Source organism: Oncorhynchus gorbuscha, linkage group LG09 (genome assembly GCF_021184085.1).
Source record: "Oncorhynchus gorbuscha isolate QuinsamMale2020 ecotype Even-year linkage group LG09, OgorEven_v1.0, whole genome shotgun sequence".
Taxonomy (NCBI): domain Eukaryota; kingdom Metazoa; phylum Chordata; class Actinopteri; order Salmoniformes; family Salmonidae; genus Oncorhynchus; species Oncorhynchus gorbuscha.
Window position 1 is genome coordinate 43,762,389 of NC_060181.1, and position 72,089 is coordinate 43,834,477.

Genomic DNA, 72,089 nt, shown 5'->3' on the forward strand with positions numbered 1-72,089 from the left:
TTATCTTGTAACTTGTCCTTGTGGTAAAAATGATGTGGGTAAAACAAAGCACGAATTAAAAGTATGTAGCATTGTAACACCATTAGGTGCTAAAAGTCAACTTACCAAGTTGCGGCCCACTTTTTGGAAGCAAACCACTCGATTTCGTCCCTACGTTATATCGGCATCCCTAGGAGAGGAGGGTGACCTCGACGATTTATTGTTAAAAGGAGAGGCTGCCTGGATCTTTAATTTAAAGACCCTTGCTCCCTTCGAAATCAACGTAGACTTTGATCTGAAGCCATTCTTGTGATTATTGTGATTTTGATATTCATTGTAAATGTTTATAGGGCTATGGAGCCAAATTGTACCCATGATCGTATGCTATCCATTCATGTTTTTGGTATATTATTTTTATATCTGAGAATTAACCAATGATACCAGGCCACTCCCGGCCATGATTACAGACATCTGTGTGTGTCCTTTGACACTATATAAAGTAGTCACCCCGTAGTGTTTGTCATTATACCCTGATGAAGACAGCTTGTCTGTTGAAACGTTGGTCATTAGGTTATTCAATTATTGCATCCAAGCTCCTAGAGTGTGCGGCTCTCCTTTAATTTACCAAAAAGCACCTGAACAGCTTCTAACCCCAAAGCCATAAGACTGCTGAACAGTTAATCAAATGGACAATTTACATTGACTTCCTTTATTATTGATTTATGTATCTTAATTGATTTGCACTGGCTCTACGCATACTATCTAGACTCTACCCACACACTCACACATACTACACACACACACACACACACACACACACACACACACACACACACACACACACACACACACACACACACACACACACACACACACACACACACACACACACACACACACACACTACATTCGCTCACATACACACACACTACATTCGCTCACGCTCACGCACACAAAACACACACACACACACATGCAATATGGACGCCACACACACTTACACACAGACACAATTTCACACATCATGTACGCTGCTGCTACTCTGTTAATTATAGATCCTGATTGTCTAGTCACTTTTACCCATACCCACATGTACATACTGTATTACGTCAACTACCTCAACTACCTCGTTCCCCTACACATTGACTCGGTATTGGTACTCCTTGTATATCGCCTCGTTATTGCTTTTATTGTGTTACTATTTCCTGTTTAGCAAATATTTGTCTTATTGTTTGACTCTGCATTGTTGGGAATGGGCTCTTACAGTTTTTTTCCAACTGCTTACACACGCTTTTCAAAACTGTCTCCTTTTTTCAAAACTCTAAACACAATTCCCAAAACTGCACACACAAAATGCAAAATGCCTCACACATTCAAAATGTAACACTGCATTCAAAATGCCATAAACACATGTCAGAATGAAGCATTTGCATCAAATGGCAAACACTGCTTTCATAATAGTACATTTTTGGATATACCATGTAAACACTGTTATTCTAAATCTAAAGCTCTTTGGTCTTTCATAGGCTTATATCTACATTTCAATACAATGTTCTACAGTGACAGTAATCTGCTGAGAGGGGTAACAAGTACACTGTAAACACCAATGCAATGTAGAAACAGAAAATAATTATTAGGCCAAACATTACTGTTGAATACAGTAGCATACAATAAAACCATAAACATACGTAAACCAAAAGTATATTCTTTAGAATACAGTCAAGAACACAATTGTTTGTGTGGGGTCCCGGGGGGGTAGTCCAGGAATTGGTGTGGGGGGGGGGGGGTCACCAGTGCTAAACTACGCTTCATCTCTTCTCCGGCCTGGGTCTGGCCACAATACTTCGTCCACATCAAAATATATGTTTTCTCTTGCCAAACATCGAGGGAAGTATCTCCTAGCATGGCGTATCCAACCTTGGACAGAGGCAACCTCTATGTCCCCACATGCGTCCGCCATTGCCTGGAGAAGCGGCTGTACATTACTGTAATGCTAAAATAGTCATTTGATAGTTGCATACCTGTTCTCATTTCTGAAGGTTCGAATTATGCACGCCACTGTAAATCGACTCAAGTTGGGCTGGACTCTCAGTCCAGCCCCTCTCATGGTCAAACCGTGGTTGATCACATGATCAACAAGTGTTGCCCTAATCTCATCAGAGATGGCTATCCTTCCTTCTCTTCTTTGCCCTTGTCCTCTTCTTCCTCTTCCTCTCGCCCCTACTCCTCTTGCTCTCTGTCCATTGTTGGCATCCATTGTTCAAAACAGGTAATCTGACCTTTGACCTATTTATAGGCCTATACTACAGTAAAGCAGTGATTGGTTAGTGATCAGTTAAGCTATTAGTGTTTGCACATGTGAGGAGTGTGTGTGTGACCTGGTGAATAAGTGTAGCATTTTGATTGGTTCTGTTTGGAAAAGGAAAGCAAGTCACTTCCTGTTAGATTTCTGTGTTTTAGGTTGAGCATTTTGTGTAGTATTTTGAAAAAAGTGTTTTATGCAATTGACAACTGAGTCAAAGGCTGAGAAATAGCTTATGGTTTTGGATATTTGGTGTGTAGTTTTGCACTTTGAGTGAGAGGTTTCAAAAATCGTGTGACATGAAAAGATTTTGTGTGTAAGCAGTTGGAAAAAACTGTAAGTAAGCATTTCACTGCAAAGTCTACACCTGTTGTATTCGGCGCATGTTACCAATCAAATGTAACTTGTCATCGAAAGAGCAGGTGTAGACTGTACACTTCTTGAAGATGACGTGCTAAACAAAAACAGATGTACATTAGAGTCAGTGGGAGTTGAACTATCCGAACTATCTCTCCAACATTAAGCATCAACATGATATTTACAACCCCTGTACATGCTCCAAATTGCTGCATGCTCCTCAGCCATTACACAGTTTCCAGAGCTTTCTGATTTTTAGCGCACACAGCATCTCTCTTCACTGTGAGGTCTCTTGTCCATGGAATATAAAAAGCAGCGCCCTCTAGAGTAGAGATCGCTTCACAACCACTTGAGCAGGAGAGAAGCCCGAGATGCAGCCTGCTGCTGAGAGAAATAAAAGCAAGTGCCGCACATCTAGCAGGTTGTGACAATTATTGTGACAGATGGAGTTCATTTAGACATAAAGTTCAAACTCTAAGTAAAACAATGACCCATGGGGGATGCTTATTTATTGACCCTTATTTTAACAGGAAAGACTACTGAGAACATATTATATTTTACATCAACGACATGGGGAAGAGTTACAGGGGGAAGGAGAGGGGATGAATGAGCCAATTGGAAGCTGGGGATGATTAGGGGGCCATGATGGTATGAGGTCCAGATTGTGAATTGAACACTCCTACTTTTACAATAAGTGCCATGGGATCTTTAGCGATCGCAGAGTGTCAGGACATCCGTTTTAACATCCCATCCGATAGACAGCACCCTATGCAGGGCAATGTTCCATTCACTGCCCTGGGTCAATGGGACGAGTGTCCGCTACTGGACCTCCAACAACAATATTTTTTTATTTAACCTTTATTTAACTTGGCAAGTTAGTTAAGTACATATTCTTATTTACAACAATGGCCAACACCGACCAAACCCCAATCATGGCCGGTTGTGATTTAGCCTGGATCTCACGATCCAGGGACCGAACAGGACCGACCCTGCTTAGCTTCAGAACCAAGCCAGCAGTGGGAGCAGGGCGGTATGGTATTGCCAACAACGTTGCTCATGCTGATGATAAAGATAGTTGTAGTAGTAGTAGTACTAGCAGTAGCAGTAGCAGTAGTAGCAGTAGGGGTAGTAGTAGCAGTAGCAGTAGTACTAGTAGTAGCAGCAGTAGTGGATGAAGCACTATTTAGTTAAATAACTATATTGTAGTAACCATCATAGTTTCCCACAGGCCCAGATTTTTGTCATGGTTAACATGTATACATGCAGCATGTTCTCTTTGTATACTACTAGTACATTATTACATTGTAGTGCATGGTATGTGTAGCTTGCCATTGTCAATGATGCAGGGGTTGCCTCTGTTTGGACACGACGCTGACTCTGCTACCGGGTGGAAGTGTTTCAAGCAGACTCTGAAATAGCGTAGTGAAGGGCTGGCCCGGGCCATGTGGGATGGCTTATGCGGAGGCAGCAGTGGTTGCAGTGGTGGTGATTCCTCACAACTTTCACTCCCACTGTTATGGGCATCTGTGTGCACACCGGTAGCAGTAGGATGATGTTTGGGCATGCAGGATATTGTAAGTTGTTAAAATGCCCAGAAAAATACACAGTTAATTTTGTCTTTTTTTTCACCTTTATTTAACCAGGTAGGCCAGTTGAGAACAAGTTCTCATTTACAACTGCGACCTGGCCAAGATAAAGCAGAGCAGTGCGACAAAAACAACAACACAGAGTTACACATGGGATAACAAACGTACAGTCAATAACACAATAGAAAAATATGTATACTGTGTGTGCAAATGAAGTATGGAGGTAAGGCAATAGTGGAAAAGTAATTACAATTTAGCAATTAACACCAGAGTGATAGATGTGCAGATGAGAATGTGCAAGTAGAAGTACTGGTGTGTAAAAGAACAGAAAAACAAAAACAAATATGGGATAAGGTAGGTAGTTGGTTGGATGGATGGGCTATTTACAGATGGGCTGAGTACAGCTGCAGCGATCGGTAAGCTGCTCTGACAGCTGATGCTTAATGTTAGTGAGGGAGATATGTCTCCAACTTCAGTGATTTTTGCAATTCGTTCTAGTCATTGGCAGCAGAGAACTGGAAGTGTTGGCTTTGGGGATGACCAGTAAAATATACCTGCTGGAGCACGTGCTATGGATGGGTGTTGCTATGATGACCAGTGAGCTGAGATAAGGCGGAGTTAGCAGTTCTATCTTGAGGGAAAATATTGTAATTGAGAATGGAAATTTCATCATTTTTGGTGGCTTTCCTAAGCCAGGATTCCGACATGGCTAGGACATCAGAGTTGGCGGAGTGTGTTAAAGCAGTGAATAAAGCAAACTTAGGAAGGAGGTTTCGGATGTTAACATGCATGAACCCAAGGCTTTTACGGTTGCAGAAGTCAACAAGTTAGAGGGCCTGGGTACACACAGGGCCTGGGTTAACCTCTACATCACCAGAGGAACAGAGGAGGAGTAGGATGAGGATGAGGGTACGGCTAAAGGCTATAAGAACTGGTCGTCTAGTGCATAGGGAAAAGAGAATAAAAGGAGCAGATTTCTGGGCGTGGTAGGATAGATTCAGACAAGGGTATGGTAGGGTGCAATTACAGTGGAGGTAAACCTAGGCATTGAGTAACGAGAGAGATTGCATCTCTGGAGGTGCCTGTTAAGCTAGGTGCGGTCTCCGCATGTGTGGAGGGTGGGACAAAGGAGCTATCTGAGGCATGTTGAGCGGGACTAGGGGCTCCGCAGTAAAATAAAACAACGAGAGCTGCCCTAAACAACAGTATACAAGGCATATTGACATTAGAGAGAGGCATAAAGCAATCACAGGTGTTGATTGGGAGAGCTAAGACGACAACAGCTAAGACAACAACAACGGGTAAATGGCGATGACTGGGCAGAGAGGGTCAGCTAGCTACACACAGGGCCTGAGTTCGAGGCTGGGGCTGACATATAAACAAAATGAAGTACCGTGTTAATGAACAGTCCAGCAGGCATCAGCTGTGTAGCTGAGTGATCACAGGGTCCAAGGAGCAGCCGTAGATGAATTAGGGAGCCGTTCGGTAGCCAATACTACGCTAGGCAAGCGGGAGACACAGAGTTCAGAAAGCTAGCGGGCCAGGGCTAGCAGATGGGTCTTCACCGACATCCACGACGCAGAGGCCGTTTGAGAGCACATCGGACAAATTACGTCAGCAGACCAGTCATGATGGATCGGCGGGGCTCTGTGTCGACAAAGGGTCCAGGCCAATTGGCAAGAGAGGTATTGTAGTTGGTGTTCTCCGTTTGCTAGCTCGTGGGCTTAGCTCGAGGCTAGCTCGAGGATAACTGGTGCTTGCTTCTGGACAAGGGTGTTAGCCACAATAGCCAATCGGTAACCGCTAGCTAGTTGCGATGATCCGGTGTGATGCCCCAGAGCTTGCGGCAGGAATCCGGTAACGTAGTAGAAAAAAGCAGTCCGATATGCTCAGGGCTGATATATCGTGCTGTGCAGACTGGCAGGTATTATCCGGGCTATCTGGGCTAAAGCGGCTGGTGTCTGAGCTAAAGGTAAAGACCGCTAGCAGTGGCTAACAATGACTAAATAGCTAGTAGCTAATTAGCTGGATAGCTTCTGATGGCTAGCTTCTGATGGAGGTTCCAGTTTTAAGGTCTAAAAAAATAGCAGATCCATACCACATTGGGTGAGACAGGAGGCAGGAAGGTATATTTAATCAGAAAATGGAAAAAAGAGATTGAAATATATTGAAATGTATACAAAGAAAACGGGGGGAAAATGAATATTTATACGGGACAAAAACAAACACGTCTTACTGCTACGCCATCTTGGATTGATTGACATGCTAGTGTGTCAGTTGGATGGTTTGCTTTTGTAACTGTATGGTGCCCAGCTGTCATCCCTCAGCAGACATCGCTGCTCAGGGTAGTGGGTTCGATCCCCGGGACCACCCATACGTAGAATGTATGCACACATGACTGTAAGTCGCTTTGGATAAAAGCGTCTGCTAAATGGCATATATTATTATTATATTATTGTGCTCCTCTTGCCTTCTTAGATCCTAATTAACAGTGTTAGAGCTCCCCTCAGTTGTCCTCCGTCTGCCCTGTTGACCTGACATCAGTGGATGTGTTCCAAATGGCACCTTATTCAATACATAGTGCACTCCTTTAGACCAGGGCCCCATGGTCCTGATTTCACCTGCTGTTTTCCTGAACAGCGGGTGAAATCCGCTCTCCACTGCTGAGTGTCTAATGACCGATCTGATTACACAATTAGTGAACTTGACTTGGTATCTACATGAGTTCTGTAAATTAATGTAACTTGAAGGCTGTGTCCCAAATGGCACCCTATTCCCTATGTAGTGCACTACTTTTGATCAGGGCCCACTGGGACAATAAGTCAAGTCTGGGCCCTGGTCAAAAGTAGTGCACGATATAGGGAATAGGGTGCCATTTGGGACGCAAACGTGGTATTTCCACATGTTCTGTAAATGAATGTACCTCATTGTCAGATAAGTCCAACATATTGTTGATGAACAAGATAGCTCCTCCATACTGATTAAACTTTCACACATGTTGTTATTGCATAGTAAAATAGTAATAAATGTGTTATTATACAATTAGCAGAGTTTAATCTAAAGCCAGGCTATATGCATGCACAAGGATTATTCTTTCTGTAACACAGCTTGGTATCATAGACTAGACGTCACATAGTAAATGTAATTCCAGAACACCCAAATTAGTATGATATGTTACGTTTGGTATGGTTACATAAGGCAGAAGGTTACTTAAGGGTGGTTGGTCGGTCAGTTGTGGTGGGTGGGTGTATAACGCGAAAACCCTAGCAACCCAATGATTGCGTGTTCGAATCTCATCACAGACAAACTTTATTATTTTTTCTCATTAGCAACATTTCAACTACTTACTACTTTTTAGCTACTTTGCAACTACTTAGCATGTTAGCTAACCCTTCCTCTAACCCTAACCTTAACCCTTTAACCTAACTCCTAACCTTAACCCTAACCTTAACGCTAACCCCTAACCTCTAGCTGACATTAGCCACAACAAATTGGAATTTGTAACATATCATTTGTTTAGCAAATTTGTAACATATTGTATGTTTTGTAAATTCGCAACACAGGATGATAGGCATCTACAAATGCAACATATCATATTAAATGGAGTGTTGCAGATTTACATCTGAGATTTACGTACAGGATCATTTTGAAATGCCCTGAGACCGGGCTGTGTAAGAGCACACCTCTATGTCATTGCCTGCATGCCCCTCATAAAGGATGTCAGTGCTGCAATGCTCAGATGCCATGACTCATCTCATCCCTCAACTCAAGTGAGTCTTTTGTGGTAATACTTACAGACCATATTGTGTGCTCTAGGGTCGCCACTGCCACTAGTGAGTAGGTCTGCACTCCATTACTGTATTTTTGCCTCTTTCTCCAGGTGATGCCACACATGTCACATACTGTATGACATCATTACTTCCATAGTGCACGTGGGCTTTAAGCCCCCAATCTTCTATGACTTTACTACTCCCCTATGAGCATTCAGCCACGTCTGTCCTTTTGGGGACATCATGATGTTACCATTACAGCATATGCATTAAGAAAAAAGGTAGGATCAGTTAGGAGCTACAACTCGTGTTTCTTGTGGTTTATATAATGTTGAGTCATGTTGTCTGAGTTTTGGGTCTAAATCATGCATAGTCGCCCTCTTAAATAGTTGTAGGTAGGCTTGCCTATAGCGCAGTAGGAGCCAATAAATCCAGCAACCTGACGCCCCCATTGGTGCTCTCCTTCCCAGCAGCTCACATGGAGGGACACTCGCATTACGAAAGCCCATTCAGAGTCATCTACTTCCCAGAAGCGGGGGAGTGTATGAGCTGCTGCAACGTGTTTTCCCTCTTTCCGACATTAATTTCGACCTTGCTTCAGCCTATCCTTACCACAATTTTTGATTGACGTGTTTCAGATTTTGCCGCGCCATATCAGAATCATTGGAAAAGTCATGCAGTCACTATTAGATTACACAGTATATTGAACTGTGTTTTCTTTTCACTGCATCCACAACCTGGTCTCAGAGCATTTCGTACTATTCTGTACGTAAATCCGACATACTCCATTTAGTATGATATGTTACAAATTACAATTGATATTATATGTTATGAATTTGCTAAATGTACAATATGTTATGAATTTCCAAAGAGTACAATATGTTATAAATTTGCTAAACATATGATATGTTATGAATTCTAGCTAGAAGGCTAGGTGCTAACATTAGCTAGCTCAATAACATTAGCTAGGCTAGGGTTTAGGGGTTAGGTTTAGGGTTACGTTTAGGAGTTATGTTAAATGGTTAAGGTTTAAGTTAGGGGAAAGGTTCGCTAAAAGGGTTAGGGTTAGGGGGGAAATGAGCTAACAGGCTAAATAGTCGCAAAGTACAGTAGCTAAAAAGTAGTAAGTAGTTGAAAAGTGACCATGATCAGATTCTAAATCACAACCGTTGGGTTCTTAGGTATTCGCAATATAAGCCCACCCATCCACCCACCATCAATTAGTTTTTGCCATCTGCCTTATGTAACCATACCAAACATGACATATCATAATAAATGGAGAATCCCGGATTTATGTACAGAAGAATACGAAATGCTCTGAGACCAGGTTGGCATCTTTTATCCCCTATTAAAGCTTGTATTAATCTCTGCCCATGAAACTTCAATTGCCAGGTAACAAGCAGCTGCTCTGTCAATAGAAGCTTTATTGCATGCACCTGTAGCCCAAAACCATATAATATCCCCAAATTATGATGATTTGTTTTATTCTTCGCAGATATGGTGTGTGTCATAATATTATGTTAACTTGAGGTGCTTATACCATTATTTCCAATGATAGCCAATGCTTGACTTGGCGCAGGAGCTGTCCAGAGTTGAGTACCGGCACCTCAACTGTTCTACTGCTTGAGCTCTTGTTCCTCTTTCAGAATACAAGCTCAAAAGTATTGTGGAGCTTCTGCACCTAAATATTAACGGTACCGGTACCCAAAATGAGTACTGGGACCTATTTCAATCCAAGTCACCAAGTCAAGCACTGATGATAGCCTGCAGTACAGACATAGGCTATGTAGACGACAGCTCCCCTTTCCGGTGCCCATGCTCCTGCGTCCATCTCTGCGTAGTTTGGTGCTCACATCGTCTTTCTCTCTCCCTCCTTCTCCTGTCTCTCCCGCCCTCCCTTCTACACACTCACACGCACATATACATATCCCCCCCCACCTTTGCGTTGTCTCATTCACTTCAATGTGTTATCCACGCAGAGACTCCGACTCAGAGCAGGGGGGGCGGGGTAGGATAAATACTATTGAGAAGATGCCACAAGGCACACTGAGACTGAAACCCACTTGCAGTTCAAGAACCACAAGCAGGACTCCGAAGCCGGGAGTAAAAGTACCAACGATATATTGGAGCTCATAAAGGAAAGACAAGAACACATCTTCTGCTTTTAGGACTTTTTGGAGCTCCGATATACAACCAATTCGATATTTGGCTATAGTCAGTTTACCTGGATATAGCAACCAAAAAAAGTTGGTAGTACACTCTTTGGAGTTTGGTCAGAGTCGTTTTATTTTACTTTTGCTTGTGGAAGTGGACACTGCTCTAGAACTTGGGGTCGATCCGATACAGTCGTGTCTGGACTTGCCATTTACAGTTTCTGCCGTCGCCCCTTGCTGAACGTTTTGGCCCGAACATTCTGCGATGACAACCAACGTGAAGACTCCGAAAGTTGCTTCCTGAATCCAGCTCGAAGTATTGTGGACTTTTGGATGGAGAGTGTGCACTGAAAGAACATTCTCAAGGTACAGTAGTATCCGATTCTATTGGTTGATTCGTGTTTTACGTGTTTTGTTGCTTTGTCTTTTTGACAATTCAATCGTGTGCTTTGTCAGTAGTGCTTGGTCAAATAGTTGGTATTGCAATGTTTATTTTTATTTTTATGTGTTTACATGGAAGCCTATGTGAGAAAGTTGTCTCTTCATATGTGAAAAACCTGCCAGACTTTTGGAGAGTTTAGGTACTGGAATCTTAGCATGACTTTAGTCAGTGAAACGGAGCACGCATTAAGACTCAGTCGCTGTACATGGTACTGAACAACGACATTCTGACTCGGTCGATGTCGCTGTCCATGGTGCTGAACAATGAGATTCGGGTCCAGTCGCTGTCCAAAACGCTGTCAAATTATTTCCGTTTGTTTGCAATCGTCTTATTGTTGCAATATTGTGACTTCAGAGAACATTATTGCAGCAACCTGCACATGGGATTCATGATTAGCCTGCAACAACACCACACGAAATGACAAGCTTTATTGCATGTGAATCAAGCATGCACATGCAAATCATTTCAACAGGTCTCTCATGTACTGCTCCACTTGTTCCTTCTCTCCCTCCAAATCGCCTTTAAGTTATTTTGTGGGAGCAAAGGAACTATCATTCCACCTTGAGAATAGCCGTTCAGATCCGTTTGGGCTGCACGAATCTGAAGGGTATGTGTTGCATTGTTATGATCGCAAAACATCGTCCACGTATTAATGATATCATGCAATTGCTTTACCCTTGGAGATATCAACTTGGCGAATCCTTTGTAAGTTTGCACTCAGCCGGGCAATATTTCTCAATGTCCCTGTGCGCTATATGACATTTCATATAGACACGGACACAGACAGACATCATAAGAAACCGTGTGCAATGAGCTTGTAAATTGGAAGTGATTCTTGACGACAGCATGCGTTTGATCATGTTTATTATGAATGTTATGAACATTTCCGCCGTGGGAGTGGAGATATATTGTCACATGGACAGCAACAGAAATATACATGCATCGGCATTTATCAACAGGTTGCTCCAGCAAAGATTTCTCAATGATGATTTCTTTTAACTGTCCAGCATTCCCGAGCGTCACAATTATACCCTGCTCAACTCTGACTCATCTCTGAATTTGATTTGATTTAATAACGTCTGTTAAGAACCTATGATTTGATTATGCAACATTTGCTATTCATATTGCTTAAATAGTTTCATGTTTACCATTTCAGTCTTAGTTTATTCTATGACTATGGAACTTGAAAAAAACATGTAATAATCATCGCTGTCTTCCGGCTTTGATGACCTTCCTAATGCATGATATCCGGTGCATGCATGTTGTTTTGTCATTTCTGTGCCTCAGTGTTCATATAATGCTACGGAAGTTAAGACACAGGAGCCCATACAGACGACTTGTTTTCACATCAAGGTTTGAATTTACTAACTTGCTGCCTGCTGCCATTGCACAACATTCACCGAAAGTGCATTTGGGAAAAAACACACACACACAGTTGCCACAGCAACTGAACTGACTCTTACCATAGGTCTCCAAAACAAAGGGAGGCTGTTAGAGGCAGTAGTGCTTTATAATGTGAATAATTAGGACCATTTTGTTCCAGTGCTAACTAACAAGTCAGATCTCATAGAGAGACACAAAGGGTGTGAACTTGGAATGAAGCAAAGCATATTTAAAGGTTGCCAAAAGCTCTCTTGGCTTGCACATGGCACGCAATTGAATAGAAACAGCTGGAGCCATTTATTTGACTAGATGACCCCGAGAACGCGTTTATTTTTTTTCATGTTTTTGCTTTTGTTGTGAAAGTCAGCAGAAAGAGAACAATCTTGCAGAGAAAGGAAAAATGGGGACACAAAAGTAGAAGTGACCTCTCCTCCCTCGTTCACCCCCCCTCCTCCTCCCCCTAGGGCTTCTATCACAGATGGTTCAGTTGCAGCTTGCTTATTCCCATATTTCCCTTCTCCGACCTCTGCACAAAAAGATACAAAGTGATAGAAGATCTGGGGATTTTTTTGGTCACCTGCGACAGCTGTGGACTTAATTGCCTGCATGTTATCTTTTCAGAAGCACCAAGGAGATGTCCCTGTGTTCAAACAGTTCATATACATATTACAGGCAGTGTAGAATAGAGCAAGCTGTGTGGCAATGTACTATGATTTGACTCTGATTAGAGTAGTCAGGACTTGACAGCCACAGGTATATATATCCTGCTGGCAGAATACTTGTCAACTGATCTATGATTGCCTTCAAAACAACCACATATGTACAAGAGGTAATGGTTTCTGTGGCAGCAATAGAACTCCCCCACACACACCCAGTACTTTCTCACAGCTCTCCATTTTCATTAGTCATGCAAACCCATGGCCCTTCTGGCTTAAAGCGATTCTTCTATCTCTGCAGATCTCCTGTGAAGTCTTGAATCATTGTACTTCAACATAGATAGGTTGTACACATTCCTAAGTCCACATCTCCGGAGAGAAACGGGAGTGTTTGTTTACTGGGCTGTTAGTGCTGATGGGTGCATGGTATTATGCAAAGCACAGCATCAGCTCTCTGGTGAAAAATGCCACTTGAAAGCTGTGCATCACAGCACAACAGACAGAGAGCACCTGATGGTAATTTAGCTCTTTCCCCTCTTCTGAATTTTACACTAATCTGCACAAAAAACATTCATAACAGCTGTTTCCATAACTACCACCTGATTACGCGTAGGCTGCCTGCTTTTGTAGAAATGTTGTTGACGACAGCGAGATAGGGAGAGCGGTAGAGATGGAGCGATGAAGACAGAGATAGAGAGAGAGAGAGAGAGGGTGGGAGCAAGGGTGAGAGAGGGGGGCTGTAAATGTGACAGCCATACATGTTTTTCTCTCCTCAGTCCTCGCCCCATTTAAAGCCCATTTATGGAGCTTCCGGCTGGTTACTGGGTGGCGGAGGGAGAAGAGAGAGTGAGACACATACTCCCACACAAGCAGAGGTCTACCTCAGAGGGAGAGTATAGGAAGGAGGCTGGTGCAGAGCATGGGCAAATTAATGATGGTCTAGCTTTGAAGGATGCAGGTGAATCGCTACTGAGAGAAGGAAGGAGGAGGCACTGCTGAAGTTGTATTTCAAGTTTTTTTGTATATCATTCTGCACCTGGTTGTACCTCCTGCTACCCCACCCACCCAATAACTTAGCCAAGGCTTTGAATCCCTTTGCAGACCTACTCATAACGTTTTAATTATGTGTGAATTACTCGGCATCAGTTGGTGGGTTAATAGTGTTTTAGGGCTTCTTCCGACATTAGTCACTAGCTCAAGGCGACTGGGCTGCCATAGAGACATGTAAGCAGGAAGAATAGCCTTGCCCTGCATGCATGAGAAAGTTGTTGCTGAGCAACAGTCTTCTTCTCTCCTTATTCCCCTATAGGCCCAGGGAACGACCCCAAACCTAAGTCACCATAACACCTAGACAATGTGTATGTATAAGGTGCCACATGGAGAGTCCAGTACAGGGATACTGATCTTGTGTGCTCTTTGTTCCAGGGCCAGATAGGGTTATTCCTATATATGACTTGACAGATACAGATGTAGGATCTTAATTTGAACCATTTTGCTACTGCAGGAAAATAATCCTGCAGAAACATGCCATTTTAATTATTATGTGGATGACAATTAATGGAGATTTTTGTCAGAGTTGACACATTTTTTTACAAGAGAAAATAAAGTCTGAAATGATCAAATGGGAATAACAAACCTCAAATACACTACAATTTTTAAATGTGATCAAATTAAGATCTTGCATCTGTACCTCTCTCCACAGGGCATCGTAGTGCAGCAACTACATGCTGTATATGCTGGTTTATGTCTAAACACATTTAGGGTGGGAAAAGCAATGTTGCATGAGTGTCATCCCAATGCACTCCACAGCTGCATATTCTAGTGTGGGAACTGGCAATCGAATAGACCCTCCCTTCAGTCTGCCCTGAATGGGGCTCCTGATAACCAAGGCTTCTTCATTTTTGAGGGAACGCAATAGGCGAAGGGTCAAACAAAGTTCATGCAACTTGTGGAACTGTAAGTGAGATCAATGACTTAACCTTACCATGTTGCTCTTGCTTCTCAGATTCCTGGGCATTGTAGAGTGTAATTGACTTTAAGTGTTGTCTGCGGTTCCCAGTGGCAACGCGCCAGCACCAGACGTCAGCCTGACGCACTTCGGTTAGCATTTAGCGGCACATTCCCTGTGTGTGGGAGGAAAGAGCGAAAGAGAGAGAGAAAGAAAGAAAGAGAGGGAAATTGAGAGAGAGCGGAGGCTAAGACTGCAATTGCAGATCCACACACTGTTATTAAACTCTGGACCCTCAGTGCATTTGTTCACTGGAGAGATCTGCTGCTGCACAGTATTGCTAATCACAGGCTCAACACTCAAGTGGAGATAGATGTAATCAGGAGACTGGGAATTATTTTTCACCTTTATTTATACAGGTATGTCAATTACCTCAATAAAGACCAAATTCTCACTAACAAGGATGAGCTGTGCAGGTTGCAATGAGCATATGTATATTAGAAGTTAGTTCTGAAGAATTCCTTGAATTCACCATAGGGCCAATGTACCTCTTGGTTGGTTCTGATCAGAGAATTGTTACACTTAGTGACCTGTCATGTTTCTTTTTTTTCATCTTCCCTTTGTCCAACAGACACATCTTTGACACATGGCTGTCTTTCTGTCCCACTGAAGCCTTTGAACCCCATCCAATTCCTCGGAGAGTAAGCCAACAAGTTCCAAGCAACTGAAGTCACATCGCAACAAATTGCATAAATAGAGGAGAGAGAAAAGAGTGAAATCGATTTGAGTCCCCTTGAAACGTCCTCTCGAAGCAACCACAGAATGGCGTGGCCACCTCCCCGGTCGGGGCCCTTAGTGGCCCTTGTGGCCCTCCTTTTCCTCGGTTTGACTTCCAGCATCCCGTCTGGCCCGGCCTCTGATACCTGCGCCACCCTGGAGCAGAGCCGCTTCTTCGGGCTGTTCTCTTCGACCGCCAACCTGCCCTCCACGCCGTGCTCCTGGACCCTGCAGAACCCAGACCCTCGCCGCTACACCGTCTACATGAAGATCACCAAGCCCAGCGACTCCTGCCTGCCCCGCCAGGTCAAAACCTTCCAGTTCGACTCCTTCATCGAGACCTCTCGCACCTACCTGGGTATGGAGAGCTTTGATGAAGTCGTCCGATTGTGCGACGCTTCAACATCTGTAACCTACCTGGAGTCTAGCAAGCAGTTCCTGCAGCTCCGCAAGGTGGCGCCAAGACACGGCCTGGAGATTGTGGAGGGAGAGAGCAGCGGTGAGTTCAAGGCCGAGTTCCTGGTGGTGGGCAAGAGGAACCCCAGTATGCCAGCCTGTCAGAAGCTGTGCCAGTGGCTGGAGAATTGTTTGTCCACCAGCACTCATCCCAACCCCTGCGGCATCATGAACACCCCCTGCCAGTGCTGGGAGACCCCCGTCAGGAAGCCCGGTGGCTGCTACCGTGGAGGCGTCTACCTGGAACAGTGCATCCCAACCCCCAGAGACAATGGACGTGACATTGTACGTGACACCGAAATCATAAGTGAGTAGAGTTACCACCACCTAACTGGCTTACTGTGTAATGCTCAATGTCCACGAATCCACTTGTCTGTTTTTGTTTTCCCATCCAATAGAGTCTAGACTAGATCTCTGTCTGGCTGATTGGAATCATGTTCCCTTGGAAGCACAGCCTCCCCATGCTGACTCAAACTAATCAACCCTCCCCCCGTTAATGATCTAAATTCTAGAGGTATAGAGAACGTGAGGTTCTGATGAAGATGTGCCCTTTGCTGCCTCAGTTACATAAGGCATAAATGAAGGGTGTTAGGAAGAGACTGTGCCTCCTTAAGGTCTAAGTGGTCAGATTGCTCCCACTGCACAGTGTTAGCTCGCCATTTTGTTTTCATGGATGGCGGACATGTTTGCTGGCTCTTTGTTGGGGGATTGAGCGATGCAAAAGGCACACACACAGTGTACACAAAGACCTCACAGTTAGCTGGCACAGGAAATCGAAGCCAATCACTTGCAGTAACCATAGCAACACGCCAGCCTTGCACACCGTGCTTTCCAGGGCGCTGGAAAGCAAACAATCATTTCAAATGAAAAACTTTTATCTGGTGTGGTTTCCTCACAAAGAGCTGTCCTTGTGCATTTCTCCTTAGCTCTCTGACAGGCTCAGTAATTTCCCGTTACAGTTTTTACATCGAAATCCTTGAGAACACTACCTGAAAAAAACATTTACAGTCTTACTGAACTGTAGCAATTTCTATATCTACATTTCTGAGCGGTAGGGCTTTTTAAGAAAGAGTTAAGCTCCATCCACATCTATATACCATCTTCAAGAAGGATGTCTCTGGACTTGTGTGTGATGCCATGTGTCTCATGTTTTTCTCTTCTGCAGAGGGCTGGAATGGTTGGGGCCGCTGGTCTGAGTGCAGTATGGAGTGCGGGGGTGGAGTCCAGGTGCGCAGCCGAGCCTGTCATCCAGAGGATAGTGTGTGTGAAGGCGTGGTCGAAGAGGGGCGGGCCTGCAACCCTCAGCCCTGCATTGGTGAGTCTACCTGTCAATCTGTTTTCTTGGAAGTCTGTCATGTCTAACCTACTGTCTGTCTTTGTGTTGATCTGTTTGGAAGCGGCTTGAGTTTCAGCTCACTAATCATCGTTTATCTCCCAAGGTCAAGTGCGTGCCCGTAGCCAAGCCCTAGCTTCCATTGTTGGCCTGAAAAGAGAGAATGCTGATGTTCCTAGCACTGGAGTCGTGGCCCCTCAAACAGGTGAGTCACACATTCTGGTGATAAAGGATACAAAATCGAGTTTTGGAGATAGTTGGAGAGGTGTTTACGATGGTGTAATACATTTAAGAGACCAGTAGATCGTTTGCAGTTATGTCATGTATAACTTAGCTCTACCATATAAGTTGTGTTACGGCCGCCAGACCTTCAGCGCTGACTCTTTGACCCCTGACCTTTTGTAGTGGACGCTGCTGCGGTTGCAGATGAGTGGTCCCCCTGGAGTGTGTGTTCAGTGAGCTGTGGAGAGGGCTGGCAGGCCCGCTCCCGTTTCTGTGTTACGTCCTCCTACAGCACCCAATGCACCGGCCCCCTCCGCGAGAACCGGCCCTGCAACAACACCATGGTCTGCCCCGGTAAGTGGTGGCTCATTTACCGGGGGCCGTGTTTAGGGTGGTGTTTAGAGTGTGTGTGTGTGTCTCTAGACAGGTTGGCAACTCTGGTCAAAATCACAACTCCACCTAGTGGATAGCTCGTGAACTCACAGTCAATAACCCAAAGACCCTACAACTCAGTTACCTATGAATAATTCATGTTCATTTTGAGGGCAAAACCATCACGTAAAAAAAAATGTATGTTTGGTGACATGGTCTGAATTTTTCCTCTTGTTTTCAGTTGATGGAGCTTGGGACGAGTGGTCCCCATGGAGCCTGTGCTCTTCCACCTGCGGACGTGGTTACCGTGACCGCACCCGCACCTGCAAGCAGCCCCAGAACGGAGGAGAACCCTGCAAGGGACCCATCAAACAGACCAAGTTCTGCAACATCGCAGTCTGCCCAGGTTAGCCTTATTACTTACTTAATTATGATATATGCCACTTAGCTGACTCTTTTATCCAAAGCAACTTACAACAGTGAGTGCATGCATTTAAGTATATGTGAACCTAGCGGGAATTGAACTCACTACCCTAACTCTTAATGAGCATATCTTTGTCAATGGGTTGGCTTTCTCACTGACCCCTGTGGGAAGAACTCTGACTGACTAAGAGACATTCACTTTCAAGGCTTCTCGCTTTCCTCCTTCCTGACTTCCTACCCGTTCTAACTCACATCTAAAATCCTTTAGTGATGGTGGTTATCTTGGGGAGTAAAGTGTTGGTTTGGCATCACATCTGACGTACTGTATCTGCAGAACAAATACCTGCAGGGCTTAGTCATGGGCTATACAGGCAGTGAGTCATACACTCCTCATGGTCATCCTCACCACTCTCACTCACTCTCTCACTCTCTCACTCTCTCTCTCTCTCACTCTCTCTCTCACACACACACACACACACACACACACACACACACACACACACACACACACACACACACACACACACACACACACACACACACACACACACACACACACACACACACACACACACACACACACACACACACACGTCGGAGCTTCAGTTCTCTCTCTGGTGATACATACACACCGCCCACTGTGGCAGTGAATGGTTAGTCCTCTTATCTCTCTCACCTGAATGTTTAGTCAGTCTGATACTTAGACGTTTTTCATTAAAATAACAACGGCTTTATATTTTGCAATTCCGTTATTCACTTAGCACATCGCTGATTGTCTGCCGCTCCTCAATACTTCGGACTCATTCAATCTGCTTGGCCATGTAGTTTCATACTGTGGACAGCAGATGGCAATATGCACCACCAAGAGATGACCACTGTAAATGACTGTCCTTACTTTGGGAAAATCCCATTTGTGGACTTGGCAGTGAGAGAAAAAAAAGCTCCTGCTTGATCCATGTAGGCTGATGGGATGACTTAATGAGGTGAAACTCGGGGAGTGATGGAATCCGACGTCCTCCAGAGGCTCCTAATTAGGCCTGCCATCCCGTGTTGGGAGACATTGACTGCATCTTAAATGGCACCCTATTCCCTATATATAGTGCACTACTTTTGACCAGAGCCCATGGGATAGCTATAGGGCTCTGGTCTTCCCATACGACACATAGTTGTAGGCCCATGTTGACCTCCAATGAGCGAGCAGACATTTTTCTCCCTTTAAATGCAGTACACTTGATGATGTTCTCCCAACGACTAGAGGGTTTTGTGTGTCGTTTGAGGAGGGCAATTGGTTGGGGAGGCATTTAGAGTTAGAGACACCTGCAGTGGTGCATGAAGGGCAAACGAGAGCAGAAGTTGAGCTTTCACTGCTGCTCAGTTTCAAAGTAGGACATGTTGAAATGTTAATAGCATCTCTGTGCCATGATGATTACTGGCCCGAGGCTTGACGGTGTCCTAATTCTCCACCTCCCTCTCTGGTTCCCTCTAGTGGACGGTGCCTGGAACGAATGGTCCGGTTGGACCACCTGCTCCGCCTCTTGCTCCAATGGCACCAAGCAGAGGACACGTGAATGCAACGGACCGTCCTACGGAGGCTCGGAGTGCCGTGGTGATTGGCGTGAGACCAACAACTGCTTCCTGAAAGATTGCCCAGGTAGACAGCTAGCACCACCAAGTTTGTAATGGAGACCTCTTTTGTCATAATAACTTGTCAAGCACCCTGTTCCAGACGTAGTCTATGTGTAAAAGGCCAGTATTGGGCCACTATGGCCAGTAAAAGGCCACTATGGCTACTGGTCAGTCTGTCGAAGGTCAGGGAAAAAACATTTGTTTGTCTCTCTCTAGTTGATGGACGCTGGTTATCATGGAGCTCATGGGGAAGCTGCAGCAAGACCTGTGGTGGAGGAAGCCAGCAGAGACAGAGGATGTGCGAAGGACCTTACTTTGGTGGAGAGCCTTGCCCTGGAGAGAGAGGAGAGCTGAGACGCTGCAACGAGAAAAGATGCCCAGGTCAGTGAGTCAAAACAACATGGCTGACATGTGGGGTGAAATCAAATTCAGTGGTTCAACATTAAACAACAGTTTTCTAATACAACTTGACCAAAGACAACCAAGCAACCAAATCTCCTTCTCTTCTCTTCAGAACCCCATGAGATCTGTCAGGAGGAGACCGACGGTGATGTTGTGTGGAAGAGAACCCCAGCAGGAGATATGGCGGCCGTGACCTGCCCTACAGACTCCACAGGTCAGTACATTAACACATGTAGCCCATTATTCTTAAAAGATATACATGTACTTCACATGTTTAAGTAATGTAATCATCCCTGTGTATGATCATGCTGACCTCCGGTACTCTGTTGTACACACAGGCTTGACCTTGCGCCGATGCACCCTTGGCGCTGTAGGCCTTGCTTATTGGGAGAATCCGACCTACGTTAAGTGCATCTCCAAGAACTACCAGGACATTTCCACATTGGTAAGTTGGCTAGACCAGAAAGGAGTGTCTGGAGATGTATCTTCCAACAACCGTGCTAGTTATGATCGTCTATTGTTGTCTCACACGATTAGTAGTCAATCCTTTAAACTCTGAAGATGCTGCCCTTAAAGCCATAGCTACAAACCATTAGAGATGGGGCTCACTACAATGATAGATACCTAATATGAAGATGGTTGAAAACACATCTCCACAACCTATGATTTCCCGGCCGAACTCGAAGCAAGTTCCACTGCGTTTTTTCATTGTTCCCCTCTAATCAGGGACTGAAACAGACCTGGGACACCAGGTGCTTGCAATGAAATATGTAGGGTCGGAGTTGAATGCTCCTGAACTAGAGTGTGACCTCTCTACTTACCCTCCCGTCCTATAGGCCCAGGATGGTGTTGATAAGGCTAAGAAGGGCTTGATGGCTGATGGGATTTCTGAGGTGATCTCCCGACTGAGGGCCACCTCTGATGAGGGGACCAAGTACAGCGGAGACCTACTGTCCATCATGGATGTCCTCAGGAACACCACTGAGATCTACAAAGGAGCTGGATACAGCCTGAGCAATGCCGATGTGGAGGTCAGTCCGAAATACGGTGTTGCTTTTGAATTAAGCATTGCAGATAAAATTGCAATGTGTATTGTCACTCACACATTATAAGCTATTCCTTTATGTTCTGACACTCCTCCGGCAAAGTAGGATTTGGGGCTTGATCAAGTCTTAACACCTATCGCTCATATCCCCTCTTCTACAGAACTATGCCCAGACAATCAGCAACTTACTGAAGGAGGAACATCATGATAAATGGGAGGAGGCACAGCTGGTGAGTGACAAGTTCTGAGAGCAGTGTATTTAGGCAATGCGACATGTGAATAGGTGCGAGTGGGTGACTGTGTCACTGAGGAAAAAGAGTGGTGGAGAAAGTTTTTCATCCTTTGTCAGGTTTGTGTGAGAGATGGAGTGGGGGAGAAAGTTCGGTCTGTGAGAGCGAATGGGGGGGAAAAGTGGTAACTGGTGGTACCTCATTATCACCCCCCCCAAAAAAACATTCAGTTCACTACCACGGAAATAATAGGCTCCATAGTAATAAAAAAACTGGACACTCAGAGAAAGAATGGGCAAAAATGTGAGAGTATTGATTAAAAGGAACAGAACATGTGTCATTTCAACCCTCACCCCTTGACTTCCCTCACACCGCCCCATACTGAAGATAGTGTTAGGATCCTTTTTAACATGTTATGCTCTGAATCAGATGGGCCTCGCGAGAATTTTAAGGAAGACTCTTGGCGGGTTTTTTTTCTCATTTGTCATGACATGTTGCTATATGTTGATTTTGTTACTTTAAACCCTTGTTCAAGTGAACTTTGACCTCCAGCCTCATGGATAGGATTAGTCCGGGTATTATTGTAATAGATATTGTGTTCTCATTAGCCTACTTGGTTAGATAAAAGTAATACATATATTAGTATGGAAAACTCCAGTCACTAATCAAAAGGCTCCACATTCAGGGAATAACAATTTGCTCGTCAAATTGAAGATGAACTGATTACGAATTAGCCGTGTGTCAGTTCGGGACAGAGAGAAAGAGCAAGGCAGACAGGGAGAATCACAACGCCCACTCTCCAATCTGTGCGTCTCCATACCAACCCACAGACCATGGTCGTTGTAAAGAAGGGACACATACACAGACACTGTACAATATGTATTACACAGATATACACACACCTTTCGCCCACATCGGTACAGTTCTGCGTCAGAGAGGCGCAAGAGCCCTCCCTCCCGTCCACAGAGAACAGGGAGAAAAAGAGGAGAGCGAATCAACAGCCTGCTGCCTGATGCCCATATATGTCCCTCAGGAAGTTAGGAGGCTCCACAGTCGATGATAGTGCTTTTCACTGCTCAGGAACATTGGTATTGTGAAAGACTAAGATACAGTATGAAAGGCACTACATATACAGTGCGGTATAAGGCCTATACGTTCATTGTTCCTCTTTATGCTCAGCATAGATAAGCGATGCTATGAAAAACAAATAGTCTCCCAGCTGGCAAAACTGGCATTGTAATAGTCACACAATTTCAACCAGACAACAACAAGTTCTGGTTGTAAATTTGTTGTAATGACGTTCATTCAACCAACTTCAAACAACCCCTGGATGTTTCTGATTTTCCTTTATATAAACGTATGGTCTCCCCTCCTCTTTTCTTCCTTCTCGCTCTCTCCTCCCTCCACTTAACTCTCCTCTAGATGGGCGTTAACGTCAAGGAGTTCTTGCAGCTCGTCGAGGACTTTGTGGACATGATCGGTATGCAGATGAAGGACTTCCAGGACATTTATGAAGTCACAGAGAATTTAGGTGAGCCCCTCATTTTTCCTGGCAGGAGCTCTCTGCTCTGACATCCCACGGTGATTTGTCTTTACCTTTTCTCCGGCCACAGAGTGCATCAATCTTAATCATGTCACCGAAGAGAGGTTTTAGATTAACAATAAAAAATGTATCTGTTATCACTGTGACATTTTGGCAGGCCCGTTAGTAGCAATCCATCTTCAAGATAGTTTTGTCCTATAGCAGCTGAAATATGTCACAAATCTAATCAAATACAATTTTATTTGTCACATGCTTAGACAACAGGTGTTGGCTAATAGTGAAATGCTTACTTAGGGGTCCTTTTCCAACAAAGCAGGGTTAAAGATTTTTTTTAAATGAAACAAACAAAAAATGAAATAGTGACACGAGGAATAAATATACAGTGAATAACTAATAAAAAGAATGAGTAAAAATAACATGGCTACATATAGGGAGCAGAAAATAACATGGCTACATATAGGGAGCAGAAAATAACATGGCTACATATAGGGAGCAGAAAATAACATGGCTACATATAGGGAGTCGATGGGCTAACATGACATATAGGGAGCAAAAATAACATGATATAGGGAGCAAAAATAACATGGCTAGTAAACAGATAAACCCCATGCAAAGATACAAAGATAAACCCCATCCTGCATGTTACCAATTGCGTGGGAGGAAGCTAGAATCCGATTGGGTTTTACATAAGCTCTCAGAGAAGGCACATACTGTCCAAACTGTAGAATTCACACTTATTTCTTGCCATGCCACCTTGACTATAGCAAAGCTGACATTCACAATCCCAGTTCACACAGGATTCAGCAGCAACTCCTCCAGACAGTGAAAAGAAATGATGTGTGACGCATGAAACCATAGCTGTCCTCGGCTCTTCACTTACCAGACCCTAAGGGAGTCGCAGTATCCTATACACACCATGTATTCCAGGGACACTCTTTGACACAACACCTTCCATCTCTTTTTCTCCTCTCCAGTGTTGAGCATCCATAAGCGCCCCACAGCCATGACCACCGACTTCACCTTCCCAGTGAAAGGATGGAGAGGCATGATGGACTGGGTCAGGACCTCAGAGGAGAAGATCACCGTCTCCCGCGACGCTCTGTCCATCGACCAGTCCGGTGAGAATGGCATACATACTGTATTTAAATAGTGCACATTCACAACCACTGATGCATGCATGGTACAGATAGTCTACAGATACACATGCGTGTACGTATTTGTGTGAAGAAACCGATAGCAGGACGGTGAAACAAAACCGTTCTGCGGAGTCTCAAAACACCTCGAAGCTCTCGCCTGCTCTTGTTGACACCCACTGTTTTCTTCTCTCCTAGTGAGTAATAACAATAATTAATTGTGTATTTGTGTCTGTGACAGAGGGCACCACTGCATTTGTGACCGGGATCATTCTGTACAGAAACCTCAGCTCCATCCTATCCTTCCAAAGGTAAGACCTTCCTACTGAATGACTCCTACTCTATTCTAGCACACTTTTACAGTGCCCTCTTGATACACTGATTTACAGGCATATGGTTACTCACTGTACAAACCCCATTCAAACCATTTTAGCATTCCCCTGAAGTATTCGCCGTTGATTGCCAATTTATCCCCATCAAACACTGGAAATGCTCCGACAGCACATTACCAGTACTGTGCTTTAGTTTGACCAAATGTCCTGTTTCTTCTCTCCTCAGTAACAGCAGCGTACTCAACTCAAAGGTAGTTACAGTTGTGGTCAAGCCCACCCCAGGTCTGCTCTCCACCCCAGTGGAAATCGAGTTCCCCCACCTCCATAATGTAAGTTCCCATTGGATACCCACTTAATGGCCCTTTAGAACTACAAGTCCCCTAAGTGTATTGGTCGTTGTTTTTATTTTATTTGAAACAAGCAGCAGTACGTTAAGTCGCATGAATAAACCTTGCGTCATTGCGGTAATAGAGGAGTGGACGTTTTTAGTGCCGTGGGTGAGGTTGGGGGGAATGAAACGTTGGATGGTGGTTAGCTCCATGCTGTTACATCTCACGCATGTGATAACAGATTGTCCAATTGTGCATCCCACGCATTTCCTTTTCCTTAGATCCTTACCCCGCCTTTTCAATTTTTTTCTTCCCAGGACACCATCAATGAAACGTGCATCTCCTGGGATGAGAGTGAAACGTAAGTGGTGACTAATGTTGTTTACATCCCGTTTGTCCATTCGCATTCATAAATATCCATCTTTTCATAATTCTGTCAACCCATTTGGTGATAGTTGATTATTCCAGAAAGCTCAAAGGCCATTCACTACTGATTCTATCACTTGATATGAGCATTCATCCTTTAGCTATATAAGTCACTGTGATGCAGTATTGTTGCAACTCTTGTCATGTCAATCATCTGGACAAGCAGGCATCAATAGATTATGTTGACATGACCCATCTCTCTGGGCTTTAAGGGTAACAGCCGCTCTTATCCTCAGAGCCCCCTGTGACACCTTTCACTGATCAACAAGTCATCTGGATCCATTCATACCCCACTAACTAGGCAGGGACACAACACAGAGGCAAAATTGATGTAAAGTTTAATTCCGAGTATAGCTAATCATCCAAAGACAATGGCAACTCTTCTTCTCCCATCTCTCCCGTGTCCATTTTGTCGTTTTAGAGGTTAATAGATGTTAACAGGAAGTGACAAATGGACTTTAAAAAAAAGATGTTTAGATGCATTTTAATGCATCCTGAATACCCCCCGCTGTTCAACTTACCCCCAGCTCTGGATCACCGTGGGGCATTGGGTGGATCCTAAATGGCACCCTATCCCCTATATCGCACACTACTTTTGACCAGAGCCCCATAGGGAATAGGTTGTCATTTTGGAGGCAGCCGTACTGTGCCCTCCGGAAGCACAGGTGGGCCATTTGCATTTAGATAGATTTGTACACTTGTGGAGCTCAGATAAGCACTGCAATGCATTCAGCTGAGGCCCCGTCCACATCTGCATCCCTTCCCCACCTGAGAGAAGCAGCCCAAGAGAAGAAACAAAGAGGTAGAGGAGAAAATGTCATTCACTCATACACTTTCAGAAGGGAAGGGGGTAGGACAAGGGAGGGGATACGTGCCTCCAGCCAAATTAGTTTCTTTTTAGACAGCGGATGTGATTATAATGCCTAGATGGAGGGAGGTTAGGGGGGAATGGTAGAGAGGGAGAAGCCCTGGATCAGAGTTTGGGTCAAAGTTTACTTTGTGGAGGAGCACTTGTTTGGTTTTGAGGCAGTCTCACTGGGGAAATGCCATTACTCTACATGTCCATTCATGCCCAACTGTCTATGCTATGCTACAGACACACAGATTGAGGCCAAGTGCTAAGCTAGGCTATTCTAGAGTCAGTGTCCATCTCTCAGTGACATGCTATTAGTATTAGATATTAGACTAATTCCAAGCTAACATACTCTGTCTGATCCCTTTTCAAAGCTACACAGTCAGATATTGCACAGTTACACAAACCATACCAAGGAACAATGCCTAGTCTACCCTCCACTTCACCTCACAACTTCTGACCCATCTGAGTGATCTGAGAAATCGAGCAGGCAAGCAGGCATTAAACTGTACTGGCAGCAGAGCAAAGCCTCCTCTCCAAGTTGACTTTGCTGTTGACTGCAGTGACTCCTGCTATTTCCCTTCTCTCCCTTCGATGCTCGACAGTGTGTGGACTAGTGTCTGGGGGGGGGGCTGGTGGTGGTGGTGGTGGTAATCACAGCCTTTTGCTCAGGCAGGCTCACCAGTTTGTGCCTGAGGCCACGGTTCAATGCCTCGCTCCCTTCTCTCTCCCCCCTGACACTCACATCATGTGAAACGCTGCGAGGTGGCAGCGTCTGCTGCTGCACAGTGCAGCCAGCTAACTTTATCCCCATAACCACTCGTTCATGATGTGGAAAAGGGATTGTTGCCGTCTTCAGATTGTTGATTACAATGTCTTTTAATGGTCATTGATGACAAGACGTTGCCCTTTGTCTCCATACCTAAAACTGGATATTCTGGGATGGAAAATCCATAGTGGCCATCTTAATAACTGAGAGTTAGAATTATACACAGTAGATGTTCAAAAGGTTTAGAGAAGACCCTATGGCAGCCTTAGAGGTCATGCGTGAAGCAATTCCCATGCCCACACCATAAGGCCATGCATGGTTTAGCAGAAGGGCACCAGTGAACTCCATCATGTTTCTTATTTTACTCATACTTTTGAGTGTGCAAGAAAAATTGTATTCTCATTTCTCATTTACACTTCTTATTTACACTTTCAGTGTATTGACTGTAGGCTTGTTGGGGATATCCAGTGTCCACCATCTCATATCTAATGCCTCTTGGGAAAGAATATAAATTAGACAGATTATTGTTTATGTTTTTGGTATAGTATTAGCAGCAATAGTGTATTCATCCCATAGCAAGGCTGCCATTTCAGGTGTTAGAACTACAATTACACTCATAGTTATTATAACAAAACTGTTTTTCTTGTGAAAGCAACAGGTTAATTCCTATATCATTTCCGTGTAATAAGAATTTAGATTTGCATAAAAACTAACACACATACCACGTATTTTATCAATCACATATCAGATATATGAATTCCTCTGCATTTCAAATGACCATGCACAACTGAAAGACCTGTGATTTGCTATTACAAATATGCCGGGCATATTTTACGTGGTCTTATTATAGACTAGGCTACAATGCTTTTTTGGGGGGATGGAGAGGTTGATTGGAGACATTTCTCAGATTATGTTTCCTCTCTCATAACCCGCTGTTCCCTTTCACTCTCGCCCTGTGCAGTTCTTCGCTGCTTGGATCTTGGTCTGCGCGTAGCTGCAGAGCCGTCGCCGTTGATTCTTTCAGAACCAAATGCGTCTGTGACAGACTCTCCACCTTCGCCATTTTAGCGCGGCTGAACCCTGATATGGTAAGTGTTGCGCTTATTTACCTTGTGTTCCTTCACTGTTAACGTTCGTTATGTGTGTGTGTGATGGAAGAATTCAATGTAAACAGTAGACGTTGTTTTTCGAATGGCTCGGTTTCGCGCTGCCAGCCTCCCCCTCTTTGTCTCTGTGCAGGTGCCATTGACCATAGATAGGTTTGATAGACTGGTGATTTGAATGGTCAGACAAATAACTGTGCAAGTAACATGTCGATATTCGACACGAAATGCCATTTCTATCAAAATAACGATCGATTAATGTTAGGCTAATAATAGCCCTAATCGTTACATTTTAATGGTGGTTTTCAACTAGACTCACTGTCTTATTCAAATATGTGCAAATAACATTCCTGTGTGTGCATTAATAATCGGAGACAATTCTGTGTCATTCTTATCAATTGAATGAAATGGATAAATTCATGTTTAAAAACATAAAGCTAAATTGTTTCTTTGTGACCTACAAATGGAGTGAATAGTTACAAGCGTCACTTGAAAAATCATATCAGAATTTGTTCTACATATTTGTTCTACATATCAAAATGTGTCTACATTTGTGCTTTAAATTTATTTTTTCCATTTGATCAAGATTATTCATTCATGCATTTTGGGTATTCAAATTCATAGGGGATTGCATTGCATAGTTTTCACAGCATGCATTGATTTGGTAGAACATGTACTTTGATTAGTGTATTCATTCTATCAATACTCAAAGAGCTCTATTGCGCAAAGGCAAAGTGTAATTTACCCCAGTTTAGATTGTGCCTCCATAGCAGTGCACTCTCTAGTTGCCCTGGTAACGACTTCTGCAGCAGCAAGCTTGGTCTGTGTGATTTTTGCTTACTGAGATATTGAGGGGAGGGAAAAACCACCATGACCAAAACCACACTGACAATCAACAGATAGGAAAGTAATATTTCTCTGAATATTACAATTCAGAGAAATGCAGGTTTTCGTCTCAGATCGGCTTAATTGCACATAGGATTACCTTCCATTCCACTGCAAACATCAGATACTAACCTGTAGTGGGCTCACCAGAATAGATATACAGCAGATATACAGCATGTCAAAGCCTATACACATGCACAGTCACTCAGTCAGTATGCTTGGACTGCATGATTCTATTGCATCCAGCAAAAGATGCTGCCAATCTGAACATAAGAGATGCAATCTGGGCTTTGTTTGTCTCTAGACCTGTTGTCATCGATTTGTTTGGTCTCTGTTGCCTGTCTGGAAAAGAGAAAGGTAGCTACAGCGCCCCCTGTGTTTGTGAGAAGACAACTAAACCAGCCACCCCTACCTGCCCCCCATAGTCGACGGCCAGCTGCGCCAATCATTTCGCCTGCCAATACCTCTGAATCCTCTATTACACCCCCCATCCTCCTCCCTACCACCCCACCCCTACGGGTCGCATATCAAGTCTCTCTGAAAAATGCCAAAGACTCTGGCCAATGAGAAGAGGATGTCTGGTTGTGCATTGACGGTTCCACCCGCCCCACCATCCTTTGATGTGTGCTGTAGACATTTTCAATACGGTCCCTCCGGCTGCCAGCTGTCTGGGAGAGGAGAGAACAGCCAGACACTGCAGTGTTTCAGCTCTCATTTGATAAGGTCTGCTCCCTGGACCCTGCACCAACGAGAACGTGTCTTGGACACATGGTCAAACCTAGTTAGTCAGTGGAGGGAACCTTGTTCACTGGACCCCAATTAGAGCGGTCCGCACTGGGTAATCAACCCTTATCACAAATGAAAATGCACACTTAATAGGCACCATAAAGGACTCTTTTTTTCCTCCTGTCCTGATTTTAGGTTTAGGAGAAAATGGGAACTTTGGGATTCCTTCAAGGGCAAAAGCAAGACATGGCTCACATTTAGAACAAACTCGCTGGATTACAGTTTCACTCAGTAGCCCATGGCGAAAGGCAGCATCAACCCAGATAGAAAGACATATAGGGAGGGAGGCAGTGAAGCTAGCATACTGCTGCCGCAGTTCATTTTCACCCTGGCATTAGCAAACGGCAGTTCAGCTCACCCCTCCGCTATCTGCCATCTGGTTTGGGAGCCTCTGATGTAGTTGGATAGATTTCTAAACAAATGTGCTGTGCTAATTTAGCATTTGGCTGCCGTAGGCCCGGGTTTGCCAGCTGTGCTGTGATAAGAGGTATGTCCACGCAGAGAGCAGATAGCGATATAGACGGCCCTCCAAGGCACCGCATTCATCCCCATTTTAGCCTCTCGGGCATTATCTGCAATGCCAAAGCGATGTGGCTCTTGTGGTATTTCCTATGCTACAGACACAACACTTAATGGGTTTATCATAGAAATCCACTGGAGGGCGTAGCCAATTTCACTTTCCTCGCACCTCAGGTTTATCACATTTCAAGCATTGGTTTTGCTTTTTTTTCCCTCTTCCTCGGCAATTAGCTCGCCCCTTAGCCTTTCCCACCTCTTTATAAGTGCCACAATTCCTAACCCCGATCAAAATGCCTCATTAGATTCTTCGCCTGTGAAGGCTTCCACATTGGGCGCCTGAACATGGTTTGTCCGCGTCTCATTTGCACCACAGTGATGCAGATTAATCTATGGTGTTAAATTAACTCAACCCCTCCGAAGTCTATTCAAAGTACGGGGAACGAAGCCCCAGCCAATTAGCTGGTGGGAGTGGGTGGGGGCAATGGGTCCCTCTCATCAGTATTGGCGCCCTCGTAGCCCCACAGGTGAGTCAGCATCAGGGCTAACAGGGTGCGAGACCTCTGCCGTGTGCCCGCCGCTAAGGGTTCAGTGTGCCAGGTCTGAGACACAGGCGGGCACTAGTAGGGCACTAAGCTGCTGTCAGAGGCGTGGGAGGTGATAACCTGTCCACTCCTACAGGGAGGGGTAACAAGACACTGGGCACACACACAGACACAGTAAATATCCCCTCATAGAAAGGCACCGCGGCATATAAATCCATGCAGATATCAGCTTGTAAGGAAGGCCCGGGATATTTCTCCCTCTTTCTCTCTCTCCCTCTGCTTAGTAGCGGGAGATATATGTTCTGTATCCTCCATGCCTCATTTGCTGGTTCAAACGCTCAATGGGAAAACGCAGTGACCTCGGGCCGAGTCTTTGGCTCGCCGCTCCATCTTTCTGACACGTTCACCTTGGGGTCACCTTGCCTTAGCCGTGGCCTAATTGTGCCATTCAGCTGTCTGCCCACAGGGAGCCGTCTGCTGTTGCAGATAGCGCAGCAGAGAGTAGACTCACTGCCTGTGTGTGTGCGTGTTTTCATGCGTTAGCCTTTTTTCATGTGTGTGTGTTTGCTGGTGTGCAGCGTAGTAAGGGAATGTATTGTGTTGTCTTGTCTCCTCTCTACAGAACATGGATAAGAATCTTCTTCCCTCTGTAACGCTCATCGTGGGCTGTGGGGTCTCCTCTCTCACCCTACTGCTCCTCATCATCATCTATGTCTCCGTCTGGAAGTAAGTGCCCCCTGGAAGCAAAACCACTATTACACATTTCACGTCTTTGTGTGCGCAACACGCTTTGTCTTCCCCACCGTCCTCACTCTCTCCATTTCGTCCTCCAGGTATATCCGCTCGGAGCGCTCGGTGATCCTCATCAACTTCTGCCTCTCCATTATCTGCTCTAATGCCCTCATTCTGGTTGGACAAACCCAAGCTCGCAACAAGGTATGGCACAATTCTAACCAATCCCCTCTTCTTTGTCCTTCTTTGACCTTCTCTATATGGCTTTGACCTTCTCTGTGGATTTGACCTTCTCTATGGATTTGACCTTCTCTATGGCTTTGACCTTCTCTGTGGCTTTGACCTTCTCTGTGGCTTTGACCTTCTCTATGGCTTTGAGACCTTCTCTATGGCTTTGAGACCTTCTCTATGGCTTTGACCTTCTCTATGGCTTTGAGACCTTCTCTATGGCTTTGACCTTCTCTATGGCTTTGAGACCTCTATGGCTTTGAGACCTTGGAGATGAACCGCACCGCTGACACCGTTTTTCTCTCGCTCTCTTTCTCTCTTTCCCTCCTTCCTTTAGGTGGTGTGTGGAGTGGTGGCCGCCCTCCTTCACTTCTTCTTCCTCTCATCTTTCTGCTGGGTGCTGACGGAAGCGTGGCAGTCCTACATGGCTGTCACGGGCCGTCTGCGCAACCGCATCATCCGCAAGCGTTTCCTCTGCTTGGGCTGGGGTACGTGCCCTAATAAATGGTTTTCTGTCTGTCTGTCTGTCACTCTGTCTGTTTTTCTGTCCATAGAAATATAATTGCTAGAATGGGCATCCCCATTCAAAGTGTAAATAAAGTCATCATTTGTTTATGACTCTGTTACTGTGTCTATGTGTCTGTCTTTCCTCTTCCAACCATCTTTGGACATTCTAGCTGTACGTTTTCCTGTATTTCTGCCATTTATTTCTTGTTCAATCCTAACTCTGTTCCTTCTCTCTTATAGGACTCCCTGCTCTGGTGGTGGCTGTGTCTGTTGGATTTACCAAGGCTAAGGGATATGGCACCGTCAACTAGTAAGTTGAACCTAAATCTGTTTCTTCCTCCCCACCTCTCTCTCTCCTTCTTCCCTCCACTCTCTCTCTCGTGAACTCCCTTTCTCCAGCTCATGTAATAATTGCTTTTGTTCTGTCTGTTCCCTGTAGCTGCTGGCTCTCTCTGGAGGGTGGACTCCTCTACTCGTTTGTTGGGCCCGCTGCTGCTGTTGTTCTGGTATATATCCCTGTATATCTAAAATGATTTCGAAATACATAAAAAATACTTATTAATGAATACTTTACCATGCATTCTCTTATGGCGTATGGTATTTAAACCAATTTCTAACCATTGCTCGCCACATTGTTAGCCATAGCTCATTGCTCACTACAAGTGTCTCACTCATTGTGTCTTTAACTTCTTTTGAACAGGTGAACATGGTAATTGGCATCTTGGTCTTCAACAAACTGGTGTCCAAGGACGGCATCACCGATGTCAAACTGAAGGAGCGAGCGGGAGCGTCTCTGTGGAGCTCCTGTGTGATTCTGCCCCTGCTGGCCCTCACCTGGATGTCCGCTGTCCTGGCCATGACCGACCGCCGCTCCGCTCTCTTCCAGATCCTCTTCGCGGTCTTTGACTCCCTGGAAGGGTTCATAATCGTCATGGTGCACTGCATCCTGCGTAGAGAGGCAAGCGCAACGTTTTCACCTCGGAAGTTGTTTTCCTACGTTTTGGTTTGTATTGAAGGGTGTTTCCGGATGTGGCTGACTGTTTGGTCATTTCGCCACTATTTTCATAGGTTCAAGATGCAGTGAAATGCAGAGTTGTTGACCGTAAGGACGATGGCAATGGAGATTCTGGCAGTTCCCTCCAAAATAGCCACCACACCCAGCTCATGGTGAGTGTCTTTGTTTATGCTTATAATGTCGGAATAACATCGTTATGAATGACTGAAACTTGTGTTTTCAATGTAAAAGTAAATACACTTTCGGTCACTATTAATGAAACCATCTCTTTGTATTTTGTTTTACAGTCTGATTTCGAAAAGGATGCTGACTCCAACAGACCTGGTGAGCCTCTTTCCTTTCATTACTCTCCTAACCATTTTTCCATTCACTTACTTAAATGCCCTTTCATTCGTGGAGGTCATTTGTTTTGTCCATTTAGAATGAAGATGTTTTAGAGGCAGGTTGCTACTTAAGGAAAACATTTCAGCACTTTGATTACTTCTAAATCTATTATTTACGTTTGACCATCCTTTCAATCAATGTGAATCAACAGACATGCCCAGCATCATTTTACTATCAGTGCACTCTCTTACCTATTTGCCCCGACCCTCCTCTCCATTGCAGGTGGCATGAACTCCTCCTGTGAGGAGAAGATGCCCCTCCCACCTCAGCTACCCCTCCCCATGAGCTCCAACTTCCACACCCTGCCCTCCCACACCACCAAGGCCCACATGCAGGCCGTGCCCGAGTACTCCAGCCACACCCTCACCCTGAAGAGGGAGAAGACCCGGCTGCATGGTGGCATGGACCCGTCCTCCTGCGGGAAACCCGTCTACGTGTGCGAGGGCGAGCTCTTCCAGCAGCTGGACGCCAACCTGGCGCGTGGCCAGGCGGAGGGGAGCTGCCCCGACGGTAGCGGCTACTTGCTCCTGCCCAACACCACCTCCACCCTTCGCAAGGCCAAAGAGGACCAGTCCAAGTACAACATCAGTGTGGAGCAGCTTCCACAGACCAGGCTGGTTCATCTCAGTGGGCCGTTCGCTGAGCCCCAGGCTGCCTTCGGACTCAAGACGCTACCATCCGACCGGGTCAGCGTGTCCTACTCGGAGAGGGACTCTCCCGTCCAGAACATCCACAACATGTCCAGCGAGTCTCACATCACCCACAGCAGCCTGGGAGACACCTTCGACTCAATGAACTCCATGATGTCCAAGAGTGAGACCATCTCCACACTGTCCATGAGCTCCCTGGAGAGACAGAAGTCCCGTTACGCTGAATTAGATTTCGAGGTATGTATCACTATGTAACCAAGACAACGTTGTTATAGAACACATACTGTATTATCATGTTAATAGCACATCTGTAAACTTGTAATAAACATGGAATAACGTCAAAGAGCTGAATGTAAGCAATCTCAAGTGTATATTTGTATATTAACCAATAATATGGATAGAATTCATCAGTAGGAAATTACATTTGTCTAAAATGGGGTCATTTTGTGCCATTTGCTGACTTACTATTCTTATTCCCATGTGTCCTGTAGAAGATAATGCACACAAGGAAACGTCACCAAAACATGTTCCAGGACCTCAACAGGAAATTACATCACGCTGAGAAACAAGACAGAGAGTCCCCTGCTTCAGACAGCAAGGTAAATAATCCTATAGGCATCTATTTTACAGTGGACACACAGATTCACATACTGTTAATTGAATTTTTTGTTTAAATGCCGCAGAAAATAAATGGGCAGTTGCTAGGCTAAGCAACATTTAATAGAGAACGTGAGAGACCATTCCAAGCAATGCAACATCTTCAATCATCTTTGTCGTGCAGACATGCTGAGTCTTTATTTACATACGAGTATTGTTCTGGAAGAAAACCTGACCTCAGCCAACCATATTGACCTCGGCGGTTATTGAAATTGCATTTAGCAGTCTTTTAAGAATGTTTAAATAATAATGTTTTTTTTTTGTTTTTTTCCTAACAGTCTGTGAGATGGAGTGTGTCCTCTGGAGGAAGTGACAAAACAAACCACAGCGTGAGTCCTATTACCCATACTGGTCTAACTGACTGAATATGCCTTTTCTGGCATTGTAAATAGGGCATACTCAGCATTGCAATGCTTCACTAGCTCCCCAGTATGAGAGGAACAGTTTATCCACATTACGCAATCATATTAGTCCATTTTTAAGTTACCTTAAAGGTAGTTAATGGCAAGCCGATTGACAGTTGTTTGGATTAAACAAGGAAAGACTACAATGACTGACCGTTGATCTGCCTATCAACCAAATTCACAATTTTCATTACAATATTAGGTCCAGCTTTATTTCATTGGACTATCCCCAAATCCAATTTGGGCCCATTGATGATACCAATACTCATGGCCTTTTTTTGTTTACCTCTTCAGGACAAGCAAATGCCACAGGTGGAGAGACCCTGGGAAGGTGTCCAGAGGACCCAGCACTCGCCCCCCGCCTGGGTGCGGAAGGACCTGGAGCCCCTGGCCGCGTCGCCCCTGCATATGCAGCAGGTGGAGTGGGAGAAGGCTGGAGCCACCATCCCAATGGTCAGCCAGGACATCATCGACCTGCAGACGGAGGTCTGAGAGGAGAAGCCTGAGATTGTTCCTTATAGATCCACCTCAGTCACCTATTCTATTGGTTGGGGGAGAAGAAGAGCCATGGATCCACGTGGATAGAGTTAGAGGAAGCCAATAATGAACAGGTGAAGAGAGGAGGGGGTAGAGAGAGCTGAGAGAGTGCTGAACCCAGAATCCATGTCTTCAGACCCTTGGCAAGAGAAAGATGGAGAGATGGAAGGAGGGAGGCTATTGTGTTGTGCTGTGGGGATTTGTTTTCCAGCAGGGACTTGATAATGAGCAACACTAGAGAAGCACTGTGATTCTGACCTGCGGTTAGTGTCAGGTAGTGACAGATGGTTCCAAGGACTGGTTCTGGTTCTGTTCGCAGCCCGACCACTGAGAGGTTTCTTACTGCCTGGGCTCAGGAGAGGTGTGGTCGACATGGTTAAAATGCAGTCAACGTGCCCCTTTGACTCGTTTTAAAACGCCGGGTCTCACTTTACCCGGGAGCTCCAACCAAACGTAACATTTGTACGCTTGTGTTTGTGGCCAAGGCATCTTCCAAGTTAGCTAGGACAAGGCAAGAGGAGCGGTCTGGACTCCCTTCAGACTTGGGGTCTGACTCAACGCGGTGGTTTATCAATCAATGCTTGATCATGCTTACAGAGCTGAGAATTATTATTATTATCATTATCATGTTGTTATAGTATTATGATTATCATTCTTCTTATTACTATTATTGTTATCATTATCATGTTGTTATATTATTATGATTCTCATTCTTATTATTATCTGTATTATGTTTGATTGTTTTAGGATCGATTTGAGTTTATATCTTACTACTGGTGAATGTACAGTTTTTTGCACTGTATATATCATTAGGCTCAAATATTTGATTTGAATTGGAAACCCAAAAAAAGGACTGCAAAGCATTGGGACAGCCAGCGTGGTGGTGGGAGCACAACCCTGGTTCTGCCAGCATTCTGCCTACGCGGCACATGACATGACTGGAAGAACAACCAGCTTTGTTTTACAGGAATAGCAGTTGCATTCTGGAAACTGCTGGGTGGCATCATCAGGAAGTGGTGGACAAAGACCACTCGATTCCCACCACTCCTCCTCAGCTGGCGGCAGAATGCAGGCTCCTCCGGGTTCATAATAAACAAGAGCTCCAGACCATGAGATCTCGTTTCCATCCTGCTACGCACGCAGCCTTGCAGACAGAAGCCCAGGACTAGAAGCCGTCGGGCACTTGCCAAAATGACATGACTTCACTTCCGCAGTGCCAGCTACTAAAAGACTTCAACACAACATATGTGTTTTAAAACCATCAGTGTGAAACTCGTGCAAAATGATGGGCGCTTGATGCTCAAGCAGGACTGATATCAGGATTTTAAGGCCGATTTTTCTTAAGATGTTTCAATACTCTTTTATAACGTGTTCCTCCCATTTACAGAGCATATAAATACTTTATTGTATAACAAATCTGTATTAGTAATGAAACTCATTCATTCAAAAAAGGTTTGGTTGTGTTCCGAGTGGAAGTGTAAGACTACAAATTATTTGGAGGTCTATGATTGGTAGATTATTGTAATTCTAAAAAACAGATGTTATATAGAATTAATAATAGCCTATTAGAATATATCTAAAAAACTGTGCTTCAGGATAACGGTTTTGATTCCTTACCTCACAGTGGAATAACTGAACCTCATGTCTTCTGTAATAGTGTTTTGGATCATCTTGTCATATTACCCAACAGTATGTGCCCAAAATCTTTCCTGTCCCCTATTTCTTCCTTCCTAGCCATAGCACCCAATACATACACCCCCCCCCCCCCCCCCGAGTTACTTGTATCAAATACCCATTTGTATCTACACTTCCCATTAGTTTTTTTGTTAGAATACAACTTTTTTTGAGTTTCTCTTGTTGTAAATGTACAGTTTTCAGAGCACAAGATGAATGTGATTTTTGTTCTAATAAAATGAAAACATATCTATATGAGCTGTCCTTGTTAGTACCTGAAATGATGTTGGCAATGGCACGGTCTTAATTATTTACCAGGATAAATGAAATAATTTAGCTGGATCTGACACTCCACAGCCCTTTACCTGTACTACATATCCACTCGCCCCTAAAACAGCAGGGTGATATGGACAAAAATACATGTTTTGATATGTTGACTGATACACAGCCCAGCTCTGACCCCTACTACCAAATAGTTCAACTCTCCATCTCATTTGTATGTGATATTTGGAAGGTTATGGAAGTTCTCTTTTAGTTAACCACAAATCCAACACACCGTTTTTGGTCCTTCTACTTCTATCACAGGGCCGTCATCCACCATGTTCTGTGATGGTGCTTCAAAGTAGAGCTGAAGTAGAGCTGAGCTTCATTGTAACTGATGTGGTACTGCTCTATATGCCAGGCACCAGCTCAAGTAATATTCTAGAAATAGGACAATTGTTATGCTGGTGAATGAGGACCCAAAAGCGACTTAACGAAAACAGAGTCTTTATTCCAGTATATGACAAAGGTAATAATCCTGGAAAAATCAAGAAGAAAACAAAACAGGAAAAAACTTAAATCCACTCGTAGTAACGAGGACAGACTGGAGACTCGACCATTGACTGCAGGTTGCTTCGGGAAGGCACCGACCGTAGCAGACTAAGACACCTGCTCACACGCAGCATCTGAAGGAGACAAAACACGACAGGGCGAGACAAGGACACAGCACAGCGAACATCATACAAGGATCCGACAAGGACAGAAGCGGAAAACAAGGGGAGAAATAGGGCTCTAATCAGAGGGCAAAATAGGGGACAGGTGTGAAAAGAGTAAATGAGTGAGTTAGGAGAATGAGGAACAGCTGGGAGCAGGAACGGAACGATAGAGAGAAGAGAGAGAGGGAGGGGGAGAGAGAGGGATAGAAAAAGGGAACGAACCTAATAAGACAAGCAGGGGGAAACGAACAGAAGGGAAAGCACAAGGACAAGACAATATATGACAAAACATGACAACAATAGTGCAATAAGTTAGAGAGGGAACTAACTAAAAATGGATGCCGATTTCGTTTGGTCGCGTAGCTTTTATAATCATTTGGGTCCCTAAATATAGAACCAAGTCCCAGGTAAAAAGGAAATCTACAAGGTGATAAAAGTGTGCTGCTCACTTAGTTCTATTTTCATTAGAGAAGAAAGCTTTGTGCCAAGTTGATGTGACCCATTCCAGAAATATGAAAATCAACACAGAGAAGATCTACATTATTATGCAGGAGAAGCCAAAATAGCACATATTGACCTTTTTCAAAAATACAACCCATCTCCAACAACCCAAATTTACTTTCCAGTTTATCTAAGTATTGTTGTTTGATATCTGAATTCCTGAATTCTGAGTTCCTGAATGTTAATTGAACACATCTAGTTCTGCATAAAGACCGAATAGATTTGCATTATCCGCACTGCTCATTTTCACAAGGTCATCTGGAGAGCGAGCTTAGCTGGTTTGGTTGAGAGCCATTTGCCATTTGCAACAGGGTCTTCTGATATTGCGACCCTCTTAAAGTAATAGGCATTCAGCCATGCATATGAGCAATTTGTTTTGGTGTAAGGACAGGAATCAGGAACTGAACCCCCTGCCTTAAGGCAACACCTGTTCCTGTGTAAGTCAATTGGTACAGTAGGAGCATGGTGCTAGGAATGCTATATGCTTAGGGTTAGGGTTGTGGACATAAAGATAAGGTTAGGGCTAAGGTTAGGTTAGGGCTTTTCTCAGGTATTTTACCATATATTCTTTCAAATACATGTGGAAATCCCAAATTATCTATAAATTGTTTAATTAGGAGTGCGTAGGCGTGCCCCTTTAACTTTCTGAATTCTGAAGAAATTAATTGTTTGCTTATCGGAAAATATTACCATCAGTGTCCACATGGGATCATGTAGATTGGTTGTCTCTGAGACCCCACCCAATAACAAAAACAAGTGACAACAAACAATGAGATCCAGATGCAACATCATGTTCGTCATCACCCTCAATGCCCCACTGCTAATAACTTCCTAAAGCCCTCGAATGCCACTCTTCTGTTAATTCCTTACCTCTGTTCTTGTGCATTCCAGTATGAAGTAGCACCTAGCTGGATACGGGGGGGCTGTCACGTAATTGAAGTCTGTTGCCATGGAAACTGCAGATGCTACTCCTGGGGATGGTTGGTGAGGCAGACAGAGCTTGCGTCCCAAATGGCACCCTATTCAATTTATAGTGCACCACTTGTGACCAGATTCTTGTTTCCTGGTCAAAAGTAGTGCACTATATAGGGAATGGGGTACCATTTGGGATATAGAAGAGACAACTGTGGTGGTGGCTTTTAGCAGAGAGAGGAGAGGAGACACTACCGGTTCTTGCTGCAGGCAATCATGTTCCTGCCTAATGATTGTCAGCACTAATAATGGTATGAGATTGTGAAATGTAAAACAGCAATGTCATCTGAAGATGTCTCTAGTCTGTATTGCATTTGGCTCCTTCTAGTGATTCACATTGTCTCCCATAATCACTCTGTTGACTTGAGAGGAAAATGAAAAGAGAAGGAAAGCAATACGGGGTAGCGCTTTACTGTAGGCCCCCTATGTACAGTTCTGTATGCATTCATGAGACCTTTGTAACAGCTACAGAAGATATTATAGCGTCCGACATAGCCAGTCATAAACATTGAACAAATAATGAAGATGTTATGAAGCTGACAGCAAAATGTGGCCCATTATTGATGAACTCTGTAAACTTGAGAGGAGAATTTTAAAAAATGGAAAGCAACCTTGATTAACCTCGTGTTACCCTGAAGTAGAGCATATTCATGTGCACGTTGGAGATATACACTACCGGTCAAAAGTTTCAGAATACCTACTCATTCAAGGGTTTTTCCATTATTTTTACTATTTTCTACAGTGTAGAATAATAGTGTAGATATCGAAATGATGAAATAACACATGGAATCATGCAGTAACCAAAAAAAGTGTTCAACAAATTTAAATATATTTTATATTTGAGATTCTTCAAAAAGCCACCCTTTGCCTTGATGACAGCTTTGCACACTCTTGGCATTCTCTCAACCAGCTTCACCTGGAATGCTTTTCCAACAGTCTTGAGGGAGTTCCTACATATGCTGGGCACTTGTTGGATACTTTGCGGTCCAACTCATCCCAAACCATCTCAATTTGGTTGAGGTCGGGGGACTGTGGAGGCCAGGTCATCTGATGCTACACTCCATCACTCTCCTTCTTGGTAAAATAGCCCTTACACAGCATGGAGGTGTGTTGGGTCATTTTCCTATTGAAAAACAAATAATAGTCCCTAAGCCCAAACCATATGGGATGGCGTATCACTGCAGAATGCTGTGGTAGCCATGCTGGTTAAGTGTACCTTGAATTCTAAATAAATCACTGACATTTTCACCAGCAAAGCACCCCCACTCCTCCTCCATGCTTTACAGTGGGAAATTCACATGCAGAGATCATCCGTTCACCCACACCACGTCACAAAAACACGGCAGTTGGAACCAAAAATCTCAAATTTCGACTCCAGACCAAAAGGACAGATTTCCACCAGTCCAATGTCCATTACTCATGTTTCTTGGCCCAAGCAAGTCTCTACTTCTTATTGGTGTCCTTTAGTAGTGGTTTCTTTGCAGAAATTTGACCATGAAGGCCTGATTCACACTTCTCTCCCCTGAACAGTTGATGAAATGTGTCTGTTACTTGAACTCTGTGTAGCATTTACTTGGGCTGCAATTTCTGAGGCTGGTATCTCTACTGAACATATCCTCTGCAGCAGACGTAACACTAGATCTTCCATTTCTGTGCCGGTCCTCATGAGAGCCAGTTTCATCATAGCACTTGATGGTTTTTGCAAATGTACCTGCAATTTCTAGAAATGTTCTGTATTGACAGACCTTCATGTCTTAAAGTAATGGACTGTTGTTTCTCTTTGCTTGTTTGAGCTGTTCTTGCCATTATATGGACTTAGCCCTATTTGGTAAAAGACCATCTTCTGTGTACCCACCTACCTTGTAACAACACAACTGACTGGCTCAAACGCATTAAGGAAATAAATTCCACAAATTCACTTTTGAGAAGGCACACCTGTTAATTTAAATGCATTCCAGGTGATTACCTGAGGAAGCTGGTTGAGAGAATGCCAATAATGGTCATCAAGGCAAAGGGTGGCTACTTTGAAGAATCTCTCATTTGTTTAACACTTTTTTGGTTACTACATGATTCCATATGTGTTATTTCATCATTTTGGGGGTCTTCGCTATTATTCTACAATGTAGAAAATAGTACAAATAAAGAAAAACCCTTGAATAAGTAGGTGTTCTAAAACTTTTGACCGGTAGTGTAGGTTGCAGAAATATGGATTTGACTCATTTACATTGATGCAGACACTCTTATCCAGAGCATCATACAGTAGTGAGTGCATACATGTTCATATTTTGTTTGTATTGTTCCCCCATGGGAATCGAACCCACAACCATAGTGTTGCAAGTGCCATATTCTACCAACTACATTTAACATTACATTTAAGTCATTTAGCAGACGCTCTTATCCAGAGCGACTTACAAATTGGTGCATTCACCTTATGGCATCCAGTGGAACAGTCACTTTACAATAGTGCATCTAAATCTTAAATGGGGGGGGGGGGTGAGAAGGATTACTTACTGAACTGAACCAACGTTTTGTTCAGACTGTTTTTCATGGCTGCAAGTGGTCTACACAAATCAAAATAGCTTGATTATTCAATTCAGCGTAAAAAATTGGGGTCCTGTAGGCAATGCCTATTGTAACACAGAGTAGAGAGCAGAACAAAGCATCAAGCATAGAGCCATCCATTTTCCATCTTCCATGCATGTCCAGTGAGCCCTAAATGAATCTGTGCATGAGTACTTTTCCCATAAATCAAGATGATAAAGACTTTAAATGCAATCCCAGTCTAGCTCTACTTTCTGCCCAGTGAGAAGGACGTTCTGCTTCTTTGGATAAAAGCCATGTTAATGCAGTAGTGGTCACAGCAACAAACAAGTTAATCAGCCAGGGAAGACCTCTGACATTCAATTACAATGTTCATTATTTAATTGGATTGGTTGTGTGGGCCTTCGTTTCCAGCTCTGGAAAACAAACAAGGCTTTCTGGTGCAGCGAGGATTCTCTTATCTGTCACACAGACAGTGTGACACATTCAAAGGGTCCAGACTCTAATGCGTTGTTTCCGATGGTGGCATTACTGCTGAATATCAATGTGCATTTGAAAGCAATCACACCACTTATTGAATCAGGATGTCAGGGAAGGGGCTGGGGGGGGGGGTTGGCGGTCCGTTGCTCTGAAAGGAACACTTATACATTTTATGGTAATTATCCTTTTCTCTCTTTCTCATTGTGAAAAAATACCATATTCGTGCGTGCCATTGGAAAACATTGCCTCCCACGTGATACCTACCTACTACACATGAATGACAAAATGTCAAATGCAATGTAATACAGCTGTGTTTGTGCGTCATATCTAAATGCCAACAGTCTCTTGAGCGTAGTTCCCTGGAGGGGTATGGTCACTGATTGGGGGCGGGTGGGTAATGACTGGCTATGGCACCGATGGGATGGTAAGACGCCTGATGTGAAAAGAAAAGGACATAAGGTACATTCAATAGCTATGGAGAGTTAGGGAGACAACAGACTCGAAAATCAGAGATAAAAAGGTCAAATAAAGTGTACCTTACTAGAGTGTAGCCTGGGTATCAGACCTGTTTGTGCAATCATTCCACTCCCTACCACTCTTTCTCAAGAGGTAATGTTTGATATTTGAATCAGTTCCGGTATTTATCGAAATACACTATATATACACAAAAGGTATGTGGACAGCCCTTCAAATTAGTGGATTCAACTATTTAAGCATCACCTGTTGCCGACAGGTGTATACAATCGAGCACACAGCCATGCAACCTCCATAGACAAACATTGGCAGAACTAAAGAGCCTTTGACTTTCAACGTGGCACCGTCATAGGATGTCAACTTTCCAACAAGTCAGTTCATCAAATTTCTGCCCTGCTAGAGCTGCCCCAGTCAACTGTAAGTGCTGTTATAGTGAAGTCGAAACGTCTAGGAGCAACAACGGCTCAGCTGTAAAGTGGTAGGCCACACAAACTCACAGAACAGGACCACAGAGTGCTGAAGTGCGTAGCGCGTAAAAATCGCCTGTCCTCAGTTTCAACACTCACTACCGAGTTCCAAACTGCCTCTGGAAACAACATCAGCACAATAACTTTTAGATTTCTATGGCCGAGAAGCTGCACACAAGCCTAAGAGCACCATGCGCAACACCAAGTGTCGGCTGGAGTGGTGTAAAGTTCACCGTCATTGGCATATAGAGCAGTGGAAACACGTTCTCTGGAGTGATGAATCACGCTTCACCATCTGGCAGTCCAATGTATGAATCTAGGTTTGGTGGCTGCCAAGAGAACACTACCTGTTCCAATGCATAGTGCCAACTGTAAAGTTTGGTGGAGGAATAATGGTCTGTACACCTGCTTCCCTTGTCACGCACATCAGCGATCATTTGGACTCACCTGCACTCAATCACCTGTTATTTCCTTCCCTATATTTGTCTGTCCCCCAGCTCTGTTCCCTGCTTCCACATGAATGTTTGTATGTTGTTTTGTTACCCCTGTGAGGACGCTGTTTCTGTCTTGTTCCTTGTCTGTCCCTCATTAAAATGTTTGACTCCCTGTACCTGCTTCTCAACTCCAGTGTCGGTCCTTACAGAATGTGGAAGCCATCAAACAAAGCATCAGGGAAGGGTTGGCATATGGCTGGCATGGTTACACATGATCTGCGGTTGTGAGGCCGGTTGAACATACTGCCAAATGCTCTAAAATTACGCTGGAGGCCGCTTATGGTAGAGACATTAACATTAAATTCTCTGGCAACAGCTCTGGTAGACATTCCTGCAGTCAGCACGCTCTCTAAAAACGCTCTCAAATTTGTGGCATTGTGTTGTGTGGCCTATTATTGTCCCCCGCACAAGGTTTTAGAGAAATAAGCTTTTTGTGTGTATGGAACAGCATTTTAGAGAAATAAGCTTTTTGTGCATAGAAAACATTTCTGGGATCTTTTATTTGAACTCATAATACATGGTACCAACACTTAACATAATGTGTTTATATTTTTGTTCAGTATAGTTTAAGGTTAAATGTAGGCATGTTGGGGCCTCCCGGGTGGCGTGGTGGTTAAGGCCTGTGCCACCAGAGACTCTGGGTTCGCGCCCAGGCTCTGTCGTAACCGGCCACGACCAGAAGGTCCGTGGTGCGACGCACAATTGGCCTAGCGTCGTCTGGGTTAGGGAGGGTTTGGCCGGTAGGGATATCCTTGTCTCATCGCGCACCAGCGGGCACAGTGCACGCTAACCAAGGATGCCAGGTGCACCTTGTTTCCTCCGACACATTGGTGCGGCTGGCTTCCGGGTTGGATGCGCACTGTGTTAAGAAGCAGTGCGGCTTGGTTGGGTTGTGTATCGGAGGACACATGACTTTCAACCTTCGTTTCTCCCGAGCTTGTATTAGATGTTAACTGCAAAGTAGGCTTACCTGGCAGAAGTATATCGTGGGGAAGTATATAATTTGTATCTATTATTTCTTAATTGCAAACTTCGCCTAGTTTCAGATGATCGGACGCTAGGGGTCCTGGGCCACCCTACCGTACCTCCTTGCCCGTTCAAATAAAATATTAAAATATTGATCATTTATTTGACCGAGATACACACCAACAGAAAGACACATCAATCTCCTATAAAGCATCCGTGCGAGCGAAACAGCGCCCCTCTGACTCTGTATGTGTAGATCATGTACCTGATTAGATCTGGACAAAAGGATTATATTATGAAGCCATGGATTATAGGAAACATCTGCACCGAGCTAAAGGCTAGAGCTGCCGCTTTCAAGGAGCGGAACACTAGTCCAGAAGCTTGTAAAAAATCCCGCTATGCCCTCAGACGAAACATCAAACAGGCAAAGTGTCAATACAGGAAAAAGATTGAATCCTACTATACTGGCTCCGACGCTCATTGGATGTGGCAGGGCTTGAAAATTATTACGGACTACAAAGGGAAACCCAGCCGCGAGCTGCACAGTGATGCGAATCTACCAGACGAGCTAAATGCCTTTTATGAGCACCAGCTGTTCCGGATGACTGTGTGATGACTGTGTGATCAAGCTCTCTAGGCCAACTGGCAAGTGTCTTCCCTGAATTTTTAACCTATCGCTGACCTAACACTAATACTAACATGTTTCAAACAGACCACCATAGTCCCTGTTCCCAAGAAAGCGAAGGTAACCTGCCAAAACGATTTCCACCCTGTCACACTCACATTGGTAGCCATGAAGTGCTTTGAAAGGCTGGTGATGGCTCACAACACCATCATGCCGGAAACCCTAGACCAATTTGCATACCTCCCAAACAGATCCACAGATGACGCAATCTCAATCACACTTCACACTGCCCTTTCCCACCTGGACAAAAGGAACACCTATGTGAGAATGCTGTTTATTGACTACAACTCAGCGTTCAACACCATGGTGCCCACAAAGCTCAACACCAAGCTAAGGACCCTGGGACTAAACACCTCCCTCTCTCATGTTTCCCTTCATTGGAACTAAGGGGCCTAGCCCGAACCATGGAAAACAGCCCCAGACCATTATTCCTCCTCCACCAAACTTTACAGTTGGCTTTAACTTTACTATGCATTTGAGCAGGTAGCATTCTCCTGGCATACGCCAAACCTAGATTAGTCCGTTGGACTGTCAGATCGTGAAGCATAACACATCACTCCAGAGAATGCATTTCCACTGCTCCAGAGTCCAATGATGGTGAGCTTAACACCTCTCCAGACGATGCTTGGCATTGCGCATGGTGTGCTTAGGCTTGTGTGCGGCTGCTAGGCCATGGAAACCCATTTCATGAAGCTGCAGATAAGATGATTTTTTCAACACTCAGCTTCCCGTTCTGTGAGCTTGTGTGGCCTACCACTTCTGAGCAAAGCCGTTGCTCCAAGATGTTTCCATTTCCCAATAACAGCACTTACAGTAGACCAGGGCAGCTCTAGCAAGGCAGAAATCTGATTAACTGGAAAGGTGGCATCCTATGATGGTGCCACTTTGAAAGTCACTGAGCTCTTCAGTAAGGGCCATTTTACTGCCAATGTTTGTCTATGGAGATTACATGGATGTGTGCTCGATTTTATATACCTGTCAGCAACGGTTATGGCTGAAATAGCCAAATCCACTCATTTGAAGGGGCACCCACATACTTTTGTATATATAGTGTGTCTTAACAGAAAACAGTGCCCTACTCTCTATTGTACAGTAAGGACATGGGGAAGAGTTGCAGGGGAGAGGAGAAGAGAAGAATGTTCCTATTTGAAAGCTGGGAAAAATGAGCAGTTCATTACCCGTTTATTTTTTTTAAGTAGCTCTCATGCTAGAAAACGTTGGAGACCCCTGGCCTATCCTATTTTTTGATAATACCCTAATAAAGTTAAGCCACTTTGGCTTAGCTATTGCAGTCTTATGAAAGCAATGGACACAGGCACTCTAACTGATTCTAACAGTTGAACTTAAGGTGAGGAAGAATATTTTATAATGCTTATCTTTATAAAAAATATTTTGATCCGAAATTTACGAATTAGCCTCTTTCTGTGCGCTTATATCTGTTTAGCATAGAAATGTATAACAATCCATGTCGGGAACATGGCGCCTGCATATCTTTCGAGCTTTCTCTCGATCTCTCTAGGGATAAAACGTGTGAAAAAGCGTGTAAAAGCGTGTCTCCCTTAATATTTATTTTTGAAATATGAATATCATACAGTGTATGAATAGGCCTATATGCATGCAATGCTTTGATGCGTTTAGCGCTCAAATATCCAACAGCTGAACCGTTAGGTAGACAATTGTTTCAGGAAAGAAAAAACAAATATACTATTTGTTTGTTTGTATTATTATTATTATTATTATTGCTGGACATTGGACCTCGTTATTATTATATTGCTTTTATGGTCCAGGACATTTAGACAATGATGACTCCACACCAATTAATGGACAATATATTGAAGTGTCATACAGACTGGGGTTCTTTCCTTGTGGGGCTACAGCGCATTGCATCCCTATGGGCTAAACTGATTAGGATAGTTAGCCAGTCCCATATGATCGACCACACAATTACTTTTGGTTTGGGTTTTTTCTTCCTGTTGATGGCTGTCCACCTCCGTTTACGCAACTGTATTCGGGTAGCATTCAGACCCATTTACTTTTTCCACATTTTGTGACGTTACAGCCTTATTCTAAAATGGATTAAATTGTTATTTTCATCAACAGTCAAATCTACACACAATACCCCATAATGACAAAGCAAAAACAGGTTTATGAAAAAAAAATAGCTGGTCCGTAACATGTGGATTATTGTGAATATCTAGATTATAGATTGCATTTCTTACACATAACCTCTTCTTTTTGTCCCCCTCGCCCATACCCGGGCACGAACCAGGGACCCTCTGCACACATCGACAACAGTCACCCTCGAAGCATCGTTACCCATCGCTCCACAAAAGCCGCGGCTCTTGCAGAGCAAGGGGAACTACTACTTCAAGGTCTCAGAGCAAGTGACGTAACCGATTGAAACGCTATTTAGCGAGCACCGCTAACAAAGCTAGCCGTTTCACATCCGTTACACATAGTAAAGAGCACATACAGCACCTTCAGCACCTAACATTTGCCCATTATTCTTCAAAAAATTCTTCAAGCTCAATCAAATTTGTTGTTGATCATTGCTAGACAATTGTTATACATTTTCAAGTAGATTTAAGTCTAAACTGTGACTCGGCCACTCAAAGGGTCTGAATAATTATATAAATAAGGTATTTCAGTGATTAATTTTTTTTTTTTGCGAAAATGTCTAAAATCCTGTTTTTGCTTTGTCATTATTGTGTGTAGATTGATAAGGGGGGGGGGGGGGCAATTGAATACATTTTAGAATAAGGCTGTAACGTCACAAAATGTGTCAAGGTGTAGTGAAAAGGAGGAAGCCTGTACAGAATAAAACTATTCCAAAACATGCATGATGTTTTGCAACAAGATAATAATTGGAATTGAGCAATTACATTGTGAGATGTCATAAGGTTAGATACGTGTGCCTATTCGTTTGGCTGCAAAATCTATAAGAAATACCGCCAAGCCATACCAAGCCACAGGAAAAGCAGACACACAGTGAGCACATTTACCGTGACTATAGATTTCATAAACCAATAGCAAAGAACAGACAATGACACTGGCAAAATGGAACAAAATCAATGCATTGAAGGTACGTTTTCGCAGGAAACATTTATGCAAGTCAATGTTTCACACAGAGACATCTTGCCTCATCTTGAAAGCTCTCTGTGTGACCTTACTCTGTCTCTGCTCAGGTTTGTGCTGTTGCCAGGATACTATTTCCCATGGCAACACTTGAGCTGGTGAGGTGAGCAGCAGTGAACAGAACAGACGCAGGTAGCGGGCTGCTGTGTCTCCCGACCAGAAGTCCATATATGTTCATATACCGGTGACAAAGTAACTGAAAATTCAATAAGTAATTACAAGAATGCACTCAGTTGAACTGTGACAGTACCAACAGCTATTCATCCCAATGTGTGCACCAGTGTATGTACTTTTTCCTCACTGTCCCTGCTGTATTGTAGACTGTGTTGTGCAGGGCATTACAGGTTATAGCAATTCATGTACTTCTATTGATGTAGGTCTATTCAATTTGTTTAGCCGGGGAGTATTGCTCCCCCAATCATCCTTCTTTTGTCTGTTTTTCTCAATAAGTGAGGTATTATTTCTGCTAAATGCCAATGCCTCAAAAAATATTTTTTAGGCAATTAGGAGGTTATTGATGACGACACTGGTCAGAACTGTCTGATTGCACTGTTTTTGAATAGGCAATAATAAACCAAATAATCAAACATTTCTAAATGAAATCACTTTATCCGACCTTGATAGACTAAATGCCAGACAACTTTTCAGGAAAATGTATGTAATTATGATTCAGGATATTCATATCAACTATTTGCTTATGTAAAACAGAGATAAATTCATTCCTTATCAATATCCTTGAGATATGTTTTCTGTTATGCAGGTGAATGAGGACCCAAAAGCGACTTGGCGAAAACAGAGTCTTTAATCCAGTTAAAGGAAATAGCAATACTCCTAGACAAATCGGAGCGGTAAATAAAGCATAAAAAACAATTCCACTCGTAATCACGAGAACTGACTGGAGACTCGATAATAAACTGCAGGTTGCCTCGGGAAGGCACTTGACCGTAGCAGACTCAGACACCTGCTCACCACGCAGCATCTGAGGGAAACACGACACGACGATACAAAGACACAGCACGGTGAACAATATACAAGGATCCGACAGGGCAGAAACGGAAAACAAGGGGAGAAATAGGGACTCTAATCAGGGGAAAAGATAGGGAACAGGTGTGGGAAGACTAAATGATTGATTAGGGGAATAGGAACAGCTGGGAGCAGGAACGGAACGATAGAGAGAAGAGAGAGAGGGAGGGAGAGAGAAAAAGGGGAACGAACCTAAAAAGACCAGCAGGGGGAAAACGAACAGAAGGAAAAGCAAAATGACAAGACAATATAAGACAAAACATGACAGTACCCCCCACTCACCGAGCGCCTCCTGGCGCACTCGAGGAGGAATCCTGGCGGCAACGGAGGAAATCATCAATCAGTGAACGGTCCAGCACGTCCCGAGACGGAACCCAACTCCTCTCCTCAGGACCGTAACCCTCCCAATCCACTAAGTATTGGTGACCCCGTCCCCGAGAACGCATGTCCATGATCCTACGTACCTTGTAAATAGGTGCGCTCTCGACAAGGACGGGAGGGGGAGGGAAGACGAACGGGGGTGCGAAGAAAGGGCTTGACACAGGAGACATGGAAGACAGGATGGACGCGACGAAGATGTCGCGGAAGAAGCAGTCGCACAGCGACAGGATTGACGACCTGGGAGACACGGAACGGACCAATGAACCGCGGAGTCAACTTACGAGAAGCTGTCGTAAGAGGAAGGTTGCGAGTGGAAAGCCACACTCTCTGGCCGCAACAATACCTTGGACTCTTAATCCTACGTTTATTGGCGGCTCTCACAGTCTGTGCCCTGTAACGGCAAAGTGCAGACCTCACCCTCCTCCAGGTGCGCTCACAACGTTGGACAAACGCTTGAGCGGAGGGAACGCTGGACTCGGCAAGCTGGGATGAGAACAGAGGAGGCTGGTAACCCAGACTACTCTGAAACGGAGATAACCCGGTAGCAGACGAAGGAAGCGAGTTGTGAGCGTATTCTGCCCAGGGGAGCTGTTCTGCCCAAGACGCAGGGTTTCTGAAAGAAAGGCTGCGTAGTATGCGACCAATCGTCTGATTGGCCCTCTCTGCTTGACCGTTAGACTGGGGATGAAACCCGGAAGAGAGACTGACGGACGCACCAATCAAACGACAGAACTCCCTCCAAAACTGTGACGTGAATTGCGGACCTCTGTCTGAAACGGCGTCTAACGGGAGGCCATGAATTCTGAACACATTCTCGATGATGATTTGTGCCGTCTCCTTAGCGGAAGGAAGTTTAGCGAGAGGAATGAAATGTGCCGCCTTAGAGAACCTATCGACAACCGTAAGAATCACAGTCTTCCCCGCAGACAAAGGCAGACCGGTAATGAAGTCTAGGGCGATGTGAGACCATGGTCGAGAAGGAATGGGGAGCGGTCTGAGACGACCGGCAGGAGGAGAGTTACCTGACTTAGTCTGCGCGCAGTCCGAACAAGCAGCCACGAAACGGCGCGTGTCACGCTCCTGAGTCGGCCACCAAAAGCGCTGGCGAATAGAAGCAAGAGTGCCTCGAACACCGGGATGACCAGCTAACTTGGCAGAGTGAGCCCACTGAAGAACAGCCAGACGAGTGGAAACAGGAACGAAAAGAAGGTTACTAGGACAAGCGCGCGGCGACGCAGTGTGCGTGAGTGCTTGCTTAACCTGTCTTTCAATTCCCCAGACTGTCAACCCGACAACACGCCCATAAGGAAGAATCCCCTCGGGATCAGTAGAAGCCACAGAAGAACTAAAAAGACGGGATAAGGCATCAGGCTTGGTGTTCTTGCTACCCGGACGGTAAGAAATCACAAACTCGAAACGAGCGAAAAATAACGCCCAACGAGCTTGACGAGCATTAAGTCGTTTGGCAGAACGGATGTACTCAAGGTTCTTATGGTCTGTCCAAACGACAAAAGGAACGGTCGCCCCCTCCAACCACTGTCGCCATTCGCCTAGGGCTAAGCGGATGGCGAGCAGTTCGCGGTTACCCACATCATAGTTGCGTTCAGATGGCGACAGGCGATGAGAAAAATAAGCGCAAGGATGAACCTTATCGTCAGACTGGAAGCGCTGGGATAGAATGGCTCCCACGCCTACCTCTGAAGCGTCAACCTCGACAATGAATTGTCTAGTGACGTCAGGAGTAACGAGGATAGGAGCGGACGTAAAACGTTCTTTTAGAAGATCAAAAGCTCCCTGGGCGGAACCGGACCACTTAAAACACGTCTTGACAGAAGTAAGAGCTGTGAGAGGGGCAGCAACTTGACCGAAATTACGAATGAAACGCCGATAGAAATTAGCGAAACCTAGAAAGCGCTGCAACTCGACACGTGACCTAGGAACGGGCCACTCACTGACAGCTTGGACCTTAGCGGAATCCATCTGAATGCCTTCAGCGGAAATAACGGAACCGAGAAAAGTAACGGAGGAGACATGAAAAGAGCACTTCTCAGCCTTCACGTAGAGACAATTCTCTAAAAGGCGCTGGAGAACACGTCGAACGTGCTGAACATGAATCTCGAGTGACGGTGAAAAAAATCAGGATATCGTCAAGGTAGACAAAAACAAAGATGTTCAGCATGTCTCTCAGAACATCATTAACTAATGCCTGACAAACAGCTGGCGCATTGGCGAGACCAAACGGCAGAACCCGGTACTCAAAATGCCCTAACGGAGTGTTAAACGCCGTTTTCCACTCGTCCCCCTCTCTAATGCGCACGAGATGGTAAGCGTTACGAAGGTCCAACTTAGTAAAGCACCTGGCTCCCTGCAGAATCTCGAAGGCTGATGACATAAGGGGAAGCGGATAACGATTCTTAACCGTTATGTCATTCAGCCCTCGATAATCCACGCAGGGGCGCAGAGTACCGTCCTTTTTCTTAACAAAAAAAAACCCCGCCCCGGCCGGAGAGGAAGAAGGCACTATGGTACCGGCGTCAAGAGACACAGACAAATAATCCTCGAGAGCCTTATGCTCGGGAGCCGACAGAGAGTATAGTCTACCCCGAGGAGGAGTGGTCCCCGGAAGGAGATCAATACTACAATCATACGACCGGTGAGGAGGAAGGGAGTTGGCTCGGGACCGACTGAAGACCGTGCGCAGATCATGATATTCCTCCGGCACTCCTGTCAAATCGCCAGGTTCCTCCTGAGAAGTGGGGACAGAAGAAATGGGAGGGATGGCAGACATTAAACACTTCACATGACAAGAAACGTTCCAGGATAGGATAGAATTACTAGACCAATTAATAGAAGGATTATGACATACTAGCCAGGGATGACCCAAAACAACAGGTGTAAAAGGTGAACGAAAAATCAAAAAAGAAATAGTCTCACTGTGGTTACCAGATACTGTGAGGGTTAAAGGTAGTGTCTCAAATCTGATACAGGGAAGATGACTACCATCTAAGGCGAACATGGGCGTAGGCTTGTCTAACTGTCTGAAAGGAATGTCATGTTTCCGAGCCCATGCTTCGTCCATGAAACAACCCTCAGCCCCAGAGTCTATCAAGGCACTGCATGTAGCACCCGAACCGGTCCAGCGTAGATGGACCGACATAGTAGTACAGGATCTAGATGGAGAGACCTGAGTAGTAGCGCTCACCAGTAGCCCTCCGCTTACTGATGAGCTCTGGCTTTTACTGGACATGAATTGACAAAATGTCCATCAAATCCGCAATAGAGGCACAGGCGGTTGGTGATCCTCCGTTCCCTCTCCTTAGTCGAGATGCGAATACCTCCCAGCTGCATGGGCTCAGTCTCTGAGCCAGAGGAGGGAGATGGTTGCGATGCGGAGCAGGGAAACACCGTTGACGCGAGCTCTCTTCCACGAGCTTGGTGACGAAGATCTACCCGTCGTTCTATGCGGATGGCGAGAGCAATCAAAGAGTCCACACTGGAAGGAACCTCCCGGGAGAGAATCTCATCTTTAACCACTGCGTGGAGTCCCTCCAGAAAACGAGCGAGCAGCGCCGGCTCATTCCAGTCACTAGAGGCAGCAAGAGTGCGAAACTCTATAGAGTAATCCGTTATGGATCGATCACCTTGGCATAGGGAAGCCAGGGCCCTAGAAGCCTCCCTACCAAAAACTGAACGGTCAAAAACCCGAATCATCTCCTCTTTAAAGTTCTGGTAATTGTTTGAACAATCAGCCCTTGCCTCCCAGATAGCTGTGCCCCACTCTCGAGCCCGGCCAGTAAGGAGTGAAATGACGTAAGCAACCCGAGCTCTCTCTCTAGAGTATGTGTTGGGTTGGAGAGAGAACACAATATCACACTGGGTGAGAAAGGAGCGGCACTCCTTGGGCTGCCCGGAGTAGCAAGGTGGGTTATTAACCCTAGGTTCCGGAGGCTCGGCAGACCAGGAAGTAACAGGTGGCACGAGACGAAGACTCTGGAACTGTCCAGAGAGGTCGGAAACCTGAGCGGCCAGGTTCTCCATGGCATGACGAGCAGCAGACAATTCCTGCTCGTGTCTGCCGAGCATGGCTCCTTGGATCTCGACGGCAGTGTTACGAGCGTCTGTAGTCGCTGGGTCCATTCTTTGGTCGGATCCTTCTGTTATGCAGGTGAATGAGGACCCAAAAGCGACTTGGCGAAAACAGAGTCTTTAATCCAGTTAAAGGAAATAGCAATACTCCTAGACAAATCGGAGCGGTAAATAAAGCATAAAAAACAATTCCACTCGTAATCACGAGAACTGACTGGAGACTCGATAATAAACTGCAGGTTGCCTCGGGAAGGCACTTGACCGTAGCAGACTCAGACACCTGCTCACCACGCAGCATCTGAGGGAAACACGACACGACAGGGCGATACAAAGACACAGCACGGTGAACAATATACAAGGATCCGACAGGGCAGAAACGGAAAACAAGGGGAGAAATAGGGACTCTAATCAGGGGAAAAGATAGGGAACAGGTGTGGGAAGACTAAATGATTGATTAGGGGAATAGGAACAGCTGGGAGCAGGAACGGAACGATAGAGAGAAGAGAGAGAGGGAGGGAGAGAGAAAAAGGGGAACGAACCTAAAAAGACCAGCAGGGGGAAAACGAACAGAAGGAAAAGCAAAATGACAAGACAATATAAGACAAAACATGACATTTTCCATAAATTGTTCTTTGATCTCATCCTTATTCAACCCTCTTTTATAGACTAATGCATTAGATTAGGCTGTCATGTTGAAATTAAATGCAGAAATTATTATGTTTATATAAGGGGGTCAAAAATCTTGGTTAATATTTACAGCATTTGGGAAAATTGGAGTCGGTCTTGCTATAGGTCTATACATTAGAGGACACTGCCACCAGTTGTTCTAACAGTGGAACTGCATCCGTTACCCTTTCCTCCACTGTGTACAGGAATAAGATAAGGATAGTATTCAATAGAACATGGAGTTTCATTAGCTTTGAATGGGGAAACACAGTAATTGCGAAATAAACTTATTTCTGAGAAAATAAATGCGTAACCTGCGATTGTACTAGGAAGATGGACCTTGTATAGGGCAATTCCATGGAGTTTCTCACATTATTCTCTGTAGATCCTCTCAAGCTCTGTCAGGTTGGATGGGGAGCGTTGCTGCACAGCTACTTTCAAGTCTCTCCAGAAATATACAATCGGGTTCAAGTGCAGGCTCTGGCTGGGCCACTCAAGGACATTGAGACTTGTCCCGAAGTCACTGCTGCGTTGTCTTGGCTGTGTGCTTAGGGTCGTTGTCCTGTTGGAAGTTGAACCTTCGCCCCAGTCTGAGGTCCTGAGCAGGTTATCAAGCATCTCTCTGTACTTTGCCACATTAATCTTTCCCTCAATCCTGACTAGTCTCCCAGTCCCTGCCACTGAAAAACATACGCACAGCATGATACTGCCACCACCATGCTTCACCGTATGGATGGTGCCAGGTTGCCTCCAGACATGATACTTGGCAATCAGGCAAAACATTTCAATCTTCATCAGAACAGAGAATCTTGTTTCTCATGGTCTGAGAGTCTTTCAACGCCTTTTGGCAAACTCTTAGCGGGCTGTCATGTGCCTTTTGAGGAATGGCTTCCATCTGGCCACTCTACCATAAAAGGCGTGATTGGTGGAGTGCTGCCGAGATGGTTGTCTTTCTGGAAGGTTCTCCCATCTCTACAGAGAAACTCTTGAGCTCTGAGTGACCATCGGGTTCTTGGTCACCTCCCTGACCAAGGCCCTTCTCCCCCAATTCCTTAGTTTGGCCGGGCGGCCAGCTCTTGGAAGTGTCTTGATGGTTCCAAGCTTCTTTAATTTAGGAATGATGGAGGCCACTGTGTTCATGGGGACCTTCAATGCTGCAGAAACGTTTTGGTACACTTCCCCAGATCTGTGCCTCGACACAAATCTGTCTCGGAGCTCTACGAACAATTCCTCCGACCTCATGGCTTGGTTTTTTCTCTGACATGCACTGTCAACTGTGGCACCTTATATAGACAGTCGTGTGCTTTTCCAGATCATGTCTAATCAATTGAATTTACCACAGCTGGACTCCAATCAAGTTGTTGAAACATCTCAAGGTGTCAGAAGGTGAGTATAGCTGATGCATGAAGTCAGGCGCAGGAGAGCAGAATGAGTGAGCAACGTACTTTACTCAACAAAGCACAAGATAACAATTACACTTTACCAAAACAAGACGGTAAAGATAAAGCACGGGTGAACAGAGCACCCGTCAAAAAAACAGCCATCAAAAATAAACCTAACTGAACATGTAATAATTGCGCACAACACGATGGGGGAAACAGAGGGTTTAAATACAGGAACAAATAATTGTGAAATGGAAAATAACAGGTGTGTGAAAACAAAGACAAAACCAAAAGGAAAAAGAAAAGTGGATCGGCGATGGCTTGCAGACCGGCGATGTCACATTCTGAGTGCCGCCCGAACAAGGAGAAGTACCGACTTCGGCGGAAGTCGTGACACAAGGATGCACATGAGCTCAATTTCGAGTCTCATAGCAAAGAGTCTGAATACTTATGTAAATACGTTCTTTATTTCTTTTTATACATTTGCAAAAAAAAAATGTAAACCTGTTTCGCTTCGTCATTTATTTAATCAATTTTCGATTAAGGCTGTAATGTAACAAAATGTGGAAAAAGTCAGGGGGTCTGAATACTTTCCGAAGGTATATAGTGTATTTTATGGAAAAGAGATGTTTTATGCAGATTGCTGTTAGACTTGAGCAGACTTGAGCAGGACTCGCCTCCCTCGCTGCTTTTGCCTATTCACGTCACGGACCATAGACCGATGCACCGCGGCTCAGATTAATAGAACTCTGTCAATGAGGGGATTCTAAACCGGCCCGTAGTCTTGTCACTTGACTAGGCGAGGCCGGGGAGGGAGACACGCCCTGCTCAAATCAATCTGTTGTCAACAAAGCAGCATGATTCATCTTTCAGAAACGTATAACATCTCTTTCCTATACAATTCTGTGCCACCGGCTTTGCCGAGGTTAGTATTGCGGAGTAACTACAATATTGTTTCTCCTATCACAACCATTGAACTCTGTAACTGTTTTAAAGTCACCTTTGGCCTCATGGTGAAATCCCTGAGAGGTTCTCTTCCTCTCCTGCAACTGAGTTAGGAAGGACACCTGTATCTTTTTGGTGACTGGGTGTATTGATACCCCACTCAAAGTCTAATTAATCACTTTGCCATGCTCAAAGGGATATTCAATGTAAAAAAAAAAACTTCTAATAGATGCCCTTCTTTGCAAGGCATTGGAAAACCTCCCTGGTTTTTGTGGTTGAATCTGTGTTTCAAATTCACTGTTTGACTGAGGGACCTTATAATTATGTGTGGGGTACAGAGATTAAACATATATATTTTAATCATATTAAGCACTATAATTGCACCCAGTGAGTCCATGAAATGTATTATGTGACTTAAGCACATTTTTACTCCTGAACATATTTAGGCTTGTCATAAAAAAAGGGGTTGACTACTTATTGACTAAAGACATTTCAGCTTTTAACATTATTCCACTTGGACATCATGGGGGATTGTGGGTAGGCCGGTGACCCATAAATCTCCATTTAAATTCAGGCTGTAACACAACAAAAATGTGAAACAATCAAAGGGAGGCAGTCCGGTTTCTAAACTAATGCAATCACTTTTCACCTGGTGAAAACTATGCCTACCTGGATGCATGGTTCAGATAAATAGAACCCCCTCATTTCGAGGTAGAGAGCAGGAATCACAATACCTCCCATGGTCATTGAGCATCCACCCTCCGCAACTGTGAGGATGGAGAATGTCAGGGCCGGTGGGCTGTATTCTCATCCGGCTGTGAAGGAAGCTCATCTATGGGATTTGTCATCCAGATTGGGTCCTTTTGACTAACTTCCATGACTCACATGTTCTAAATGCTTACAAAACACCCACTACCTCTAACAATATGGACAGTATACCATTGTACAATCACAATGCCACTTCCAGACAGTACTTCAGGATGCGTGATGAATGTGACTTCACTCAGAGTGATAGGAATCAAAGGAACGTTTTAATTTAAAATGGGCTTTGAGTCAGACCCATCATATATAGCCCCTAAAGATAATGATCCATGGACCATGGGAATCAGGGCATTTTACAGGAAGGATGGTGGTTTTTAGTCCAAGGAAATCTGTGATTGGATTTCATGAGGACACCCAAACAAGAATGGGTTATGTGACCAAGCAGGTCAACAAGATTGTAGTAGGCAACCATAGTAGTTGTCTTGTAAACAACCCCAGGTCATGGTTCTGCTTGATAATGCTCTCACAATTCCTAGATTTCTTCTGCTACAAAACACCCTAAAGACCAATGTGTAAAAATAAAATAACATCCTTTTGCAAAGTATTTTATTTAATAAAAATAAATGTACAGTATATTGTATTTTAAAATACAAAAATACATTTGCAAGTGGCCGGCTGAACAGCAACAACATTCTCAGTAACAGTTACAGAAACGTCTTACTTGCTATGTCTGTGGCATGTTGTTGTTAGTTGAATGTACTGTCAGTCTGGATAAGAGCTAAATGATCCAAATGTACAGTATATGTGGAAATGAACAATGGCAAAGCACACTGGGTATTGTCATTGGCATTTTTTGTCAACAATCTACAAAAATAGTCTGTGAAAGTTGAAGAATATATTTTAAAGATTAATAAAAAAATGTATAACTAAAATAGTTGTTGCATTAGTATTCAGCCTCTTTGTTTAGGCAAGGCTGAATTAGTTCAGGAATAGAATTTGGTTAAACAAATCACATAATAAGTTACATGGAATCACTATGTGTGAAATAATAGGTGTTGGTATGATTTATGAATGACTAATCCCACCTCTGTGTCACCCATACTACATCTGTAAGGACCCTCAGTCAAGTATTGAATTTCAAGCACAGACTCAACTACAAAGACCAGGGAGCTTATCAAAGGCCTCATAAAGAAGGGCAGTGATTGGTAACAATAACAAATCAGAAATGGAATATCTCATTAAGCATGGTCAATTTGAGCATGAGCAATGGGGGGGGGGGGGGGTTTTGTCTCGCTCTGGCCAGAGTATTCTTTGTTTTCTTTATATATTTTTGGTTAGGTCAGGGTGTGACGAGGGTGGTATGTGTGTTTTTGTCTCATCTAGGGTGTTTTGTACTGTCTAGAGGTTTTGTAGATTTATGGGGTTGTTTCCATCTAGGTATTTATGTAGGTCTATGGTTGCCTAGATTGGTTCTCAATTAGAGGCAGGTGTTTATCATTGTCTCTGATTGGGAACAATATTTAGGCAGCCATCTTCTTTGGGTATTTTGTGGGTTATTGTCTATGTTATGTTGCACGTTATCACATTGTTTATATAGCGGTCACGGTCATCTTATTCGTGTTTTTGTTTGTGTTCTTCGTGTTCTTCATTAATAAAGAAGAATGTATTCTAACCACGCTGCACTTTGGTCTACTCCATACGACGATCGTGACAGCCTTGGTCAGGGAGGTGACCAAGAACCCGATGGTCACTCTGACAGAGCTCCAGAGTTCCTCTGTAGAGATAGGAAAACCTTCCAGAAGGACAACTATCTCTGCAGCACACCACTAATCAGGCCTTAATAGTAGAGTGGCCAGGTGGAAGCCACTCCTCAGAAAAAAGACACATGACAGCCTGCTTGGAGTTTTCCAAAAGACACCAAAAAGACTGACCATGAGAAACAAGATCCTCTGGTCTGCTGAAACCAAGACTGAACTCTTTAGCCTGAATGCCAACGGTCATGTCTGGAGGAAACCTGACACCATCCCTACGGTAAAGCATGGTGGTGGCAGCATCATGCTGTGGAGATGTTTTTCAGCGGTTAGGACTGGGAGACTAGTTAGGATCGAGGGAAAGATGAACGGACCAAAGTATAGCAAGATCCTTGATGTAAACCTGCTCCAGAGCGCTCATGACTTCAGACTGGGGTGAAGGTTCACCTTCCAACAGGACAATGACCCTAAGCATACAGCGAAGACAAAGCAGGAGTGGCTTAGGGACAAGTCTCAGAATGTCCTTGAGTGGCCCAGCCAGAGCCCGGACTTGAACCCGATCTAGCATCTGGCAAGACCTGAAAATAGCTGTGCAGCAACGCTCCCCATCCAATCTGACAGAGCTTGAGAGGATCTGCAGAGAAAAATGGGAGAAATTCCCCAAATACAGGTGCCAAGATTGTAGCATCATACCCAAGAAGACTTGAGGCTGTAATTGCTGCCAAAGGTGCTTCAACAAAGTACTGAGTAAAGAGTCTGAATACTTATATATACTGAACTATCACACACACACACACACACACATTTTAAAACAAATTCTGAAAACATGTTTTTTTTCTTTGTCATTATTGGTGTAGATTGGTGTAGATTGAAGAGAAAAAAGAGAAAAAAAACCTATTTAGTCCATTTTAGAATAAGGCTGTAACGTCACAAAATGTGGAAAAAGAGAAGGAACTGGAATACTGATGCCTAGTCACCTTACCCCATACATCTCTACCTTTATCGATCTAGTATCCCTGCCTGCACATTGTAAATATTGGACTGGAACTGACCTAGTATAGTTGAAGTCGGAAGTTTACAAATTTCTTGTTAACAAACTATAGTTTTGGCAAGTCGATTAGGACATCTACTTTGTGCATGACAAGTAATTTTTCCAACAATTGTTTACAGACAGATTATTTCACTGTATCACAATTCCAGTGGGTCAGAAGTTTACATACACTTAGTTGACTGTGCCTTTAAACAGCTTGGAAAATTCCAGAAAATTATGTCATGGTTTTAGAAGCTTCGGATAGGCTAATTGACATCATTTGAGTCAATTGGAGGTGTACCTGTGGATGCATTTCAAGGCCTACCTTCACACTCGGTTTCTCTTTGCTTGACATCATGGGAAAATCCAAATAAACCAGCCAAGATCTCAGAAAAAAACTGTAGAGCTCCACAAGTCTGGTTCATCATTGGGAGCAATTTCCAAACGCTGAAGGTACCACGTTCATCTGTACAAACAATAGTACGCAAGTGTAAACACCATGGGACCACGCAGCCATCATACCGCTCAGGAAGCAGATGTGTTTGTCTCCTAGAGATGAACATACTTTGGTGCGAAAAGTGCAAATCAATCCCAGAACAACAACAAAGGACCTTGTGAAGATGCTGGAGGAAACCAGTACAAAAGTATCTATATCCACAGTAAAATGAGTCCTATATCGACATAACCTGAAAGGCCACTCAGCAAGGAAGAAACCACTGCTCCAAAACCGCCATAAAAAAGCCAGACTACGGTTTCCAACTGCACATGGGGACAAAGATCGCACTTTTTGGAGAAATATTCTGTGGTCTGATGAAACAAAAATAGAACTGTCTGGCCATAATGACCATCGTTATGTTTGGAGGAAAAAGGGGGTGGCTTGCAAGTCGAAGAATACCATCCTTACCGTGAAGCATGTGGGTGGCATCATCATGTTTTGGAGGTGCTTTGCTGCAGGAGGGACTGGTACACCTCACAAAATAGATGGCATCATGAGGAAAATTATGTGGATATATTAAAGCATCATCAAGACTTCAGTCATGTTAAAGCTTGGTCACAAATGGGTCTTCCAAATGGACAATAACCCCAAGCATACTTCCAAAGTTGTGGAAAAATGGCTGAAGGACAACAAAGTCAAGGTATTGGAGCGGCCATCAAAGCCCTGACCTCAATTCTATAAATATAATTGTGGGCAGAACTGAAAAAGCGCGTGCGAGCAAGGAGGCCTACAAACTTGACTCAGTTACATCAGCTCTGTCAGGAGGAAAGGGCCAAAATTCACCCAACTTATTGTGGGACGCTTGCGGAAGGCTACCCAAAACATTTGACCCAAGTTTAAATTGTTTAAGGCAATGCTACCAAATACTGATTGAGTGTATGTAAACTTGACCCACTGAGAATGTGATGACAGAAATAAAAGCTGAAATAAAATCATTAACTACTATTATTCTGACATTTCACATTCTTAAAGTAACGTGGTGATTTAAGTGGTGATTTAACTGACCTAAAACAGGGCATTTTTTACTAGGATTTAATGTCAGGAATTGTGAAAAACTGAGTTTAAATGTATTTGGCTAAGGTTTATGTAGTCGGCTGACTTAAACTGTATATAGTATGCTTTGTTTTCTTGTTTTTATATTTCTCTCTTGTTTTTATTATTGCATTGTTATTGATTACTACATTGTGGAGGTTAGCATTTGACATTAAACCCCCCCCAAAAAAGTGTTATATTTGTGGTAAATCCAATACATGGGTACCACTCTGCATATTTATTGAGTATAGTGGTGGCTGCATCATTTTATGGATATGCTTGTAAGGGCAAATCTACGCTGGAGGTGCTTACCAAGAAGACAGTTAATATTCATGAGTGGCCAAGTTACAGTGTTGACTTAAATCTACTGCAACATCTTAAAAGAGCTTGAAGAAGTTTGAATAGAATAAATGGGCAAATATTCCATAATCCAAGTGTTAATGTATATATATATATATATATATATATATATATATATATATATATATATATATATATATATATATATATATATATATATATATATATATATTTACTTCAGAGTATTTTGTGTAGATTGTTGACAAAATGTAAGCAATTTTAATCCTACTTTGTAACATTAAAATTTGAAAAATCCAGGGGATCTAAATACTTTTACAAGGCACTGTACATTTAGTTAAATTAGCAGATGCTCTTATCATACCATAGTGCCATCAGACTTTTGAGGCCAATGTAGGGTGAAAGGGGGCCACAAAATGGTGCACAACTATAAATAAATGGTATAGAAAAGTATTTTGTATTTAGAAAATACAATCTAAATTACCTTGAACCTGAGGTATCAGCTATTATGCTGCAAGGATTCTTAGAATGACGGGGTTCTATGTATTTCAGAACTACACTGTACGTTCCATGTGTGGAACCTAACCTCTTGGTTTAAACTGAGCTTTTGTTTAATTTCTGTTTGTAAGTTTGTTTAAAATGTATGTATTGAGAGACACAATGATGGGGATGGGGTGAGAGAAGCACCGAGCGGGAAGAGGAAAATGGTGTATGCATGTATGTATATATGCATGTATATATATACACATACACACACAGTGGGGCAAAAAAAGTATTTAGTCAGCCACCAATTGTGCAAGTTCTCCCACTTAAAGGATGAGGCCTGTAATTTTCATCATAGGTACACTTCAGCGATGACAGACAAAATGTGAAGAAAAAAAATCCAGAAAATCACATTGTAATGAATGTATTTGCAAAATATGGTGGAAAATAAGTATTTGGTCACCTACAAACAAGCAAGATTTCTGGCTCTCACAGACCTGTAACTTCTTCTTTAACAGGCACCTTTGTCCTCCACTCGTTACCTGTATTAACCTCTTCAGTCGACCCTCTACTTTTTCGAACATTCTGTTAAAAATCGCGCAACATTTCAGTGCCCTGCTACTCATGCCAGGAATATAGTATATGCATATGATTAGTATGTGTGGATAGAAAACACTCAGACGTTTATAAAACTGGTTAAATCACGGCTGTGACTTTAGCAGAACGTGCGTTTCATTGAAAAGTGCAGGAAAATCTGATCACTGAAAATGGAAATAAATATCCTTGCGCTACTTCCAGGAATTGTTCAAAGTGAACCGAATTACATGAGGCCGAGGTTTCAGTGCCTACAGCTTCCACACGATGTCTAGAGTCTTGTCATTTGATTCAGCCTTGATTCTTATATTCCTGGCCTGAGTAGCAGGGCGCTGAAATGTTGCGCGATTTTTAACAGAATGTTAAATGTAGGTGTGTAAGTGAGTGCTGTTTTTATTTTTTATTCTTTGCTTTGTCTGTTGTTGTCTCTCTTAATATGCGTGAAAATTGTGAAATTCCAATAAAACAAAATCTTTACAAAAAAAGGAAAATACAAATTACAGCTTCAGAAAGTGTCTTGTTACAAAATACATTATAGTGTAGTTCAGCCCAGTATAATATAACATACTAAATACTCAGAAATTATAAAAATAGGAATTTGATAGTACATGCAACAAAAATACTGCCCATCTCTGGGTACATGTGCTGTAATTGTTGGCACGGGGATAAGAAAGGATAGGAATTCTTAAAGGGACTGTGTCACAGCAGGGTCCAGGAAAAGGGTCCAGGTCTTCAGGGAAATATCTTTTGAGAATGGAAAATGTCACCACACAATGTTGATATTTTTGTCTTTGTCTGTTCAGAGTGCTTTCAACAAGAGCTGACAAAAACCCTGAGACGAAGTGAATGAAAGTCCCTTGAACTTAGAGTCAGTGCAGATAGCAAACCTAGGCCTCATGTGTCACAATTATGAGTGAAGAGGTGTGGAGTCAGGCGCAGAGAGCAAAGATGTGGGAAAAACAACACGCTTTAATGTCCCGAAACACAACATGTACAAAGTGAAAACACAAATGAACAGAAATATAACCGGACAGCGTGTAACCCAAAATACAACAAAATACACTCAACCAACAAAACAGACGAACAAGCCCGCACGAAACAGAAGCGGGCTAAACAGACTATATATACCCTATCCTAACAACCAAACTAGAAACAGGTGCTACCAATTAGACAAAACTAAACGAACACAGAACAACGGATCGGCGATAGCTAGTAGACCGGCGACGACGACCGCCGAGCGCCACCCGAACAAGAAGGGGAGTCACCTTCGGTAATATTCGTGACATCATGCTGAATGTTCTTCAATATCACTTCTCAAAAAACCTGGCATGAACCCCAGGGACAATAGGAAAGCGCTGGTAAACAATACTCATAAATAGGGATGCACGATATATTGCTGAACATATCGGAATCGGACGATATTAGCTAAAAATGGCAACATCGGTATCTGCCACAATGTCTAGTTTAACGCCGATGTTAAAAAATCGATGTTAAAGATACCGTGCATACCTATATAACGTAGGTACAGGACATAATGACGGCACATCAAATTTTGTGCTACACGTGCAACACAGCATTCCTAACCTAGCCCACAATGTCTGCTGTCTGGATCGAGCAGTCATCAAGTCCAGCAGTCATTTGAAAGATTAAGAACATTTCAGAGAGACAACTCAAAGGCAAAATCCATTAAAGCCAAGATAATGGAAATCATTGCCCTTGACAATCAACCGTTCTCTGTCATGGGTCATGTTGGCTTTCGCCGACTGGTCGAGCACCGGAACACACTACAAAGTGCGCTATTTTTCAGATGTTACCCTACCGGAGTTGCACAGTAATAGCATCACTGCTATTAGCTTCACAACATCGATACTATGGAACACCGTTTGGGTCGGTGTCAAAAAAGATACAGTAACACTGTCAAAGCTGTACAAGAAAAATCTGCAAACACCGGTCACGAACGATGTGTTTACAATACTGCGTTGGTAATAAAGCATAATTTGTTCGACTGCACCTAGCTAGCACAGGTGTGCGAAACAACTTTGCCAGCATCATAGCATACGTGTCGATGAATCGTTGTGACATATGAAATACGAGTGATAGTGTAATCAATGTGTAATAACTACGTCAAACATTAACGAACGTGTTAAATTATTATTTGACGTGCAGTCATATTCAGGTCCTGGTTGGTCAAACAAGCTTATTTTACACGTCAAATAGTGTTATTTGAGGTGTATCTTTTGACACGCAAAGACCCAGACACGCGTTCCATAAAAATTCTGGTTGAGACAGAAACAACTGAACAGGTGAACAAAACAGCACAGCAAGTAAGTGAAATAAATAGATTTTGATTATGTTTTACTGGTAATGGGGACATATCTAAATGCCAACAAAATAACGTTTTGGTCAGTGTGGCATGTGTGTGTAACCTTTATTTAACTAGGCAAGTCAGTTAATCTTATTTACAATGACGGCCGGACAAAGCTGGGCCAATTGTGCACCGCCCTATGGGACTCCCAATCACGGCCGGATGTCATACAGCCTGGATTCGAACCAGGGACTGTACTGTATTGGGAGGACTGTACTGTGGCCCTCATCCCCTCCAGGTGTGCTAAACGCATGCATTCTCCAAAGGATGTGGATGCCAAACAGCTTTTGGGTTCTCTAACTGCTCTCAGTGCGTGATCTAACCCAAGACAGGTCATTAAGGCAGAGTGCGCATCCCCTTAGGCAGGGGTACCCCGCATCTCTTACAATAAAACACCGTAATAGTTATGTCGTTTCTCTGTGAAAGTGAAGCCAACAGTGTGATATTACTAGGTGTCTACAGTATACACTAAGCAATACTGTAATAGTCAGATACTACAGACCTTCAGCACCAGCCTTAGTCTCATACACTATCTGATGAAGAGGAGACTTGAACTGGGTGTGAACTGCCTAATTGTGGGGGTAGGGGCAGAGCACACAAATTCATTCACATTCGCTCAATCTTTGCTTATACATGCGGATTGGCTGTAACACACGCCATGTTATTCTACTATAGGTGGGGGCATGATGTAAGGAGTGTGCTTAGTCCTGCATGTTAAGTGAGCTACTGCATAGCTCGTTCACTGTGGAACACACAAGAGTCTAGGCAAGATGGCTGCGCTCTTTGAGAGATAAGTGTGGTGCACAGACTCCAATCTTGTGGGGCTAGGTGCAGGAGGCTAACCGGGAGGGTTCCGACTGACAGACAAGACACAGACAAATAAGACAAACACTCAGGCGCATAAGACTGGTCGGCCAGGTTGGTCCACTGTCATACGTAATTAAATACAAGGACAAAACCCAAATGAGATGGCACAAGCCAAACTGATTTGGGGGACAGCAGAGCACCCAGGTGGAGAGGCTAGCGAGCTAGCGAGCTAGCTGCTCCAAGCTATTGAATGGCTGCATGTATACTTCTGCACTTATACTCTCTAACATAGAGCTCTTACCAAGCAAATCCTCTCTGGAATGAGCCGAGAAAAGGAAGAGGTGGGAGTAGTGCGGCGGAAGAGAGTGCAAAGCTGTCAACAAGGCAAAGGGTGTCTTAACATCTTATGGCAAAGGGTGGCTTAACATCATATGTTAACCTGCATAGATTAACAAAAGAAAATACTAACTGAATAAATATAGCTAAAGTCAATTGACGTCATGACAGCCATAGGTTCCTTACACGGGAGTTTCAGGTTGTTCCAGCACTTCATTCAACTAATTGTGGTCTAAATTGAACAAGAACTTGTACAGTTCAGCCCCCTGGAACAGAAATCACACACGTCTGAATTATTGAATGAGCTTCCCAAATTACACGACAATTATGCATGATATAGATCCACACGTTATTCTCTTTCTAACCTTGTGAATAAACTCCAAGAGCATTATGATTTCTGGTGGTTGGGAGGTTCCCAAGTTCTTTAGATCTGAGTGTTAGAGATTTGCTTTAACCTGAGGAAAAGAGCAGTGAGGGGGAAGAAATTAACCTCACTGCTCGAATTTCAGTACTGGTTCAAGTTGTCATTAAACTATCTTTAACTACCTTTAATGTGCCATCATTTTGTAAACAGTTTTGCATATTCATAAGCTTGATCAAGTTGTCACCAGTTTACTTTTAGCTAGATAATCTATTTACAATGAAATTCAGAGGGGCATTTTTTGTGGCAACTTTTTCAGTCATCAATTAATCAATAAACAGGCAGTGGAATGTGTTCAAAAGTCAGTGACAAGATGTTTGTCACCATTCAGGCCCTGTAAAGGAGTGCGTAACTAGCTGCAGGGAAGTCAGGCGCAGGAGAGCAGAAATGGGTAGCAAATGGAGCCCTTTATTGAGGAGAACCAAACACTGTACTAAGAAAACTAAACACACACTGGTTACAATAACCCGCCGAAAACCAGCCTGGAGTACACATACATATAACAATTCCACACAGACATGGGGGGAAACAGAGGGTTATAAGCAAGACTAGTAATGAGGGAATGCAAACCAGGTGTGTGTGGGAAACCAACAAAACAAATGGAAAATGAAAGGTGGATCAGCCATGGCTAGAAGACCGGTGACGTCAACCGCTGAACGCCGCCCGAACAAGGAGAGGGACCGACCTCGGCGGAAGTCGTGACAGGCCCATGTCTCAGCATGCACTAAAGCTGTTTTAGCATTTACTGCACGTTGTTGAACTATCCAACCATTTTGCTAGTGTCATTGAAATATGACTCAGCATATTACTCTGGCAATATGCTGCTTTCTAGGGTTCTTACTCCCTCTACACCTGAAATGCAATAACAAAAACATGAATAACAATAATCCTAGTCAGTCAGTAACTTGGTTAACTAGGCTAATTAAACACTCATGTAAATGTGTAAATCAACCAAATGATACCCAACCAGCCTAATAGTCTAGTCGCCTCTTCAATAGTGAAGAGGCGACTCCGGGATGCTGGCCTTCGAGGCAGAGTTTCAGAGAAAAAGTCATATCTCAGACTGGCCAATGAAATTAAGATGGGCAAAAGAAGGCAGACACTGGACAGAGGAACTCTGCCTAGAAGGCCAGCATCCTGGAGTCACCTCTTCACTGTTGATGTTGAGACTGGTGTTTTGCGGGTACTATTTAATGAAGCTGCCAGTTGAGGACTTGTGAGTCATCTGTTTCTCAAACTAGACACCAATGTACTTGACCTCTTGCTCTGTTGTGCACCGGGGCCTCCTACTCCTCTTTATATTCTGGTTAGAGCCAGTTTGCGCTGTTCTGTGAAGGGATTAGTACACAGCGTTTTACGAGATCTTCAGTTTTTTGGCAATTTCTCGCATGGAATAGCCTTCATTTCTCAGAACAAGAATAGACTGATGAGTTTCAGAAGGAAGGCCTTTGTTTCTGGCCATTTGAGCCTGTAATCGAATCCATATGCTCCAGATACTATGTATTCAAATGTCAAGTTACAAGTTTGTGATATGTGTTAAATCTTTCACACATCATGAGTCAAGCTTGCAAAATGTAATTACATATTTGCAAATCGTACTTGCAACCACGAATCTCAATGTGCAACCACGAAATTCAAAATACAACTCATTATAATCCCTTAAAGAAGTGGCATATTATACTAACATTTGCTCGCATGATTAAAACAAAGATATTGTGTCTTCCCCAGATTGTCGTTAGATGGCAGCAAATAGTTGTGCAATGTCTTCGTATGTGGATCTTTAGACTTGTTCCAGCCACGCCCATACGTTGAAAGGACACATATCCTAGAAATAGTCCTCGTATTATTTGTCGCATATTGATAAATTCTATATTACAGATGGTTGGTAATGTTTCCGTTTCATTGTTTTAATTCATTTGTGGCCAAGACATCCATCATGAACTGTAGTAACTCATGTGGCAGTGTTGTACATGTTTTCTCAGGAAATCAGAAAGGGGGTTGGAAATGTGTCTAGTACCACCATGAAGGCATAGTCCAATTATTAAGGATGTCTAGTAAATGCTATGTTATTATATTTAACCCAATGCTCTCCAAAATAACCTAAGATAACTCTTCAGGTTTGTGGTATGGTCAGGTACGTTTTTCTTTTTTGGCTGTTCTGCCAAACAACATTTGTTCTGGAGGTAAGCCAAGATCGGTAGCCAAAGTCTACGCCCCTTCGTTGTCGATTGTTCAATCTTAGGGATTCTTCAATAATCTTTGTTGACATTCAAAGACACGATTTGTTTTCATGCACATTTTTTAATTGAGGAATACTGCACCAAACATCTTAGTTATATGTAAAATTGCCCGACAAAAGATATATCTCCTTGGCAAAAAATGTCCAAATTAATGACAGATTTCTTGAATTAATTAGGAGTGTTTTGGGTAAGCGAATTACTGTCTACGGCGACTCAAAATGGACAAACCGCTATTGCCGCTTTTTTTCTTGTTTTTCAATCGAAGGTATTTTAACCTCTATGGGACGGGCGGGTATCCCTAAACCGGGACGGTTGTTGCTAACGTGCGTTAATGTGACTAGAAGGACTTTGTATACAACAGCCAACCTTACGGGACATAGACTTGTCTTATATGGGCAGAAAGCTTACATTCTTGTTAATATCAGTGCAGTGTCTAACAGTATCTAATACAGTAAAAAAATAACATGCTATTGTTTGAGGAGAGTGCACAACAACAACAAAACTTTTATCACAGCAACTGGTTTGATACATTCACCTCTGAAGATAAATAATGTACTTATATTCAGTAATCTTGCTCTGATTTGTCATCCTGAGGGTCCCAGAGATAGTTTTGTTTGATAAAATCCCTTTTCATTTTCAAATGTAGGAACTGGGGTCTACACTTTGACCCCATTGCTGTCTCTGGCTCCACACCCACCCCGCCCGACCATCGAGATGTGTGAAAGTTAGTGTATAAGCTAATGATCCATCATGTATGACATTCCTGGGAGTGTGTAAACTTAAATGTTTTATTATCAATACATTTTTGTATGTTCTCTATAGTTATGTACTTGAATATGTAAAAATTAACAAATTCAGCACATTTGTCAATTTGCAGACTTGATACAAAATATTGTGCAGTAATGTAATTCTTCACTGGATTAGTCTGAAACTTTGCACATACACTGCTGCCATCTGGTGGCCAAAGTCTAAATTACACATATACTCCTGTCTGAAAGTATGGCCTTTCGTGATAAACACGTTTTTTTTGTTTGTATTATCTTGCTTCAGGTCCTGGCCTACAGGGTGTTAGATTTGGCAATTTTTTTTTTTTTAAAGAGTACGATCCTGAAGAGGTTTTAAGGGAGTATGCGCGCAAACTCGTTTGGTTCGCCTAGCAACTGAAGCATGCTGACGCCTTGATTTGTTCGACTTTCCCCATGGGAGATCTGGACTCAGATTCACCTGTGACACTTGTGGGAAGATACTTTTTGGGAGGAGTCTACCTGAATTTGTCCAATACAAACTCTTGTTTTCAATACAAAACGTTTTCTGTTTGAAGTAAATGGTTTCTGTTGCAAAACGTTTGCAACAGATTTGGCATTATGAATACACTCCTGGTTTTACTTAAGCCATGTTAGAGAAATCAACCAACCTTTTCTCTCCCTCTCGCTCCTCAGGCAGAAGGAGCAGTTGTATGCCCTACGGAAGCACCATGAAGAGGAGATTGACCACAGTAAGAAAGAGATTGAGCGCTTGAAGCGTGAGATTGCCTGTCACAAAGGCAACATCAAGAAGCTGAAACATGATTACTAAACTCAGTCTTCAGTCCTGTTCACACGGCTTACATTACTACCTATCCCATATATCACTCATTGTCTGATTTGGTGTTTGTCAGCCTGGTCTCATAGACTAGACGTAACATAGCAAACAACTATTTAGTATATTTTACATTTGGTATGGTTACAGATGGTTACATAAGGCAAAAGTAGAGTGGTTGGTATGGGTGGGTGTTTTGCAGTGGCGACCCGTCATTCAGCCCCTCATTCT

The 72,089-nt window shown here is 43.7% G+C and overlaps 1 protein-coding gene across 1 annotated transcript; it reads left to right on the plus strand.

Annotated features, from left to right (window-relative positions):
• Window positions 1–10,081: 10,081 nt before the first annotated feature.
• Window positions 10,082–37,717, plus strand: LOC124043667 (adhesion G protein-coupled receptor B1-like). The gene is made up of 30 exons (XM_046362487.1): window positions 10,082–10,513; window positions 15,208–16,116; window positions 16,975–17,124; window positions 17,249–17,347; window positions 17,548–17,718; window positions 17,978–18,142; window positions 19,646–19,810; window positions 20,002–20,166; window positions 20,300–20,401; window positions 20,526–20,632; window positions 21,024–21,218; window positions 21,394–21,462; window positions 22,885–22,993; window positions 23,980–24,123; window positions 24,380–24,449; window positions 24,697–24,799; window positions 25,117–25,160; window positions 27,809–27,935; window positions 31,305–31,408; window positions 31,516–31,618; window positions 31,980–32,130; window positions 32,390–32,459; window positions 32,589–32,655; window positions 32,850–33,107; window positions 33,218–33,316; window positions 33,452–33,488; window positions 33,771–34,435; window positions 34,690–34,797; window positions 35,134–35,184; window positions 35,554–37,717. Exons 2-30 carry the CDS (start codon window positions 15,399–15,401, stop codon window positions 35,749–35,751), a joined length of 4,614 nt encoding a protein of 1,537 aa, XP_046218443.1. The 5' UTR covers window positions 10,082–10,513; window positions 15,208–15,398; the 3' UTR covers window positions 35,752–37,717.
• The last annotated feature ends 34,372 nt before the right edge of the window (window positions 37,718–72,089 follow it).

What these genes read in the sequence shown, in the direction of transcription:
- LOC124043667 (XM_046362487.1), top strand. Translation starts at nt 15,399, where the DNA reads ATGGCGTGGCCACCTCCCCGGTCGGGGCCCTTAGTGGCCCTTGTGGCC. An exon ending in TCCATCCTATCCTTCCAAAG is followed by an intron (nt 24,450 to 24,696) that starts GTAAGACCTTCC and finishes TTCTCTCCTCAG; the next exon opens with TAACAGCAGCGTACTCAACT. An exon ending in ACTGCATCCTGCGTAGAGAG is followed by an intron (nt 33,108 to 33,217) that starts GCAAGCGCAACG and finishes CTATTTTCATAG; the next exon opens with GTTCAAGATGCAGTGAAATG.